The sequence below is a fragment of the Vigna unguiculata genome, chromosome 8, assembly GCF_004118075.2.
Source record: "Vigna unguiculata cultivar IT97K-499-35 chromosome 8, ASM411807v1, whole genome shotgun sequence".
Taxonomy (NCBI): domain Eukaryota; kingdom Viridiplantae; phylum Streptophyta; class Magnoliopsida; order Fabales; family Fabaceae; genus Vigna; species Vigna unguiculata.
In genome coordinates, this window is record NC_040286.1 from 29,160,396 (window position 1) to 29,226,539 (window position 66,144).

Genomic DNA, 66,144 nt, shown 5'->3' on the forward strand with positions numbered 1-66,144 from the left:
TTGGACACTCAAATTTTGCACCTTTTTGTCATTATCAAAAGGAAAAAGGGAGAGGTAGAATATGTATAAGCCAAAAGAAGGTGCATAATATTTTGATTGAGTTCATCACTTTTAGGAAAGTGAAGATGAAGAATTATAGTGGAAGGAGAATATTTGCAAAAGATATCCAGATTTGGTAGCAAAGTATAGATAATGATACATTGATAGGTATAGAGAGGGTATAAGGGAGGGTTATCTTCCAAATTAATGGATTTTTTGGTGGAAGGAACTTTCACAAATAAAATAAAAGGTCCAAGGTATACAGTGGAATGATTGTTGGAGGATGACAAAGGGTGTTCATGAAAAGAGAGATACAATAAATATTATTTTATAAACTAAAATTATTAACATTTAAAATAAATTTTACTATTAATAAAAAAATTATAATTAATCTTGTAATCAAAATATAATCTAATCTCAAATATTAATGTTCTGAATGCAAGTCTGACAACATCGTTAATGTCCCGGTATACTCAATAATTCCATATCAATTAGGAGTCGACCAGGTCAAACATAATTTGAATATTCTTTCATCCTTCCACCTTTCAAGCTGTTCTTTAAGTACAAAATAATGACGAAACTATAGTTTCAAAAAAACATACCATATGTCGTGATTGATCTTAATGATACTGGAAACTTTGATTCACAAATCAATTATAATTTTCAACTAATAATATAGACTATTTTAAATATAAATCATTTTTAGTTTATTATATAGAATCTAAATTAGTTAATATAATGGTTGATTACTTTTTATCTCTAAATTAGTTGTTATTTTGGTGTAGTGATTAAAAATTTATAAAAAAAAAAAATTAAATTACCTATATAGAGGATTGAGAAATTTAGATACATGGAAATTGTGTTAGATGAAATGTACATAAGCATCTTTAAATGGTTAAAACATTAACGTGGTAAACAAGACTTCTTTTTTTCATTAATTGAAGACTTTTTTATATAAAATATTTTTAAATAGAAGCTTTCTTTTCAATTTTTTGCATTTATTTCACCTCTCTAACATAATAAAAATGAAGAAGACTAAAATATCTTATCAAATGAAAACGATTTTAGATATTCCTTATAGAGAAAACTTAACCATGGACTAAAAACAGTGTAGTCAATTGTAAAAAATTAGTCAATCAAACTTGTAACAATTAAATTTATATATAAAACTTCATGGAAAAGTTGATAAAAAAAAAAAGCTGGCCACTAATCAATGCCATTGGATTTTTTTTTCCTTTCCAAAAAAAAAAACATATATAATGAATTATTTAATGGGTGGGTTGATTTATGAGTCACAGCCCATTTGATGATTGTACAAGATGTTAAGTATATGTAATTATTTTATTTAACATAAATTAATTAATTCAGAAAAGTGTCAAACTTCTCTTACATCATTTTAGAGCAGTTAATTAATGTTGTTAGATTCTTGTTCCAAGTTCCACCCACCTTTTATTCACTAAATTATGATGATAATCCTCATTATTATTAATCGAAAAGACATCCACCACCAATAGTTACAAATGGGAAATGCACACGCGTGCTTAAAAGAAAAAGCATTATAGTGGGTTTTCTCTGATACATAATAAATCTCTACTAATCCAACAATTAATATGCTTTTCTTTACCATTATTCATTATGTTGTTCTCCTATGCATAGTAGCCTTTTCGGATGGATACTTTCCTTGTTACATTCTTTGTTTATTTTGTTTCATACACATGTTTAAAATATATTTTGTTATATAGTACACAAAAAAGTATTATGTTAACTAATATATATTCTTTTTGCTATTAAGACAAATATTTAAATTGAGTATGATTATTATAAGTAGTAGAATAGCAAATCTACTTTCTTAATTTTTTTTTTTACTTATTCATTGTCTATGTCAAATATAATTTAAAATTCACATTGTAACTTTCAATATCATTTATAATATTAAAAATTAAATAAGTGTATGAATATTATTAAAATTTCGGTGATTAGTAATATTGTAAAACTTCTCACACGAAGATTTAAAAAAAAAAAAACTAATAAAAGAATAGTAACAATATAGTCGTTTAATTTTACACATAAAGTGATTTTGAATGAATAAGTAAAATTATTACAAAAATTATTGTAATTATTGTTAATGGTCGTAAATTCGTCAATAAACCCCAATTTATCAACAAATTTTTTTATGGATTTCACAATTTAATTTATTAATGGATATTTGGTAACAAATTCATCAGAACAATTTGTCGAAAAGGTCCATTAATAAATTATAATTTGTATTATTGAACGATATTTTTGTTGATTGTAACATTCCATTAAATTAACAAACATAATTAACGGAAACGTCGCACGAGATAACATAATAGTACAGTCCTGAAGTTTAAATCCGACTCCTTACAACATAAGGCACGCCACGGTGCCACAAGAAAACCAGTTATAAAGTTAAATGGAATATAAAGAGATCACAAGTCAAACGGATACATGGGCCGTAGCCCTAAGAAAAGCCCAACAAAAATAAAATATCAGATCCAACTCAGGTGGACTATGCAGCAAAATCCTCTCCCCTCTATTGGCCACGAGTACCTCTCGCCTCTGCTCCCATCAATAAATTGATGATCATCGCAAGAGTAGAAGGATAACATATAAGGCATTCAAACAAGAAAGGGTAAGCTAGAGCCAAAAGATTTCATCAAGACAAGCAGATACATTTTCACAATCTAATACACACATCTCAACCAAGCATGTTATGACTTCTCAAACAATACACTAAGACTCGACTCGACTCATCCGGATACATATAACCTGGTCGGATTCAGCGGATGCTTGCACTTGTGGTGGATACCTCTGCTCACCTCTGCTCACCCCCGAGCTATATGTTATAAGTGTTACAATGAATCAATTTCCCTCACCACAAGGTTAGCCCTTAATGAATTTCAGGCCTCTTGCTACTCTCACCACAAGAGTCAGTCCGCTCTAGGTGAGACTAACTGGCTCCTTAGAGTGTCAGGATGCAACCTTACCTTGAATCCTTACCAAGTTATACAGATGGGGCACCACCATGGACACCCACTAACAAGGGCCATGGAATTACGTCCTGACCACTGAAGCACGACCCTAAAGATCTCACCTAGAGATCCCAAGGAATTATGCACTGACACGAACCAATCATGCTTAATAAATCAAAAGGAATTAGCATGCATATACATTTACATATCACACCAGCTCTTTATTGTTTCTCCTCTTCCATTTTCCCGGTAAATCCATACTCATCCATCATTCTCAAACCATAGTTGTGAATTCCATCTCATGCCAATACCATGTTACTTTAATACCAACCCTCTCATTAATATCCCATGCCAAGCTCATACCAAACCCATTATTCACAAATTATGAATCATACCACTCATGCATAATCATTTACCTCATACTTTCAACACAATACTTAAATCCAAACAAGCATTAACCATTCAAAGTCAAGGAAAACGATCAAACATCACACTGTCTCGCCCAGCACCTCGCTCAGGCTGAAGGGTCTCGCTCAAGCAAGAGGTTCTCGCTCAAGCGAGCCCCCTTCGCCTAGGCGAGGGCTCGAGAAGGGGAACAGTGGCTTCCTGTGCCCATCTCGCTTAGGCGAGCCCTCCTCGCTTGAGCGAGAATGTGGCTCGCTCAAAGGGAAACATGTCGCTCAAGCGACACCTCGCGCGGAAAACCAAAGCGAGCTCCCGATAATCTCGCCTAGGCGAGACGTGCTCGCTTGGGCGAGAAAACCAGTGCTCGCCACTCTTCTCTCGTGCACAAACTCGCAACAGATCTGTACAGTCCAACATAATACAGTTCACAGGTTCACGGTACATACAAGGCATCCCATAGCAAAATATAGCACTCAAGCAGAAAAACGCAACAACAGAGTAAAGCCTAGCTTCCCTTACCTGGAAAACAAGCTAGCAGCTGGTTCCTTGGGTACGAACAGTGAAGGCAACAGCTCCTAAAATGGATTAACGAGCTGGAAATAGTGAAACCAGTTCAAAACGAGCTCACCATGACTGACCCTATTTGGAACCATGAAGAAAGAACTAAATGGAACTAAGGTACGAGTTAGAACAGACTTACGTGAAGTAGGAATAGCTTGAGCGAACTTGAAAGTGGTGAGGAGACGAACCCTAGCAGAGAGTGTGGCTGCTCAAGGAGTCTCAAAGGTTTCTGTTTTACGAAAAAGAGCACAAAATTAGTGTTGGGGCATATTAGGTCTGATCCTTCCCTTTTTGGACCAGCCCTTAGGCCCATAGGATTGGGGCGGCCCTTAAAATAAAAGGAGCAGAATAACTGGGCCTTACATTGATAACATATCATTATAATTACCAACTGATATTTATTACTATAATTATTTAAATAAATTTTATTTACTATAATATAATAATTTAATGTAATTGTCTTGATTTTTTTATCACCGTTCGATATATGTTGAAGTTTAAAAGGTAAAAGATTTATATTAAATTTCAATTATTATTAGTTTAATATTTTTTTATTGGTGGAAAAAAAAGATTTCATTAAAATTTAAATAATTGAATTAGACATACATTTAAAATATTTTTTAATTTAAATATTTTTTTCCTTTTTATTTTTTTAAATGTTTTTAAATTTTATCAATTAGATAACATTAACGTTTACAAATTTAAAAAATGTTATGGCTATCAAAATTAATCTTATTTAATATTTTAATTTGAAATATATACAATTATAATTTCTTTATAAACATTTGATATCGAAGAAACAAGAATACCTTTTTTTAATATTGAATATTTGATAATATTATATTTTCTTATTTTTTATTATTTTATAAACATTAATTAATTGATATTGAAACAGTACAAAGCGGGTACGAGTATATACCCATTATCTGGTGAAATTGGAGATAAAATAAAAATTTGATACCCGTTATGTTTAGATACGTGGATAGAGATGAATTTTTTCTCTGTACTTTAATACGAAATAACAAAACCATTCCATGTCTCGTCCCCATCCCTATACTTCACACTACATACCATTACTTTTTAATAGTTTTTATCACAACATAATAGTTGTTACTATTAGATGATTAGGTGTATAATATTTCTTTTTTCTAAAAAACATACTTTTAAAATCGATACAAACCATCACTATAAGAAAATATCTTATTAATGACCAATTTTAAAGATGAAATATAATTAGTTATTATAATGACCAATTTAGATATTAATTTATAAACTAAAAATTATTGGTAATTAAAATAGTTTCTAAATTGATCACTATAATAAATGGATAGATCTTTAAATTGGTCACTAACTTTAGTTACCAAGGTTTTAGCTATAAAAAAAAATTGTCTCTAAATTTGTCTCATTAATGACCAATTTAAATACAAATTTAGAGACAATTTATTTTGGTAACTAATGTTATTGACCAATTTAAAGACAAATTCACTATAGTAATCAATTTAGATACCAATTTAAAAACTATTTTAGTTACCAATAATGTTTAGTTTATACATTGGTATTTAAATTTATCACTATAGTGACTAATTATTTTTGTCACTAAAATTAGACACTAATAAAAGATTTTGTTGTAGCGCATTTTATAAATATACAACATATTTTTATATAAAAAATATGAATTTAAATTATAAAAATTCAAACAAATGTCATATTTACTATTAGCTTAATATAATATTTTTACAAAACATTCAGTAATTTAAAATAAAATATAAATATAACCAAATATATCAATATATATTTTTCGAAAAAGATAATATAAATAATTCTTTTAGTATATACTCTTTTCCACCTACATTTGTTCAGGTACATAATACATTTATAATAGCTTACCGTTCAAATAACACGTAAGCTGGAAAGTTATTTATATAAAAAAAGTTTAAGATAGTAAAACAATTGAAGATCATGAATAGTTTTTATTTAGAACGACAATTGAAGATTTAAATTTTGATGAAAAAAATATAAAAATTATTTTCTAAAAAACTTACGATGATCATAAACTAGTGCAATAGAGGTCACATACGATCATTATATATGAAAACTTGATCGACGGATAAAAAGTCATTGCTTACTGTTGCAAAAAAAAACATTTTAGATGACTGTCTAAATCGTGGTTTATGTGTATTATGTTAAACTACAATTGTCATATGTACTCAAAATGATAATTCCCACTCTAATTGTTGTCAATGTATATTATGTTAAACTACGGTTTTTTAAAATCGTCGTCTATGATTATATATAACTTATACTTGATCATCATCTATTTGGTTATTTTTTTTATTATTTATTTTGTTTTTAGTTTTTCTCCTCGTAATTATGTAATCTATACATCTCAAAATTATAATCAAAACAAACAATCATATCATTGATATGGTCAAGATTGAAAAATTTAAACTATTGGGATTAAAATAACAAAAACGAGTTTACAACTCATCTAGATTAATATGTTGTAGAACTCTATAAAATAAGTAATCCAAGTATTTTTAAAGTAATTGATTGATTAAAAATAGAACAACCGAGAATCATTGAAATATTGCAAAAAAGACAATTTTAATTACTACATAAAATAAACAAATATTCTTAATTTATGAATTAGTTAGATCATTACTTAATCTAAATTTCAGTCAATATCTACTCGAATAATGATTGTTATCCATTACATTACATAATATTCACACTCATACACTTTGTTAGTTACATTACAATTTAATACCACCACAATTAACATTTATAATTGTTTGAATAAGTGTGGGTATGATGATGTTGGTTTTTTTTGTGGTTGTTATGTTATCGTTCATGTTTATCAATGTATATGTGTCTAAGTATGTGAGGTATGGTTATATAAATAATGACTTTGATGAAGAGTTGTGAGTATGATACTCTTTGGCCCTTTATAAGCGTTGTTTGTGCTCAGTTCAAAGCAGACTCTTCGAGTGGTTAGTCTTGAGAGGATCCTCTTGGTAAAGAGTTGAGTAGAGGGTTTTTAGAGTGTCGAAGTCTGAGGACTACTAAATCCCTTTGGGTAGGGAACTCTTTGAATTGTGTTTAAGTGTGTTTGAATATGGAAGTTTGGTTCTTAGAGTGGTTAGTTTGGAGGACAGTTGAATCCTTATAGACAGGTAGCTCTTTCAACTAATGTTGATGTGTGGAGGCTTAGGTTCTAGAGTGGTTAGTTCGAAAGATGATTGAATCCCTATGGACAGCTAAATCTACAAGTCAAGGCATTATTGTAGTGTGTTTTGTGGTTTGAAAATTTATATTTTCTTGTAATGCAATTTTAAACATAATATGAATTATTTTAGAATTTGAGGTTTTGTTTGTTTTATGTTAGCTCATCATTATATTTTGTGGTTGTGATTTTCGCTTGCGATAATCATGATTTATGACAGAGACAGATAATTATATGAGTGTTGAGGAAGATGCACAACACTAGAAAAAAATAATTAATATCAGAAGATATGGGACAATCTTATAGTCTTATTTCCAATAAATTTTATGGTTATAAAAGAATGATTTTTTTATTAAGATTTCCAATAAAATAAAAATAAAGTTTTATTTTAATTATATAATTGTGTTAATTATAAATTTTAGGAAGCGAAAATTTAGTACGTAACACTTCTAAAAATGTAATATTTGTATTATTCTTTTGAAAAAATTTGAAATACCATGTTGAGGATTATAAATATATTATATACATGTATATTTTATGATGCTATTGACGGTTATTAATTATGTGATGAAAAATTGGCAGTACGATATTTGTTATTTTGAGTTGTTACTTACATGTACATATAATTATTATATTAGTTAATAAATGTTATTATATACTTTATACATATTTATTTACTTTTTTTATTATAAAATAATGTATTTTCTTTAGATATAAAACTATTATTTTTTAAAATATAGAATTTTATATGTTTATAAGATAATTTATAATTTAGTGATAGTATGATATAATAATAAAAACAATTCAATTTTTGTTTAAAAAAGTTTTTTATTTTATATATTTTAAAACTTTAATCTTTAGTTTTATGATTTTTTTATTTAAAATTTATGCTATATGGTAGTTTTAGATAAAATAAGAAAGAGTGTCGCCCATCATTTTATTAAAATCATAAGAAAAGTGGGCATGTCATTGAATAAAAATTGTATGGTAATTAAGAAAAAAATTTCCCTTTATTTTTATTATATAATAAATTTTAGTATTCCTTTAGAAGAATTTAGTGTGCAAGTTTTAATTCAATGGAAAAACAAAACTAAACATTTTATCTAAAATTACATATACTCATATTTCTAATATTTCAACATGAATTGGTTAGATTTGAGCAACATTGAATCAACCACGCGCACTTTAGCCAAATATGCGCTTTTACCTAAACTTGTACGGTCTGTCAAAAGAACTTTGCATCTTTTTGTTAGCTTTAATCTCATGAATGAGCAATTATGCGTTGGGCTTGGTGTCATTTTCACATAAAAGCAACATATTCCTCTTCTTCAGAAAATCTTGATCTTTCTTTTTAGTTAACCTTTTTGTCATATAGTGTTCTTTTAGTTCATGATACCTAGATGTTCAAATTAATCACATCACATGAGATATTTACAAACCATATACAATGAAATTAAAGATAAGAATAAAAAATCCTAAAAGATTGTTGGTGGGCTAATATTTCTAAAAACTAGATGATTTTTTTTTCTAGATTTATATAGACTCAATTAGTTGGATTGTATTCGAATATTCACTCTCGTCTAAATGTGTCAATTTTATGGATACCATTTATTCCTACTAAATACATATGTACTCGCAAACACAAGTTATGTAGGGACCAATGAACCTTTTAAATACACACGTCCACCTTCTTCGCTTCAGTTTCTAAGTATAGGAGCCTAAGTATCTCATTCCAAGAGCCTGAGTATCTCCTTCCAGGAGCCTGAGTGTCTCCTTTCAAGAGCTTGAGTATCTCCTTCCAAGAGCCTAAGTATCTCCTTCCAGGAGCTTGAGTGTCTCCTTCCAAGAGTCTGAGTATCTCCTTCCGATGAAGAGTTCCTCTGGCGGGAGGCCTGCAAAGTCACTCCAATGCTCAAGTCAGTGTCAGAGCAATAAATGATAGTAATAGTAAAAAATAACATAGCATTTTATCTCGTGAACAGTGCCTTTTATACTACTTTAATGGGCCAAACCCTATGGGCCTAGGGTTTGCACTGTTAAGTTAGTTTTAGGTTTTACTAACTGTGCTTAATAAATCCTAATTCCTTACTTACCATTCCATTTAAAGCACTTATTACAGTTCATTCAGTAGAGGTGTCCTCTGCCCTAGTGCCAAGGTCATTAAGGCCTATTCCTCGGTCATCACGACATCCTCGTCTGTCTTCATATTACTTTCCTGACACGTGCATGCGCTATGAACCTCTTAGGCTGGAGTATATCTAGACTAGCATATTGGTGTGCTTCCTAGGCTGGAGTGTACTCGGATTAGAATATTGGTGTGTGCCATGATTGACTATTTCGCCTTATCAGGTTAAGGTATATTCGACTCCTCAAGTTGTGCCCACTTCGATGATTCCAAGTGTCCCCTTTTCCGAATATGTACATCATCCGACTAATTATGTCATTCATATATTAAATATGTTTAAACTTATATAGTATAATTGCTCTTAATTGTTATATAAAATTATGGTTAAATATGTTTTTAGTCCCTTAATTTTCGGTGGAAATTGGAAATCGTCTCTCTTTGAAACTTTAGACTAATCTAGTCCCTCAACTTTGGAAATGCGTGTATTTAGTCATTTTAATCAAATTTTTTAAGTTTATTTGACATTTAAAACACATTTCATGATAGTATTTGAGTTGTTTACATCATTTAGCTCATTTTTGTTTCAATGTTTACTTAGAAACACATTTAAAACGTTAAATAAACTTAATAAAATTTAGTTAAAATGACTAAATTTATCCATTTATTAAATATGAGAGACTAAATTGGTCTAAAATTTCAAAAATGGACTAATTCTAATTTTCACTAAAAATTAAGGACCAAAAACATATTTAACCCATAAAATTATTATGATAAAATCAAACAACAAATGACTAGATATATATTACAAACATGTTTTATTACGACACAAAAGTAATAATATTGTCATATAAAAAAAATATACACAAGTCACAACGGTCTTACTAAATATACATAAATAAAAGATTTATCACGCGAAACAAAGTAACAATCTTACATAAAATACCATCATGATTTGCATGTGCTTTTACCGTAAAGCTTTTAAGTACTAGATTATAGAACATCTTACGAAATATATAAATATTGTACTATATTTTTCAAACCTTCATCTTGAAAAGCTATCTCTCAACAAGGAACATTTCTTTGTACATCCTCTTAAGCAACGTTTTTGTTTAATATGAAATAAAAAATAAATAATATTTTGAAAAATTAAAAGTGACTTAGTGAGAAGTATATGTGCTTAATTCTTTTATCTCAAGGGTAGATAATCATAAGTGACTTTGTATATTTCTTGTAAATTAAAAATGACATTAAAATACTTATAATTATTATTTGATTTACAGAACCATTTACGATTTATAAAAAAGAAATAGAGTGAACTAATATAAAATTAGTGTTCCTTAACTTTTTCTATTACGACTGCACTAGTTTTAATTATCATTTACAAGTTATAAGGAAAAATCTTTTTATAGGCATTTTTCAATTAGTAACACTCTCTCCCAAATAGTTCGGTTCTTAACCATCTTCAAAAGAAAAATGAAAAAAAAAATATTTATTTAACTTTATTATTTTTGAGTTAACTTGTTTATTTTGAAATAATTATTTTTTAAAATACTTTTTATTACTGCCCAGTTTTTTTTCAAATTATAATATTTTCAATCAAAACATTAAATAAAGTTTAAGACTAAATAAAAAAATTATAATTTTCGACAACTTTTAACTAATAATAAATAATAATTTTAATGTTATGTTTAACATAACTAGATGAAAAAATTAGTTAATAATTAAAATCTCTTACTTAATAGCTGAAACTATTAGGGTAGCGTATTAATATATAATGCATTATATATTGGAATAGTTAATAAATATAAAATATAAGATATACCTTAATAGGGTGGTTTCTTTCTTATAAATGTTAGTTTTATTGATAAAAATATATTTTTGAAATATTTACGATTTAGTTTTTAACAACTTTAAGTTTATATTTATAAATGAATCGTTTTACTTGTACCTTTCACTTACAATTATTATATCTTCCTTTACATCGGGTAATGTATTATTATTTATCTGATATTACATCTTTAAATATTTAAACACACAACATCTCATATTTTTAAAAAACAGTATAGTTTAATTCATATAATGATCGCAGAAAAAAAATGTTTGTTCAAAATTACACCAAAAGACAAATTTATAGTATATAATTGAGTATAAACCTTACATCACAAAGTGATTTTGTAAACTTAAGTTAGACTTAAAATTCTCTTCTTAACAATGGTATTAGGTCATGAGAGTGTCAAAGTAAGTCAATTTCACTCACACGAGTTAGCTCACCACATGTTGAGTTAAAAGATGTTCAACTTAATCCGGGTCACTTTTTCTGTGAGCTAGAAATTTTACAACCTGCCCCGACCCACCACGAATTTTTTTGGTGAGATAGAAATTTTGCAACCCGACCCAATCCACCACTGGTTTGTGGATTAGTGGGTTGACCCATTTACAAGTTTTATTTTTTTGAATATATTTTATATATTTATTACATTACAATAAAAGTGAATTGACTTAATTTATTTTTTATAATGGTGGAATCAAAGTGTTCGCCTAATTCTCCAAATATTATTATAAAGATAATAGTTAGAGATCAAAGTATTAAGGAATATAACATGACAAATAAATTAATTAAATATTCAAACTATTTCAATATTATTGACCAACATTCTAGCATTTAAAAATATGAAATTGTGAACTTATATAATTACAAGTACTAAATAATTATAAAAAGAATGTTGGTGGATTAAGTGAGTCAACTCACCTTCAACGCGTCTCGAACCTTTTTAACCCGTGGGTTACGTGAGTCGAACTCAATTCAACACACTTTTGAAAAAACTGAATTTTTCTCACCTCAATCTAGCTCGAACTTGATGTGAGCCGGATTGGCTCACGGGTTAAAACCCATTTTGACATCTTTAGTCATGAATTAGAACCTATCCTAGCCAGATTTTCGCTATCGGGCATTTGTTGGACTATCATCAATGTCTAGTCTTACGTTCGAGATGTATATAATGACGATAGTGTGTTGGAGATTCCACAATAAATGCAGATAAAAACATGTTTATAGTATAAGTATATGTAAACCTCACCTTAAAAACTGATTTTGTAGGATTGAAGACTTAAAGTGTTAATATTTATAGCATAAAAATATCATAAAACTATTAAAAATATTTTTTATAGGTAATTATCAATATCTTATCAAATAAAAATGATACTATAAGACTATTTTATTTTATATAAAACTATAATCATATTCTACCACAGGGATGGAAGAAGAGAAAAAATATATATAAATATAAATAATGAAATCTTATCTTACATAAAGTGACAATTGCCTAATTCACTTTGTGATACAGAAAATTGGGGACCCTGCAGGAATTTGATAGCGAATTGTTAACAAATCAAAGACATTCATCATTGCCATTTTGGAATCTTTCCTAACCTTGAGGAAGCATAATTGCAAATGATTTTGTAAAGCTTATTTTGTTGTCCATTATTGTTAGCATGCCTTAACTTTTTTTTTTTCTTTTGAGGTAAAGATTTTGCCACCTTTATTAATTATTGGAAAATATCTCTTCGATTAAACACTCATGTTATTCTGTTCATCTTAGAGCATCTTGAAGAAATCTAGAATGTAAGCATGTTTTTATGATGTTTAAATTTATTAAGAAAAGAATGTGTGGTTGTTTGCGAAAGCATTCGTACTATTGTTTTATAAATTGGATTATTAATGTCTAATCTTATGTATAAATTATATAGAATTAGACTTAAAAAAGTTCAACTCTTATCATGAATTATTTGAGATTGAATCATGTAATTCATCTACAAGATGATTTCTTACGGATTAAGAAAAGTTGTCACTTTACATGCTTAGCCTCGTGTCGTATTCATTCTTTGGATGACACAACCCACTCTTACAACAAATGTGTCCAAGGATATATATGTAAATTGCAATTTATTTTAAAAAATAAATAAACATAAAATAGCTGATGGAATGTGATTTTCATAACCAAATCCATTCCGTGATCGCTGTTGGGTATTTGGGCCCATATTTCAATATATGGATAATTTTGGATTAGCCCAATTCAATCCCGAGTGAACCCAACGCTTCTCTCTCTAACCGTTTCAAATTGATCAAATATTTTAAATTAATTTCAAATCAAATAAAACACATAAAAAGAGAATGAACGAAAAGTAAAATTCAAGTAATAATCAGTTCTTTTTGCTAAAAAATTAAACTTACTAGATGAATAATTAAAATGAATATAGATCAACTTTCATATTATCATCTTCATGTGGGGAAAAATTATTTACTTTTTACTTTATATCTTATTCATCATATTCACGTATTTGTGCAAATGAGACACGGGTATTTCTTATACGACTACTACGTTGTCTAACATATAGCCGTACTAAAATACTAAGACAAAATGTTAAAACACTATATTATTTATTACTAAAAAATTGATTATTCTCTTTTCGAATACGAAATGTTCTATTCAATAAAGACATATATGAAGAGGAGAGTACTGAGGGACACATTGAATGATTTTTTTTTCACATGCTCAATTTTCAACTAGTTTCTTTTATATATTTAAAAAAAAAATAGTTTTTCAACACATAAAAATTAATGGAAAAATACACACTTAATCCATCCTGAGAACACACACATGAAATTCACACCTAAAAATTCGTATAACACAAAATGATCTATCTCTCTATATATAATGTTGATTTTGATTGAATGATGATATTTTTTTTCATATTCATTAATTTATATCTAGAATTTTTTGTTGAATGGTTCAAAAGTCCACAAATAAAATTCATTCTACAGTAATGATATTCATTTAGTATTATTACTGTATATTATAGGATTAAATATGGTTAATAGTCCCTTAATTTTTATGTGGAATTGAAATCAATTTCTATTCTAAATTTTGAATATTTTCATCCTCAAAATTTATTAATTAATGCATTGTATATGTTTTAGGTTATATTAACATGTAACAACAATATTTTATCGTAACAGCAAATTTAATGACTAAATTCATCCATTAATAAAATTTGAAGTTAAAAATGATTAAAATTTTAAAAGAGAAACGAAATCCAATTTCAAAAAATTAATTAAAGAACTAAAAAATATTTAACATTTTAAAATTTAAACAGAACATATATTTATTAATTAATATTATATGATTTTAACTTCACTAGTAACATTATTCTACACATATTATATATATATTATATATATATATATATATATATATATATATATATATATTAATGGATATGTTTCTACCAATTAATTGTAAAATAACTTTTTTATATTAACATTAGTATTATATACAATTAAATGTAGTGTAAATATTTAAATTATATAACGATATAAAAGAAACATAAAACAACTTAATAAGTTAAGAAACATATGAAATTACAAGAAATAAAATACAATTTTTTTATTCTATGTTCTTATACATAATCAATTATTGGTTACACCTTTTGTTATTTATAATTTTATTTTTCATATGTAGAATATATATAATTTGTAGAATACTATCTTATGAACAAGATATCTAATATTAATTCGACAAAATGTATTATTTTTTATTTTTAAAGGATTAAATGTGGTTTTAGTCCTTTATTTTTTGCGAAATTGGATTTCGTCATTAATTTTAATCATTTTTATCCTCAAACTTTATTAATGGTGAATTTAATCCTCCTAACCAGATGCAGATGACACTACATATGTGTTAATGTTCCAAACGATTGTTACTTAACACCACGTGCTAACAGCATAGACACACACATGTAGTGACAGATCTTGACTAATAATCTTAAGGGAGCTAAAATAATACATTAAAAATTTATTGAAGTTGTATTTGACTCGGATCATATTTTAAATAAATTCTTCTAATTTCATCTCTTTTACTTATTTGATATTCACATATTTTACGACATTTTACTATATCACGTCCCAAAGAATAAATATCAAACTCCTCACCTATAATTCTTTTACCTGGTAAGAAATGACTCATCTAATCGAACAATGGATTATGTGTATCATGTTTCAGAATATGTAAAGAAGATGAATTTGCCTTGTTTTCATCTTCACGGGTAACTTTCCTTTAATCACTTGTAAAAAATGAATATATTATTTTATTCTTCATCGACATACCTACTTTATCATAATCTAATCGAACTTTCAGAAACGTAATAAAAGAAAACTTTATGATAATCAAGTCAGAATTATAAATTGCTTATGAAAAATACATAGTACATTTCTATATTAATTAAAAATAATATACAAAAGCTCATAACATAAATAAATTATGTTAGTTATGAAACTAATATTTCACAAGAAGGATAAAGTTACATTTTTTTCTTTAAAAATGAAAAAGAACATATGAAAAATAAGAGTAAAAATAGTAAGTTTGTGTCTAACTTTTTTTTTTCTTACAAAAAAAAAGTGAAAGTGACATATGAATACAATATGTGAAAACTCAAAAGACAATAAAAAAAACCTTAATAAATATTTTTATTCTATAATATATTTGATTTTATGTATTATTATTAAATGTTGTACTTTATAAAAGAAATAAAAAAGTACCTAATTTAATTTTCATCAATTTCTGATATATTCTACACATAATTTGAAATTTTAAAATAATCTTTAAAAATTTCGAATATATAAATTTGAAAATTTTCAAAAAAAATTGGGGACCATGGACCCTTTCTTACCTTAAAAGGTCAATCCCTGCACAAATGTGAACACGTGACAATTCTGTTTGTCACATCAATCAATCTTTAACGTCCTTATATCATAAGAACTAAATCTATTCACTAATAAAGTTTGAGATGAAAATAATTCAAAGTTTGGAAAAAAATTCAACTTTACATGAAAACTAATAAATTAATAACAAGTTGAACCCTATTTATATTTTAATGTTATCTTTAAATTTTTATTAACTTGAAAGTATTAAGAGTCCCTTTTGGATAAATTCTTGACAAGGATACAACAGTTGGATTCTTGAGAATCTCAACTTGATTATAGATTCTAAAAAGAGTATAACTATATTATTATATTGATACTCTATTTTCCTTAATAATAACATTATATATATTATAAAAAAAATTGAAAAGGTTTTAAAGGGAGTCTTCTTTTAAAGAAAAGAAGTGGTTTACATAAACCCAATTCATTTTCAATTCTCAATCTCCTTCCATCTTAGTAAATTGACCTCCTGCATTTCTCCTCTTGAAGATCCAAAACCATAGAAACAATCAGTGCCAAGGATTCCACCATACAAGTCAATCAATTTCACATTAGGGTAAGTTCAAACTTTTCTCTTCTGATAGAGAATCTCTAATTTTTCTGGTGTATGCAACTTTCTCTGGCTGCATATGATTTTTTATTTTTCTAGATGCATCTTCATCTAGCCATGGTTCTTACACCATTATCAATCGTTGATTTGATTTTAGTCTTTGGGCTATGAATATAGGACTATTGTAAGTGGAGACATTGTGTAAGAGGGTAGAACAATGATAAGAGTCTTTCTTAAGAAAAGGGAAACTGATAATTTAAATTATTTTAAAATGATAATTTATAACTGCTTAACCTTTAAATTATTGTTGTTAAATTGGATTTGATGCAATTTTTGAGATTTTTTTAGTATTGTGTTGTGTTTTGAGTGGGTATATTTTTTATGGATGATGAATTGTAGAGTGATGAATGGTATGAATTGGGTCTGAATGGGAATTATATTGATGAGTACTAAAAGAAAATGATTCTTGGAGAAAGGGAGTGTGTGAATTATGTAGTATAGAATAAGAGAAATTAAGATGATGAGAAAACTTATATGTTAATCTGTCATGGATTCTTGTATTTGTTTTGAACAAATGTGATGTTGACATTGTTGAAAAATAATAATTTAGAGAGGTTGATATTATTGTAAATAATATTGTTGAAAAGTTGAGTATGATATTATGGTAGAGAGAAAAATTCAATTGTTTAGAAGTAAACTTTTTTCTGTTGTGTCCACGGTTGAACGACTCTAAACATTGTTAGGCAGCAAGGGAGGCATTAAGCCGCTGGTCTGGAGTTATAGAAAAACTTTAAATTTTTGTTTGAATTTTTTAAGTCCTCTCTGGCTTAGAAATGAAAAGTTTGGTTCTCAATGGCTATTCCCAAGAGAAAAATACCATTATTTAGGATGTAAAAGTGTATTGAAAGGGGATTCCGAGAATGAGACTATTCTGACTCTACTGGTATGTAACTCACATAGAGTATGAGTATGATATCTTGGTGGTGAGAGTCGAAGGAGGCTTCATGTGACAAACAATATGATATGAAAGACGATCATATTTAGGGAACTAGTGATGTTAATCTTGTCATGACTTGTTAAATTAGATTTTGTTTCATCTTAATCCCTCTCTGATGATGGCCTCATAGATAGAGATAATGAGTGAGATAGTGAGTAAGTATGACAGGTGCAAAGTCTCATAAGTTTGTTTGATACACTAATCTTCCAGAAGTAATGTGTGTGAGTATAGTTGTGATAGGAGTTGGATGTGGTAGTGCTTTGTAATGATAAGTGAGACTTTAGTAGTAATTTCTGTAAAAAGTCTAATAGTAATTTATTGAGTTTGTTTTTGTGGGTTGTCACTATAAAAGATTTATTTAATACTCTTGTATGTTGTTTTGTCCTATCCAATTAGTTTTTCCTCTCCTTTTAAATGCATTGACTTACCTTTTTTTTTTTTTCTTTCCTTGTATTGCTTATTTTGTTGTTTTTTTATGTGATGATCTATACAAATATGTGAGCAAAGGTAGTAAGAGATGAGGTCAGTAGCTCAGGAGTAGGAGTCCATCATTAGTTATCTCTGATAATTTTAAATAGTTATTAATTCAATAGAGGAAGTCTTAGCCTTTGTTTTGAAAAACTATATCAAATATACTTCTCATATTTTAAAGTACTTTAGGATGTTTAAGAAAATCATTTTGAAATACAATATTAAAGGATTGTAATAGGCTTTAAACTTATTATATATATATAATATATATATATATATATATATATATATATATATATATATATATATATATATATAATCTCTAGTATTGATGTTATTAAATAATGACTTAAAGTTTTTGAGATCAAATGTTTGAGTGTCAAAAAAGTACTATCCGGTAAGAAAAGAATTCATAAATATTAATATATTAAAGAAACTGTGTGAATAAATGCATCTTTCTTTCTAGTTCAATCCAGTGTAATTTTATCTTTATTACATAACTTATTTGTCAAACATTTTTTACTATTCTTTCTATCACTCTTTTTGATTATAGTTATCATGAGAACTTAGTGGGAATGTGTCATAAGAATGACAGTTAAAATAAAAAATGTTGGGTGACGTTAATGCCTCTACGAGTACATCTCTGAATATGCATGATGTGGTTCCATAGTTTGGTTCTACCCGCAGAGGCAAATTGGCGTGTAGCAATAATGTTCCCACAGTGGTTGAATTTAACATAACACTGCTCTTAAACAGGCTTAGTAAAAAAAGTTTGACATGTTATCGTACTAAAACTTATTACAGTTTCATAAGTGTCGAGTTGGAAGCATGTCTTGTTCATTCAATGTCTCTGTCAGGTCCTTTGTGAACACCCCAAAGCCATGATTCAACGAGAAAAAAGGGTAATGATTCTAATTACATACGTTGAAATGATTCTTGCATGTGTTATACTAAGCTATGTACGGTATAGTTTTGTACCAACTCTACTTTCTTTTTCTGTGTGTTGTAACTGAGCAAGTGTTGTCTTTGCAAAAGACAGTTGAGGGGTCCCTTTCCGAAACCACTTTTGTTTGCTTACTCCAATGACTTCTTTCGTTCTTCTGATTCTTCTCTTGCTTCTCTCAGTTAGCTCCACCTTCTTCTCTCTTTATCATCCTCTATTGCTATATTTTACCAATGAAAACATCATCTTCAAAAGGTGAAGCTAATGATGGTGTTAAGGGAAACATAGATTGGGAGCTCAGACCTGGTGGCATGCTTGTTCAGAAGAGAAAATCCCTTGACTCCTCTTCTAGTCCCATGATCAAAATCAAGGTCTCTCATGGTTCCTATCACCATGAGCTCACTGTTCCTGCACAATCCACTTTTGGTAAGCATAGCATAGGATTGTTTGCATTTTCGGGGAGTTATTACCTATCTTTTCCTAATTTACACACCTTGGATCCTGGTGTCAAAAGGGTAACGTTTGTTGCAATTTATAATGTATAACCTGTTTTGAAATCATCCAAAAGATCACTTTTTTATACATGGGTTTTATTTTATTATCTCAGTACCAAGTGGCGAAATTTCTCTTATGATCGATTAGGAGATGTTGGAATCAGTACTTCAGGTCCTGACAATGTTAACTCATCAATCCCCTTCTTCCCTTTTACGTTTAATCTTTGTTTGACACTGACCTTGCTGAAAGCATACGTTTTGGACAGAGTAACTGTCATTATCATAGTATTGTTGCACTGTTTGAAAAAGGTTGTTAGAATTCAGAACAGGCATGTTGTGAGAATTATAGGTATGTTAGATTCTGAAATTGTTGAGTGAGTATTCTGTTCTGGTTCAATGGAAGGACATTTAAAAGGGGTGCTTGCAACGGAGACTGGTCTTGAGCCAAAGGAGCAAAGGTTACTAGTTAGAGGGAAAGAGAAGGAGGATGAGGAATGGTTGCATATGGTGGGGGTGAAAGACATGTCTAAGGTTGTCTTGCTTGAGGATCCAGCCAGCAAGGAGAAGAAGCTTGAGGAGATGCAGAAGAGTGAAGATACTTTGAAGGCATGGGAAGCCATCTCCACTGTCAGAACAGAAGTTGACAAGCTACATAAAAAGGTGCTATTCCTTGTCGTGAAAACAGAAAAACTTCATTGGAATTTTGAAAATAATGGCAGCAATGTTTGATGGTTTTTAGGTGGTTGCTTTGGAGACAACTGTTTCTGATGGTACAAAGGTTGAAGACAAAGAGTTTGCAATCTTGACAGAACTACTAATGGTTCAATTGCTTAAATTGGATTCCATTGCTGCAGATGGAGAAGCCAAGGCACAAAGAAGATTTGAGGTTAGTAACAACTAAGAAACTTAATTTTTATATGTTGTGCCCTCTGATACAAGAACTAGATTTAATGTGACACTTAAAGTGATTGTTTGAACACAGGTGCGTCGTGTACAGAGTTATGTGGACACAGTTGACAACCTGAAGGCAAGAAATTGTGGTGCATTTAGCAATGGTGGAAACATTAATGCAGTACCTGTAATTTGGGAGGCATTTGAATCGGGAGTTGGAAGCATGAAATCACCAACTCCATTTCCAGCAACTACTGTGATTACTAAAAACTGGGAGCACTTTGAATGAATGCAAAGTCCTTCTTCCACTGAGTTTGTTTATTTGTAGAAGAGGCTTCTATGAAAGAAACTTGGTTTGTGCAATGCCAAGATGTTTTCAGAAGTGAAGAGTGATGTCTGTTGTAGAAATTGATACCTGTACATGTTACTTTACTTCTCCATGTCAGAATAAACACATGATATCAGTATATTATTATTATTATTATACATCTAACGTAATATAATAATGATATAAATAATAAGAAAAAGTTGTATTTTCACAAAACTTATTTTTACACACTTTAATAAAGTAATGTTATTCTACTTAAATAGATAGATTGTCGAAGATTTAAAAAAAAAAAAAAACTTTTGTTAACTTATCATGTTTTAAATAATAATTCATTTGTCTACTATAGGTTTGAGTCTCTCTAAAATAAGAATCATTTTCTTTCTTTACCATTAATATGCTTCCTACTTCAGTAAGCATTTAATTTAACTTTTTATTCCTTTTAAATAGTATTAATTAGTTTAATTTGAATTTAAATTTTATTTAAACTTGATTACTAATATCTTTGGTTAGATAGATTAGTTTGAAGATTATTTTAATGTTAATTTACTCTTTTTTTTTTTTCTAAAGTTTGGATTTTCGAAATGCCAAATAATAAAGATAATTATTTTTATTTCTATACATTTTTCTTCGATTTATTTTCATCTAATATATTAAAAAATTATTATTATTATTAATGAATGCCCGTTATTAATAGTTATTTATTTCTATCCACAAATTTCAGTTAATAAAAAAGTAATTAGGTAAATGTGTTTTATATCCTTTCAAATTTTTAATACAATAAATACGATCTCTTGAAAAATTTCTTATACATCTTTTTAAAGTTAAAATATATCTTTTACTTAAGGATAGCATTCGAAAAATATGTGAATGATGATTTTATTAAATTAATTTTACAATTAAAAATAATTTTAATTAGACGTATAAAATTCTATCTTAAAAGCGTCATTGATAAGTTTTCAATATAACATTAATAAAAAAATTAAGTAGTATATTTGAATTTTAGAAGATCTTAAATATGTTCTTACACGTACGAAAATAATAAAACTTTTTAGAATATATTTAGTATTTTAAGAATATTACAGGGTCCAAAAAATGTATTTAATCTATAATGAAGGGTGCTTTTATTTTTATTATTATTATTATTAAAATCTTAATCTCAATATTAAAATAAACTAGAACTGTAATGTTCGCAATGTACATGTAAAATTTTTAACATATAAATTATATTATAATTCAAATTTATAATAAAAATTGAATATATAAATATAAATTAAATTTATGATTGATTTACTGTTATTTTAATGATTAATCCTTTTTAAAAATAAAAATATTTAGATTAGAAAATAAATTAAAATTAATAAATAAAAATTGACATAAGAGTTAGAAATAATTCATAAAAGTATTTATTGAAAATCATATTTTTTAAAATAATTTATTGATGAAAAACCCTTATAAAATATAAAATTATTTTTATTAGAAAGACTCAAAACCAACCACTCTTAAAGTTAAAAGGCACATTCTTCCTCAAAGCACTTTTCCTGAAAACCTCTGTCTGTTCTTCATTCTCCTCACTCAAATCTCGTTTTTTTTTCTTGATGAGAGATAGGGATTATGTTTGCAGCGAAGCCCTCTTCAATTCTAATCCAACAAATTTTTCATTCGAGTAAGTCAAAATTTCAATGTTCTTTGATGTCCAATCTGTTTTGGTAGTGTGTACAAATTTGATCGGATTGCATGTGCTCTTAGAGTCTTTAATTTTACTCTTTACTAATCAGAGGCTCTTTTGGCTCAATCTGACAGGTTTTCGATATTTGTAGGTTGAGGTAGAGTTTTCGTGTGTTTGAAGGAAGTTTGGGGCTTTTTGAGTTGTTGGATTGTTTTCTAAGGTAAGGAAAGTTAGATGCTTTAAAAGATGTGTTATAATTAAAGGAATTGAACATTTGTTATAGCTCTGAGTGAGTGTTGTATAGATTTGTTTTAGGTAAAATAATTAATTGATCTGTGGAGCATTGACGTGTATCTGAATTTGGATTGATGCAATTTTTTGAATGAGATTGTGGTTGAAATTTTGATTTATGAATGTTTGAACTGATGCATGAAGTGATTTCGCTTGTTTGATGTTGTTAAAGTATGAACCTGTTGGTAGAGGAATTTAGATAAAAGAAAAAGATGATATGTGTAATTTGAGATTTTGGCTGGAAAGTTATTTTATGGATTGATAAACATGACTTAATTGATTTCAAAGGGTATGTTTTGTACTGGTTTAATCTGTTTGAGTTTTCGAATATAAGAGAAAATGCTTATTGGAATCCATTGATCATGTTCACCAATCAAATGGTAAATGAAATATGAGTTTTTGATGTTGATGCGAAGCCCTTGATGAACCCTTTGATTGACTAGATTTGACATTTCTTGAGCTAAGAGTTTGATATATTAAGACTACTTAAATACACATTTGGTATCTCTATCTATTTTTGTTGTATTTGTTCAATTTGGTCATTTTTATTAAGGGTGATTAAGCAGTTAACGTGAGTGAATGTCACCTCTTAATTTTTTTAATTTTTAATTTTTAATTTTTAATTTTTTTAATTTTTTTAACTTTTAAATTTAAAAAAAAAATTCACATGTCAGGACACAATTCTGCCTGTCAATTTGTGATTGTGTTATTTTCTTTTATTCAATTTAGTGTCTATATTCATTATTTTTGTTCAATTCGATCTCTATAACGTTATTTCTATTCAATTTAGTCCCAATTTTGATTAAATTGGAACAATTTTGTTCTTTTCAAATTGAAACTAAATTTAATTATTTTATAAAAATTATATATTATTATTGAAATTGACATTTTTCTTAATTATTTTTTAAATTCAATTGTAAATTATTAAATTTAATTATAAATTAAATATAATTCTTAGCTTCAATTGTTAAATAAAATATAATTATTTAAAATATTATTATAATATAATTATTAAATGTTACTGTGTTTTTACATAATAAATTATTGCTTTACATTTTTTTTCTAAAGTTTGGATTTTCGAACTGCCAAATAATAAAGATAATTATTTTTATTTTTATACATTTTTCTTTGATTTATTTTCATTTAATATATTAAAACTTAATTATTATTATTAATGAATACCCCTTATTAATAGTTATTTATTTCTATCCACAAAATTCAGTTAATAAAAAAGTAATCAGGTAAATGTGTTTTATATCCTCTCAAATTTTTAAGATCTTTTGAAAAATTTCTTATACATCTTTTTAAAGTTAAATATATCTTTTACTTAAGGATAGCATACGAAAAGTATGTGAATAATGATTTTATTAAATTAATTTTACAATTAAAAACAATTTTAATTAGACGTATAAAATTTTATGTTGAAAACGTCATTGATAAGTTTTCAATATAACATTAATAAAAAATTAAGTAGTATATTTGAATTTTAGAAGATCTAACAAATATGTTCTTAGACGTACGAAAATAATACAACTTTTAGAATTTTAACATATAAATTATATTATAATTAAGATTTATAATAAAAATTAAATATATAAATATAAATTAAATTTATAAATGATTTACTGTTGTTTTAATCATTAATCCTTTTTAAAAATAAAAATATTTAATTTAGAAAATAAATAAAAATTGATATAAAAGTTAGAAATAATTCATAAAAGTATTTATTGAAAATTATATTTTTTGAAATATTTTATTGATGCAAAACCCTTATAAAATATAAAATTGTTTTTATTAGAAAGACTCAAAACCAACCACTCTTAAAGTTAAAAGGCACATTCTTCCTCAAAGCACCTTCCCTGGAAACCTCAGTTTGTTCTTCATTCTCCTCACTCAAATCTCGTTGTTTTTTCTTGAAGAGAGATAGGGATTACGTTTGCCGCGAAGTCCTCTTCAATTCTAATCCAACAAATTTTTAATTTGAGTAAGTCGAAATTTCAACATTCTTTGATGTCCAATCTGTTTTGGTACTGTGTGCAAGTTTGATCGGGTTGCATGTGCTCCTAGAGTCTTTAATTTTACTCTTTGCTAATCAAAGGCACTTTTGGCTCAATCTGATGGATTTTCAATATCTGTAGGTTGAGGTAGAGTGTTCGTGTGTTCTAAGGCAGTTTGGGGCTTTTCGAGTTGTTGGATTGTTTTCTAAGGTAAGGAAAGTTAGATGCTTTAAAAGATGTGTTATAATTAAAGGAATTGAACATTTGTTATAACTCTGATGAGTGTTGTATAGATATATTTTCGGTGAAATAATTGATCTGTGGAGCATTGACGTGTATCTGAATTTGGATAGATGCAATTTGTTGAATGGGATTGTGGTTGAAATTCTGATTTATGAATGTTTAAACTGATGCATGAAGTGATTTCGTTTGTTTGATGTTGTTAAAGTATGAACTTGTTGGTTGAGTAATTTAGGTAAAAGAAAAAGATGATATGTGTAATTTGAGATTTTGGCTGGAAAGTTATTTTATGGATTTGTAAACATGACTTAATTGATTTTAAAGGGTATGTTTTGTATTGGTATAATCTGTTTGAGTTCTCGAATGTAAGAGAAAATGCTTATTGAGATTCATTGATCATGTTCACCAATCAAATGGTAAATGAAATCTGAGTTTTTGATGTTGTTGATGTGAAACCATTGATGAACCCTTTGATTGATTAGATTTGGCACTTCTTGGGCTAAGAGGTTGATATATTAAGACTTAAATACACATTTAGATTTAGACTTTATTTTCGTTGATTTTGTTCAATTGGTCCTTTTTATTAAGGGTGATTAAGTAGTTAATGTGAGTGAATAGTGCATGTCATGAGTCACCTTTTGATTTTTTTAATTTTTAATTTTTAATTTTATAATTGTTTATATTTTATAATTTTTTTAATTTTTAAATTTAAAAAAAAAATTCCACATGGCAGAACACAATTCTGTCACATGTCAATTTGTAATTGTGTTAAATAAAATATAATTATTTAAAATATTATTATAATATAATTATTAAATGTTACTGTGTTTTTGCATTGTAAATGATTGCTTGACTTTTTTTTTTCTAAAGTTTGGATTTTCGAACTGCCAAATAATAAAGATAATTATTTTATTTCTATAATTTTTTTATTTATTTCATTTAATATATTAAAACTTAATTATGATTAATAATGAATGCTGGTTATTAATAGTTATTTATTTCTATCCACAAAATTCAGTTAATAAAAAAAGTAATCAGGTAAATGTGTTTTATATCCTCTCAAATTTTTAAGATCTTTTGAAAAATTTCTTATACATCTTTTTAAAGTTAAATATATCTTTTACTTAAGGATAGCATACGAAAAGTGTGAATAATGATTTTATTAAATTAATTTTACAATTAAAAATAATTTTAATTAGACGTATAAAATTCTATCCTGGAAGTGTCGTTGATAAGTTTTCAATATAACATTAATAAAAAAAATTAAGTAGTATATTTGAATTTTAGAAGATCTAACAAATATGTTCTATGTACGAAAATAATACAATTTTTTAGAATTTGAACATATAAATTATATTATAATTAATATTTATAATAAAAATTGAATATATAAATATAAATTAAATTTATGATTGATTTACTGTTATTTTAATCATTAATCCTTTTAAAAAATAGAAATATTTAATTTAGAAAATAAAAAAAATTAATAAAAAATTGATATAAGAGTTAGAAATAATTATTAAAAATATTTATTGAAAATCATATTTTTTAAAATATTTTATTGATGCAAAACCTTTATAAAATATAAAATTGTTTTTATTAAAAAGACTCAAAACCAACCACTCTTAAAGTTAAAAGGCATATTCTTCCTCAAAACACCTTCTCTGAAAATCTTAGTTTGTTCTTCATTCTCTTCACTCAAATCTCGTTGTTTTTTTCTTGATGAGAGATAGGGATTATGTTTGCCGCTATGCCCTCTTCAATCTAATCCAACATATTTTTCATTTGAGTAAGTCAAAATTTTAACGTTCTTTGATGTCCAATCTGTTTTGGTAGTGTGTGCAAGTTTGATTGGGTTGCATGTGCTCCTAGAGTCTTTAGTTTTACTCTTTGCTAATCAGAGGCTCTTTTGGCTCAATCTGACGGGTTTTCGATATTTGTAGGTTGAGGTAGAGTGTTCGTGTGTTCGAAGGCAATTTGGGGCTTTTCGAGTTGTTGGATTGTTTTCTAAGGTAAGGGAAGTTAGATGCTTTAAAATATGTGTTATAATTGAAGGAATTAAACATTTATAGCTCTAATGAGTGTTGTATAGATATGTTTTCGGTGAAATAATTAATTGATCTGTGGAGCATTGACGTGTATCTGAATTTGAATTGATGTAATTTGTTGAATGAGATTGTGGTTGAAATTCTGATTTATGAATGTTTGAACTGATGCATGAAGTGATTTCGTTTGTTTGATGTTGTTAAAGTATGAACTTGTTCGTTGAGGAATTTAGATAAAAGAAAAAGATGATATGTGTAATTTGAGATTTTGGTTGGGAAGTTATTTTATGAATTGGTAAACATGACTTAATTGATTTCAAAGGGTATGTTTTGTACTGGTATAATCTGTTTGAGTTCTAGAATGTAAGAGAAAATGCTTATTGAGATCCATATATCATGTTCACCAATCAAATGGTAAATGAAATATGAGTTTTTGATGTTGTTGATCTGAAGCCCTTGATGAACCTTTTGATTGACTAGATTTGGCACTTCTTCAGCTAAGAGTTTGATATATTAAGACTTAAATACACATTTGGTCTCTATTTTCGTTGAGTTTTTTTTTATTAAGGGTGATTAAGTAGTTAATGTGAGTGAATAGTGCACGTCACATGTCACCTTTTGATTTTTTTAATTTTTAATTTTTAATTTTTAATTTTTTAAAATTTAAAATTTTAAAAAAATTATCCACATGTGAGGACATAATTATGCCACATGTCAACTTGTGGTTGTGTTATTTTCTTTTATTTAATTTAGTCTTTTTATTCATTAACTTTGTTCAATTCGATCTCTATATCGTTATTTATATTTAATCTAGTCCCAATTTTGGTTAAATTGGAACAATTTTGTCCTTTTCAAATTGAGACTAAATTTACTTATTTTATAAATATTATACAATTTTCTTAATTATTTTATAAATTCAATTATAAATTATTAAATTTAATTATAAATTGAATATAATTCTTAGATTCAATTGTTAAATAATATATAATTATTTAAAAGATTAGTATAATATAATTATTGAATGTTATTGTGTTTTGCATAATAAATGATTGTTTGACATGTTTTGAATTGAATGATATTATTGACATGTTGATGTGACAACTAAATTATAGATGTGAGTTATAGATTTTTTTTGTGTATGGAGTTTTGAATATAATCTAGAATAGTGAGTAAATTTTTATATCTTTCCTTATGATAGTTTATAAAATTGATATATGAGTTTAAACAACTATACTATAAGTTAAGGGAACAAGATTGTTTGAAATGAGTAAAGAATTATGCTTGGGGAAATTATGATTAATTTATGGTTTTAATTAAATGAGTTATGTCATATCACAATGCTTATTGGAATTGATGCAATTTGTATCTTATATGAAAATGATTGTAGATTTATGAGAATTGTATGAATTTGACATCATACATATAGGGTGATGTGTGAACTTGTTTGCGTAGTCGATTAAGTACTAAAATCTATGTTATGATAAAGATCTTCTAACATCAATGATGGTCTTAAGTTACAAAGACTAATATTTCATGTGATGAGAAGTTGAGGAAGAATTCTCACACATTGTGATTAGGGATGGCAATGTAGGCTTGGCCGGACGGGTCGGTTTGCAGGCATGACACTAACCTGACACCTGAAAAAAAAAATTAAAAAAAAAAACAAAAAAAAAACTATGAACTAACATATAACATGTCTTTAACGTTGTTGGTACAACACTAACATAAATGACATAATTGCATAAGATATTTAAACAAAATTAAAACTTAATTGTGATTAAAAAAAATTTGAAAGACATACTTAGGACTAATTTTACGAAAATTAGGAGCACACGATTAATTAAACCTAAATATTAATTTCTATTTTAGGATAGTTTAGTAAAATAAATTACTTTTGCTACTTTATTAGTATGCATGTTACAGTTCATATTTTATATATATTTCATGACAAAATTTATGTTAATTGCAATTGATATTAATATTAAGTACATAATTGTAATCATTTTCATATTACACTTTGATTTTGTGTCCACCCTAGGTTAATATAAAATGTAATAAAAGTTTTTGTGAAATATAAGGTATTTATTATAATATACGTTACAATAAGAATGATTTTTATTTTATGTCTAAAATTTCAAACTTTTTATGTCTTTTAATAATTTGAGGACGTTTATGCGGGTGATGTAAATTTATGTCAAGAATTTTGTCTGTAAATTCACATTGGACCTTATAGTACCTAATACAAGTTTACGCTAACTTTATAGCAGTTAATGTAAATATTTTGCATTTTTTTAAATAAGTGGTTTTGACTTTAAAGCTAAACATGAAATATAAAAAAAAATAACAATTGCAATGACTTTAAGCACAAACGACAATAATAGGCAAAAAGATAATCATAATTGAGACATTTATGCATTTTAGTTATTAAGATTCCAAAAACAACCATGGAGATATAGAACATATACCTCAATGACACACTTGACCAACAAAAACTTAAACGTAATCGGAACAATCACCATGAGAAACTCATCAGTAACAAAAGGAGACATTATTTAGTTTCCAAAAAAATAATTAGGAATTCAATGTATACAAAGTAAAGGTTTAGACAACTAACCGCTCCCCAAGAGAAAATCGCGCATAAAAGATAAAGAAATGAGCTATTTTGGTCACCAATGGAGCCTTCACCAAACTCATGGTCGTCAAAGAAAAGAGAAGTTTTGCGCTTAGGTCTTCCGGGGAGAAGATATGAGAAATAAAAGGTTATCGCATCTCTAATCATACCCTTTGTGGTTAGATGTATTAAACTTTTTACGCTTGATCCTTTGTAGTCAAATTTGACCCTTTGTAGTAAAACATAAAAAGTCTCACTTACATCTGAACACAAGGATTACGGCGTAAATTTATATCTAATCACAAAGGGTATGATATAAATGAGATTTTTCACATCTAACCAAAGGATCATATGTAAAAATATTTCTCTTATTAACAAAAATATCATTACATTTTTTAACGTTTGATCCTCTGGAATCAAATGTAATTAATCCATTTTCCATTAATGTGACAATATCATCGACTAAAAAAATCTTTAATGAAAAAGGATTACATATAAAATTTATACATATGATAACAAAAGTTAATTCGAACATACACGTATATAACATAGATATAAGTTGAATTAATTTACCATCCTTACCTAATAATTACAAATGAAGGATCGAAAACTCTATAAAATTTTCAAGATAAGCATAATACACTAATTACCGCAAGGCATCTCTCTTGTTGAGAGGGTATTAAAGGTCAGGTTGGGAGTTCGATACCCACTGACAACAACCCACCTGCGAATATCAAACTAATGTGTAAATATAAATTAAAATTTACGCACCTGCGAATATCAAACTAATGTGTAAATATAAATTAAAATTTACGCAAGTTTTGATTAACACACCAGGTTTCCATTTTGTTTAAAAGTTAATACCATTTTTGTTATAATTACACGTCTTTATTAGTTGTAGTTTACAGATGAATAAAAGAACGATACTAATCAAGAACCAAATGCAAAACATACATTTATCATCTTAATTTCTGAAGATCCAAATTAGTACAAAAAATGAATGTTAGACACTGTAGTGTGGTGAAATACATCTTCATCGCATAATTCTTCAATGAATTAGGAAATACTCTTAGCTTGCCATAAATTTTCTTAATAGATGTGTAGTGGTCAATCAATAGTCATAGATGGTAAATGATCTATTCATATTTGATTAAAAAATACACATTCATTTCTTCCCAAAAATGTTTTTCCTGTTTTAATTAATAATTGCTTGAGATAAGTAAGTTATTACCTAGTTCATGTGACAACAATACAATCCTTACAAAGATTACATGAATTTGCAAAAACTATCCTAATCCAACAACTAAACATACCATGTTCTTCCCACGTATTTAAGGAACAAAGCTTCTTTCCAGAAGGTATATTTGGTAAATATACGTGTATCTTCTTTGTGTTGAAAAAGATATATCAAAAGCATTCATTTTACCAGATCATTAAATCCTATATACACAAGTTTGATGTTTTGTCATTAACATTTTTCACTCTATTCCTTTTACATGCATGTGGTTTTCCTCTTTACCCTCTATCAATTTGTCATATCATTAATGCAACATAAAATATATTCTGTCCATACAAAAATAATAATAAAATGCTATCAAGTTACCATGCGCGTTTTCTACTTTCTCTAATATCATGATGTGAATATTTATGATATATTTTCTGCTTAAATTTCATGCAAACTAATTACTCATTAATCCTGCTTAACTCCTTGTTTTGCAGAGAGACAGGGGAAAATGGAAGAAGTTAAGATTACAGGGAACCTAATAGAAGAAAAAATATGGTCAAAGATACCCATTTTGGTTAAGCCTGTTCCTCTAAGACCTCAACCATGGAGAAAACCCTCCAAGCCACTCCAAAAGCTTCCAACCATTCCAGAAAATGATCAAATTCTTACAGAGGGAAACCTTAATGGAGACCACAACAATTTCAATGAACTCCAACCAAACATTGAGCAAGAAATGAGAAATAAGTTTAAAAGGTATGTATATGTTGTTTCAAGTTTGGATTCTCTACTGATTTTTTCTCTGTTGTTCATCTGTTGTATTTTTAAAATACACTGATGGTCATTAATTTTTTACATGCTTGCATTATATATAATGATGAAATAGTTATGTATAATTAAAGAAAAAAATCATTAAACCTTTGTGATTTCAATACTCTTATGGAAAAATGTTTTTTGTGTAGTTAATAATGATATGAAAATATATATACGTTTGTGGTTTTGTATAATTTTTTTTTTTTATGGTGATTAGAATCGTCTCAAACAGATATGCTGCACGAAGATCGAGATTGAAGAAACTTGCATACGTTGAGGAGTTGGAAAACGAATTGAAATCATGCGAGGTGATTCACCAAACGATCAATTTTATATTTTTACTCTCTGTTCATGCATAAACAATCCATGTTTATTTGCGTAGTTTTGGGATATAAAATGATTTTACTTTCCTTAAAACGAATATCTCACCAAGAACAAATATCGCTAATGAAAAATTAGGACACTGAATTTTCATAATATCTGTGGTACTCTACCAAACGAAATTCTAAAAACCCTTTTGAGAATAGGCATCGTAGAATATCAATTTTCGAGTAGTTTGTAAAAAAAAATTAATTTTCTTTTTTTTTTAGTTATAAAAATGTCATGTTATTTCTCATTTTTAAAAATTTACATTGAAAGTAATAAAAACTATACACCTTTACTTTTTCAGTATAAATGTTTGAAATCAAAATAAAAGTGAAAATTTTGAAGTTGTGAAAAAATGTAATATTATAGTGTTATGAGTGTGAGTTGTTCCATGTTGAAAGACAAGAATGTTAGATTATATGAAACTGTGTTTTGATGATAAAGTTGTAGATTTTGTGATTTGAATATGAAAAAAATTGGTTGCAGAGGAAGAGAGAAGTTCTCCATGGAGAAATTGCAGAGCAACGAAAGAAGCATCTGTCGTTGGAAATTGAGAACCATACATTGAAATTTCATCTGGCTGCTCGTGAAAAGCAAAGAATTCTTCAAGAAGGTAACAATGTCATAAACATATTAGAACCATAATAGAATCTAAAATTTATATTACTGGAACATTATTTTTGTATTTGTAACAACATTTGTAAGAGTTGAATTGTTTTTTTGATAGTTGAGATTGAAAAGAACAGAGCAGAAGTTGGTAGAATGATGGAAGTGCAAAGGAGAATGGTTAATTTGAGATCGTTGCAGCTTATGACCAATTCCAACTTTAACCCTTCAGCCTTCATCTGATTCAATCGCGGAAACTCAGATTACTGCAGAATGTCTTTTCTTAATCTGTTTTAGAAATTGGAACAGTTACTGTTTTTTTAAAAAGATTATCTTTTGATTAACGACTTTTGGAGTCCTTTGTTACTAAATTATTATTATTATTACTATTTTTATTTGATAGACATGATGGAAATGTAATGCTTTCTTCTTTGGTGGATAGTGAGATACTTGAACTTGTCCAAAAGAAAGAAAGCCTAAATAAAAGCCATTTATTTTGGCCCAACAAAGTTTGCATGGCACGTTTAGGCCCTGGTATTTCTTTCTTAGATTAAGAAAGTTTTTTTATATAGTGATACACGAAAATTATTATTCTTTTTTGACTGTGTGTTGGGATTATTGATAAAAAAAATAAAAAAAATTATTTATTTTGATATTTGATAATAAGGTGATATAATAAATATATCAACTCAATCATTCTTCATAGAAGATAATATAAAAGTTGCAATACTAATGAAAGACATGAATAAAATTGGTAATGAAAGTGGTGATATGGAGTAGAATAAGAAAGGAAAAGAACACTTCCCCTTAAATAGGTTTCCAAAATATAAGCGAATTTGTTCAAAGAAGTTCTACAAGATAAAGGTAAATATAATTTAATCACTAGCGGACCTACGTAATGAAAAAGGAGCCATGACCTCTCTAATTTGTTTATACTTATATAATTTACTATTTAATTTTAAATATATTTTTAAAAAATTAATATTTTAAATATATTTATATATTTAATATTCTAAAAAATTTATATATCAATAGATAAGAAAAAGTTTTTATTTATTGTCCATATTTAATTTTTTAATTTGACTTTTGAATATTTTTAAATAAAAGTAATTATTTTCTTAATATTATTTTTTAAGTGATCATTGTTAAATTTACCATCTTTTTATTTAATTATTTTTTAAAATTATTTGTTATAAATAAAAATTAATTATAGTAAAATTATAAAAAATATTTATATTTAATTTTATAATTATAATAATAATAATAATTTTATTATGTTTTATTATGAGAAAAAATAAATATAATATTTTTACTAGTTTATATAAAATATTTGAGATTACGCTTTTAGTTTTTATTTTAGTTCAAAATATCAAGTTGGTCATTTAATTTCTTTTTAGTTTCGATTTAGTCTTGATTTTTGAAAAAATAATGCAATTTGGTCTCTTTTTTTGTTAAATATTTTGAATTGGATCAAGGTTTTTCCATAAAAATTGAAGTTGTGAGTTAAGATAATTCTAGTGTCAATTTTGATGAAATTTGTTTGCTTTGCTTCAAGAAACTTAACAAAAATGGCCAAATTGTATCAAATTTTAAAAAATGGGGACTAATTTGAGACTAAAAAAACTAGAGGACCAGATATTTTTGGACAAAAAAATGAATCAAAAGAGTAGTTTAACCAAAATTTTGGTACCTCCAAAGATTGGTTGAAGATCCACCACTGAATTATTATATTTTTTTCATCCTCAAACTATTTTCAAAAATTTTGTATGTCCTTGAACTATATTATTCATGTTTATTTATTTTTCAAATCTAACTATTTTTTACAACTTAATATATGTTTATTTCATGAAATGCATGTTTATGAACTTTGATTAGAGTCATTCTTGTATATTTTTATAGGACATGATGTTTGTGCTTATGTTGCTTAAAAAAAAGTCTCAAGAAAATCCTTATTGAATATTAAGATAACAAGGTTAGTTGGATGTGAATATTTATTTCAAGAGATTCAACAAAGAAGATAAAATGATTCCAATAAATGAAAGAAATGAACAAAGACAATAAACACAACGTAATAGGTGGAAGCATAAAATGAACATAAGAACTTGAAATAAAAGAACAATGAGGGTAAAGAAAGAGGATAGGGAAGGTGACACGCCACTTGGGGATATTTCACATCCCAAGATAAATTATGGTTGTCACAACTTGAACCAAAGTTTAAGATAAGAGAAAGGAGATAAGTTCACTCTAGAAAGAGAGACACGCAAAAAATGACTATAATAACTTTAGTTCTTCATCAACAAGCAATTACAAGTGGAGGAGATGTCCTCTTAAATAAACAAAGAAAGGAACCTCCTAACAATTATACAAAGATGAGGACTACCTAACAAAATCAAAAAGTATCTTCTAGAAATCTAATGATTAGGAGAGGGGTGGTACAAAAGAGAATATTTTCAAAATCTTTAAAAAAGTGAATTCTCTCACTTCCAAGTGTGCACAACGATCCCCACTTCAACTTTCAATGATGTCTCCTCAGCAAAACTGGGGGTGTGTTAAGTACACTCCCTTGGACTAGCTTCATTCCTTTAGAAGGTGACAACTTCAAACAGGGAGCTGTCATTAGTAAAACTACAAAACACAATACATGAGTCTAGAATTTATTTAAGACAAAAATTAAACAAACTAATAGAAGAAAGTAAAGAAACTTCTCTCCTAATCATACTTATTTTCCTTAAACTATTTTCTCCATCTTTAATAAGGGTTATAGACTCGTTATAACTCATCCACCATTCTCAATTGTTCTTACTCCTTATTTATTACAATATTGAGTTTAAATAAAATAATAAGTATTTACCATTAATATTTCAATAATTTCTATATATTTACTTTCAAACGCTCAATTATTTATCATGCAAAAATGTTTAATTATTTATTACAAATAATATATAATATGTCTTTTCTCACATGTCACTTATTTCTTCAACATCTTCGATATCCGAAAACATGTACACAAATATCCAATTGTAATCTAGTACATGTAAATGAAAATATACAGTAAAAGAAAAAAAATCATCCAAGCACTGTTAAATTGATAATTACTCGACTTCTAAATCTACTATTTAACCAATCAAGCACTTATATAATCGAGAATTAAAGTTGAAGTTTATTAAACTAAGAATATATTTGAGAACATATGTAAAGAGTGGATTAATATACAATCCTATACAGGAAATAGTATGATCGTTTCTGGATCTGAATCCTCAAGAAGCATGACACGAATAAATCAGAGAAGAACACGAAATTAGACAGAGATGGAGGACGCCACAATCTAGCAGATTAATAAGTCAAGTGAAGATTTGTCACAAAGATAAGATATTAATCTTTAGTAAGAACAAGAGAATCCTCTCTTTAATGAAAATCAATTTCAATATATGAGTAAAAGTGGCTACATTGTTTTTGGTACCTCTATATATAGACACATAAGTTTAAGGAGACCTAAGAACCCTACAAGAAGGCCCAAACCCAAAACATACACTAATTTATGAAGGAAAACCCAAAGCCCAAAAACATAGAACATAACTAATTTCTAAAAGAAAACCCAAAGTCTAAAAACATCAACTAATTTTCCTAAAAACTATCTTTCAAATGTGTTTTAAGCCATGATTTTCATATTCTTTGAGGAGCCTTTAATAATTTTGATCTTTCAATCTCTTGCTCTTACCTTTGTCATAGGTCCTTTTAAATTGTAAAGGTTCTTGTATGGAATCTTTGAATAGTCCTCTATCATTGCATCATTCTTCAAGAAAATTTATCTCCAAATTTGTATCATTTGAAAGTTGAGAGATAATCCTCTATCATATTTTTTTCTTAAATGAATTTATCCTTAAATTCGTCTTACTTGAATATTCCTTATCATGGATAATTACAGTCCTCAAAGAAAGTTGCGTTTGGTGCGGCACGTTTAATTTTGTACATGATGAAATGAGAAAGACGAAGTGCATAATGAAGAGGAAGCATCCACATTTGCATGGAGGTGAGGAATCGCTTTCCAAAAGCTAGTTTGAGTGATTTGGACAGTGGGACAGCAGAAGAGAGAGAAGAAACAACGTTGAGTGGTGTCACATGGCTTTAGTATATATTCACCATTCATTGCATTCTTCATGCCAACAAATTATTCTTTTCTGTCTACGTCTAATTATTCACCCAATTCTACATGCTTCACCATCCTTCAAAACAATTAAATTATTTATAAAAAGGAATTGCTAGATCTAATAATTAGCTTCATCAATGTCCACATTTTTTTTGTTTTTATCACTTTATTTAGTGATGATGGACATGCATATCCAGGCATATTCACGTGTTGATTCTTTTATATATATAAAGGGACAGGTTTAAAAGTGGTAGAATAGTCTTAATATTTTTTAACAAAAGTCAGAGTTTATCAATTCAATTAATTGATAGATTGAAGTTAAATTAAATAGATTAAATTTAAAGAATTTTAATGTAATTTAAGAACCAATGTTGACGCTTTTTGTATTACTTTCTTTTGATGTACTACATTATATTTAGAATTTTGGTTTAATTATTTTTTCGGTGCCTGATTTTGTTTAAAAATATTTTGTCCTCTTAGTCTCATTTTTTTAAAAATATATAATTTGGTTACTTTTGTTACATTTTTTCAAGTAAATCAAAATTCTTTTAATTGCACCAATAAAACAAACTATTTTTATAAACATTCTTCTTGAAATTATTTTAAAGCTATATACAATGCTTTGCTTTTTTTATCCTTATCCTCCAACCCATCAAATTTGATGAATACAAATGAGTCATACGTTAAGAAAAAATGAAAAATTGTATAAAAAAATAAAAATTATTCAAATGAAACAAATTTAAGATGTAAAGAGAGAAGAAAAGATGATTTTTTAGGATATTTCGTTAACTAAGAGTTTATATTATTTAACACTTAAAATTCATGGTTAAAAATTCTCTTATAACAAAAATTAAAAGTGTTTAAAAGAAGCATAAAGTCTTATTAAATGGTTTAATTTAATAAAATTTAGGTTTACATTTTTTCAAAATGCAATACCTCATCTGAAAAAAATTGCACAAATGACAAAAAAAAAAGTGTGCATTTGATGTTGTAAAGAGAAAGAACAAATAAATTTGATGGATATCAAATAACTTATAATCTAAAAAGAATGAAGAATTATATACTAAAAGAAGTTCTTGAAGTAAAATGGAAGAGAAAACCAATAAAAATAGTGAATATAAGAATAAGATTTTTAGGTTAGTAAATAAACTAAATGTATTTTAAAGATTTAAAACGATAACTAATTTGAAAATGAGAAGATGTATACATATATCCTTTTCACCATATCTATTTAAAAAAATTGAATATTATTTATATCCACACTCATATCTGAACAACTTGACTTTCAAAACTGAAAATAGTTTGAAAAATACTTATAAGATAAATTTATTTGTTATCTTATACTAAATAAAAATGAAAAAAAAATCATAAAAATAACTCACAAAATCACTACTAAATATGTTAAATACAATATATTCTTTCTTATACGTGCATACATGTGTATTTTTACCGCTTGTAGATGAATATATATATATATATATATATATATATATATATATATATATATATATATATATATATATATATATATATATATATATATATATATATATCATTACTAAAATCTTTTGTAAAAAGTATGTTCACTTGAATGAATTGGTTCGAGAGAGGGAGAATAAATGAATTTGAGTAGATTTGAGAGTGAATTGTGTATTTCTTTTTCAAGAGATTTAAAGGTAATAGTCAAAAGTAAAATTTGTGATTGATTTGATTAATGTGATAGATTAAAAAAATATTTTAATAGAAATAATACATAGATGACCATTTTTCCCTTTATATAATATGTAGTATAAATTGATAGTTATATAAGTTACATTTATTTTGTTAATTTTTTTAACCACTAAAATTGAAAAAGAAAATTAATAAAATTAATAAAATAATATATATTTTTCATAGTGCATTGTAATAATAAGGTTAAAATACTCTATTGGTCCACGTTTTTGTTCAAAAATCTCAATTAGGTTTTAAGATTTTTTTTAGTCTCAATTAGGTCCATATTTTTTAAAATGCGTAACAATTAAGTCCCGTTAGTATGGTGGTAACGGTGTTAAGGATGTGCCACGTGTCAGTTCCTATTTTTTTTTATTTTTGATTTTTTAATTTTTTTTAATTATTCATGTCACGTGTCACATTAATATTGTACCACGTGTCAAGTCAGTTAAGGTGACACGTGTCAAATTATTGTCTGAATCTCAATTTGGTCATATATTTGTTATTTTGATTACATTTCAGTCCATTTATTTTAAAATTTTAAATATATTTATTTAAACTTTTTACAAAATTATTTTAAAATTTTATATTTAAATTTATAAAATTATTATTTTTAAACCAACTCTAACATTTGTATATAAATTATTTAAAATAATTTTGTAACAAGTTAAAATAAATATTTTAAAATTTAAAACAAAATATAAGTAAAGTTTAATGTAAAATAAAAATTAAATGAACTTAATATTAAAATGTTTAATAAAAATATCATTATAAAATTTATATAAAAGTTAAATTTAGTCTCAATTTGGAGAAGATGAAATTGAAAATTTTAAAAAAATGGACTGAAATATAATCAAAATAACAAATATATGAACCAAATTGAGATTCAGACAATGACTTGACACGTGTCACCTTACTGATTTGACACGTGTCACCTTACTGATTTGACACGTGACACAATATTGACGTGACACGTGGCACGAATAATTTATATAAAAAATTCAAAAAAATGAGGAGCTGACACGTGACACATCCTTAACACTCTTACCACCATACTAACATAATGGACCTAATTGTTACGCATTTTCAAAAATATGGACCTAATTGAGACTAAAAAAAATCTTAGAACCTAATTGAGATTTTTGAATAAAAACATGGACCAATGGAATATTTTAACCTAATAATAAATGTTACGAAGCAATTCTAAAAGACATTTTTTTCTTTTTTCTTTCTATTGCACTAGGGGATTGGTGGATCTACGTATAAAGACAGAATCGAATTTGTAGAGAATGTGATAGAATCCTCTTCATTTCATGCCCATATCCGTTCCAGCCATATATGGGATCAAATCCCTTCTCTTAACGCGATACTAGATCGTTTCCAACATTACATGGATCAGATCCTTTGTTAAGTGGATTGGTTCCACACACGACTAGATCAGATTCAGTACTTTGTTTATTTTCTCCTCTATTTCAAACCTTATGAACGACCACTTCATGCATGAATGATACTCCATTATTCATCACCAGGGTCTTCTCAGTGCACTTCACAATTCATTATATCAACCACGCACACACCCACACACACATAAATTTCACACAATCAAAAGGTATTGAAAATTACTGACCTAAAATGGCACCAACACAAGACGACTCTCTCCACCAAAGCCAAAAACCAAGACTGGCTTCTCCTCCTTTTCCAACTTATACACCACACCTGCCACATATACCAACTTTCTAACTTATTAAATTTAAATTTAATGGCTATTCTCCACTTAAACAAAGTTCAAATGTAACATGTGTGGTCACTCTATGTCGGGCATGTTGCTTCTTCTTTATACTGGAATCTCACACAGTCTCACCAATGAATATTGAACAACATACCATGCTACATTGCTACATGCACGTGAATAAAGCATGAGATGGTCTTTGGTCAAATTATGCTCTCAAATCTACTCCCATTAGTCAAGATTATAAAAGTGGTGCATCCCGCAAATACTCGCTTTCACTCACTCTTGAATCAATGTAAACAAACATAATAGTCACCTCCTATTTAATCTTACCATTTCCTTTGAAACAATAAATAACCTCAAACGAACAGAGCATAAGATATATGTTAACCTCATATTTTAATATCATATACCAATATTTGTTGCAGGGTGCACAATTTTTCTGTTATGGAGACAAGGTGGGTTGAGTTACAATCCAAAAGTGAGATTTTTAGTGAAACAACTACTGAAGGAGAACCTTTGCAAGTAACATCAATTATCGTGTAACAGAAATCAAATAATCTGAATCACAATCGAATAATAGCATAATCAATCCAACAATATTAATATTATATAAATTAATTTGTAAATTGATAATGTTTGATTTCTAATTATGCATCTATATAATGAATACTTTATTTACTTCTCCATTAGTAGTATCACCCGAACAAAATGAAAAAAAAAAAAAAACATAGCAACTCCATTTACCTGAAGCCAAAAATAACAGAAAAAAAATAAAAGGTGATTTATGATATAGACACTTAACCAATATTCACAAATTCATTAATTAGAATGGTGGTGGGTCCACAGCCAAAGTTGACTTGATTCACAATGGCTTGCTTTGGTTGGATGAAGAAGTTGAAAATAATAATTGAAAAACAGAAAGCGGGAATTTCAAAGCTTATTTTTTAATTTGTGAATTACATCTATATTCGAAAATGTTATGACCTGTTTGGTAGCGAAAAGACCACTTAACCACAAAAATAATTGGAATAGTTTAACCACCTTTGCTTCTCTTCCAAATCCACCCAAACCAAAGCCAAAATTTGCGCCTTAATCAATAAAAAAAAAGGATCAGATCAAATTATCAATGTGTTTAACAATATCTAAAAGTAACACATCCATAATTTACCTTAAAGCAAACATATAAAAATAATTATGGATATAAAAATGTACAAGCAAACATTTTCAATTATGTTAATAACATAATCTACTCATAGATAAAAAAACAAATGAAATGTGAGTCAGGATATCTCCGGTTACACTTGATTTAGTTTTAATTCAATATAAAATTTGAATTAAATTAATATTATATTAATATTTTCAAATACAAATAAATTACATAATTTTCTAGTTAAAAATTATAATAGAAATTTATATAAGATTTAAATAATATAAATATATTATAAAAAACGGAGTTAAATTATAGACAGTTTATTAGTTGTTAACTAAATTTAAATTCATAATATTATATGATTTGACGGATTCATAATTTTCAGTTTCAAATCCAAAAGAAGTATAATAAAAAAATTGATTTTTATGTAAGTTTTCAATTATTTTTTTATAAGCTTAATTTTGAAGAACCCTACTTTACCAATATGACCTAAATAGAAAAATTAACATGGTTATTAGGTTACATGGTTTCCGTGAACACACAATTGGAGTAGTTTATAAGCTAAAAGACAAGATTACTTTATTGTCTGTACTGTCTAAGTACTTTTGGATTAGAAGATGAAAAATAAAGAAAAAAGAAACAATGTAAAATAAAAAGAAAATAAATGAAAAAGGAAGGTATTTAAATTAAGCAATAAAGATTAAAAATACGCAAAAGTGATATAATTTTATTTTATATTAAATAACTCTTTTTATTAATATATTTTATATTAATAACTCTTTTTATTATGATACATATAAGTTTAATTCAATTTTATAATTTGTATTGCATATATATCGATTTGCAACGCTTTTCATTTTCATTCTCACGAGCCTCGTGACTTTTTACGTATTTATTTTTTTCTCAAATTGATTCTTCACTTCCAACTTTATAAAATATTTTTTCCATTATCGTTAACTCAAGTGTTCTGTTTTTTAATAGTCTAAAATCTAGAAGTTATTTCCTAAGTATTATATTTTCATTGTACATCTTAAGTATTATGTATTAAGTCTTACACCATTTATAATGTCATTATTTATAAAAGTTTCTTGAAGTTAAATATTTTTTAACCAATTGCTATTAGAACACTTGAGCTGACATTATATATACACAATAATTATTTGATTTTTATCGCACAAATGAGAAATATCGATGGAAAAGTATTTTTAATTATTAATAAATGGATTAATTGTACTATTGTAGATTTTGTGTGAGGAGTACATAAATTGATATGATACCGTAGAATTTTCCAAATTAATATAAATAATTATGCATTAGGCATATTCTTATTAAAAAACATGCCCCCACTTTTAATTTATAGCTTACAGAGAATAACAAAAAGAATAACTAAATTCATTGATCTTGATTTCTTCTCATCTTCAAGTCGTTTTCATTGAAGTTGGTTACTTGAGTTAATTAACTTTATTAAATGCTAGATGTAAACAAATTAAAGAACTTTACTGTAAATATGAAAAAATACAAAAAAATAAATAAATAATAAATTAACATTTGAAACATTAAAATTATTTAATTATAACTTTTTTATATATCACACGTGGACGTAGCCTTATTCAATTAAATAAGACTATTACAGACAGCAAAACTTTCTCTAAATATTTAACATAGCTAAATTACTAAAAATGAGACTCAACATAAATGTTATACATACATACATATATATATATATATATATATATATATATATATATATATATATATATATATATATCCCATGTCAATTCATTCACACATTCGAAAACTACAATCTCCTTACTTTAAAATCTAAAATCGAAATTAAACCCACTTTAAATTATTTTATAGCCAAAAACTTTAGTATATTCACAATGAGATTTATTTTCTTATTTAAACATTAATTTTCGAATAAATAGTAGATGGACTTTTATAATGATGATGAATTTTATTGATTACATTTTGTTTTTTCATTAATTTAACATTTAAATACAAATAGTAACATATTAGATGTTTTAAAAATTGAAATTGATTACTAGTATTTATATAGACATTTTAATTAATAAAATCTAATAATTAATTATCTTAAGAATTTCAGTATTCTTATACTTTATGTCATAGATAGAATATTTGACAATTTCCAACAATAACACAACACAAATATGTATTATTTAGAAATTAATTAAAACAATAAAAAATGCTCAATATATCCTATCATCATGCAACAATTTCAGAACTATGACTCACTCGTGATAGAAAGCCTCAAATTAACACCTTTTTAAGATGCTGAGTTCTGTTTAGACCACTTTTTCTCCCACCAATGCAAAACAACTATGTAAAAGTAAAACACTCGTACCAAAGCAAAAAAGCATTCTTTTTCAGCTGTAAGCTATTTTGTTGTTGGGTTGGGTGCTGCAAGCTCTTCCCCCCCCCCCCCCCCCCCCCCCCCCCCCCATCTCTCTCTCTCTCTCTCTCTCTCTCTCTCTCTGATGGGTTTTGGTTTTGAAAGCAGGTAGAAGGAACATCTTTTACTCAAATCACGCCCCTAGTAGCCTAGCTTATGGGCACGCCAAAGTTCAGCTTTTTATCCCAACAGGGGCTTCAAGGCAACGACTGTGTTCACTGAGAAAAAGAAAAACGGAAGAAAAATGCGTGGCCTGAAGCTCGTTGAACGCTTCAAGAGCACCCAAGTTCATGCCCTCAATTCAGAAGGCACTAGCAGGAGAAACAAGGCCACAGGGGGAGCCATAACAATCAGATCACTGGTGTCAAAGTCCAAATCCAACACCACGAAAACCTCAGCAGTTGCAAACCATGTTGTTGTTCCTCTTCAGCTCCCATATGCTGACTCTCTTGAGCCTTCCATAGAACCTTATCTTAAACCCATCAACCTCGTGGAGGCCTTGGCAGAACTTTACCACAGGCAAGAGTGCTGCCTTCAATCTGAGAAAGCATCACTTTCTGTGGAGCAGTTCACTTTGTTGCGCAGCCTCGGAGACCAGAAGCTTCTTAGGAGATGTATCAGAACAGCACGGCAAAACGCTGGGGATGTGCTTTCCAAGGTTGTGCTTTCGGCATGGTTGAGGTTTGAGAGGAGGGAGGATGAGCTTGAGGGTTTGTCTTCAATGGAGTGTGGTGGTTGTGTTATTGAGTGTCCGAAGGGGAATTTGGTACATGGGTTTAGTCCTTGTTCAATCAATGATAGGTGCCAGTGTCCGCAATGGACGAAACAGGAAACTAGCACGGAAGAAAGTGTGCGTTTGGGTTTGCCGGATGAGGAAAATGATATTTCTTTTTGCATTGGGAGTGAGGAAATTGATTGTGTTAGGTGGAGAATTGCAGCTCTATCTGACACTTTTAAGGCTATGCTTTATGGTGGCTTTGCTGAGTCCAAGATGAGGAAGATTGTTTTCAGCCAAAATGGGATATGCTCTAAGGGTATGAGGGCTGTGGAGTTGTATAGCAGGGCTAAGAGGTTAGACTTTTTCTGTCCCATGACTATTTTGGAGCTGCTTTCCTTTGCCAATAGGTTCTGTTGTGAGGAGATGAAAGCTGCTTGTGATGTTCATTTGGCTTCAATTGTTGAAAGTGTTGACGATGCATTGATATTTATTGATTATGGGTTGGAAGAGAGAGCACCTCTTCTTGTGGCTTCCTGCTTACAAGTGTTGCTCAGGGAGCTACCAAATTTTTTGTGTAATTCTGATGTGATGAATATCTTTTGTAGTTCTGAGGGAAGGAAAAGGTTGGGCACAGTGGGGTATGATTCTTTCTTACTGTACTATTTCTTGAGCCAGGTGGCTATGGAGGAAAGCAAGGTGTCAAAAACTACAGTTATGTTACTAGAAAGGCTGGGGGAATGTGCTACTGAAAGGTGGCAGAAAGCCCTTGCCTTCCACCAATTGGGGTGTGTGCTGCTTGAAAGGAAAGAGTATAAAGATGCTCAGCATAGTTTTGAGGCAGCAGCTGAAGCAGGTCATTTGTATTCTGTGGCTGGTGTGGCCAGAACCAAGTACAAGCAGGGTCAACCATATTCAGCTTATAAGTTAATTAGTTCTGTCATGTTTGAGCACAAGCCTACTGGGTGGATGTATCAGGAACGTGCTCTTTACAATATGGGAAAGGAAAAAGGGATTGATTTGGATGTTGCAACCGAATTGGACCCCTCTCTTTCATTTCCGTATAAATATAGAGCCCTGCTAAAGGCTGAGGAGAAGCAGATAAGGGCTGGAATTTTAGAACTTGATAAAATAATTGGATTTAAGCTCTCTCCTGATTGCTTAGAATTCCGGGCTAGGATGTTTATTGCACTTAAGGATTATGACAGTGCCATAAGAGATATCAGGGCATTGTTAACTTTGGAACCAAATTATATAACTTCAAATGAAAAGATCACAGGAAAATACTTGGTTCATCTCCTTAGCCATGTGGTGCAGCAAAAGAGTCAGGCTGAATGCTGGATTCAGTTATATGAACAATGGTCTTCTGTAGATGATGTTGGTTCTTTGGCTATTATACATCAGATGCTGGAGAATGATCCTGGAAAGAGTCTGCTAGAGTTTCGTCAGTCTCTACTCCTTTTGAGGTAAACACGTCAGTAAATCATAGCTATAGGAAGTATATTTATGGCATTTACTTCTAGAGTTCATAACATTACATGGTGCTCTTTTGGTATCTAAGGATTTGATTTATTTTGAGTGTGTTAATGCTTTCTGGTCTGTTTCAAGACCAGTAAATAAAATGCTATAACAAGAGAGTTTCTCACATGTATGAATTTCATAGGTTAAACTGTCAAAAGGCTGCAATGCGCAGTTTGAGGATGGCGAGAAACCATTCTAGTTCAATGCAAGAAAGGTTAATTTATGAAGGATGGATATTATATGATACTGGCTATAGGGATGAAGCGCTGGCTAGGGCTGATAGATCAATTACAATTCAGAGATCATTTGAAGCCTATTTTCTAAAAGCATACGTGTTAGCAGATACAAGTCTGGATCATGAATCTGCTTCTTACGTTATCGAACTTCTGGAAGAAGCACTTAAATGTCCTTCAGATGGTCTTCGGAAAGGACAAGTTAGTGACCTCATTCTCTATCCCTATTATTGATTAAGTCACTGTTCTCCTCCAGTCATTTGATTGTCTTCTGCAATATTTTGTAGGCACTCAATAACTTAGGGAGTATTTATGTAGATTGTGGTAAGCTTGATCTTGCAAAAGCATGCTATGAGAACGCCCTTGCAATTAGGCATACACGAGCTCATCAAGGTTTAGCACGTGTTTATCATCAGAAAAACCAAAGAAAAGCTGCATATGATGAGATGACCAAGCTAATTGAGAAGGCAGAGAGCAATGCCTCAGCATATGAGAAACGATCAGAATACTGCGACCGTGAGATGGCAAGGGTTGATCTGAATGTTGCAACACAACTGGATCCATTAAGGACATATCCGTATAGATACAGGGCAGCAGGTATTTAACTTATCTTTCATTCTTTACCATCTGTCATGTGCTTTTTAATTGGAGACAAATGTTTATTTAGTAATATGTTTGTCATGAGTCTTGACATACTAATCTAGATTTAGTTGTTTTCATCAAACATGCTTTCATTTATTGTGGAAAACTTTGTTAAACACGATGAACTATTTTTATTTTGGAACTTGATGTTACTCGGTCTTCATAATTTCATAAACCTATTTCATATGTAACTAACAAGACATTCCTTACATGTTGGATTTCTTGGCATGGCCACGCCCTGAAGCCTCTAGATTCGTGACTATGTTCTGGATGTATTTAAATGTGTGACTATTTCCTGTGTTACTTGTTCAATTTGTACTTTAGTTACTAAGTTGTCCATCTATATTGTCATTAATGAGTTGACTGGATTGGTATTCTGGATGGCAGTTATTTAAGCATTTTTACTTGTTTGGGTGGTCCTCAATCTTTGAAGTTGCCATGATCACCCACTTGACACTATTGCTATTGTGGTTAAATATAGATTGAGACCATTTGCAAATTTTTATGAGAGATTGAGTATCAGTTAACAGAAAAGTATACATCCCGTGCATATTTTTATGATGCTTCATGGTTAAAACCTTGATTTATTTTTGATAAGTAAGCTTGATCAGAGACACAATTGTTAAACTTAATTTCACTCACATGGAATGTGACATGACCAGTGATGATGGATGAGCAAAAAGAATCTGAAGCTGTAGATGAGCTCACCAAGGCCATAAATTTCAAACCTGACTTGCAAATGCTTCATCTCCGAGCAGCATTTTATGAGGCAGTAGGAGATCTATCTTCAGCTCTTCAAGATTGTCAAGCAGCTCTATGCTTAGACCCTAACCATACAGACACGCTTGACCTGTATCAGAGGGCGCGAAAATTAAGCTTTTAATCATAAACGACAAGCACATCAAACGTCTACAATGTGAAGATCTTGGTTAGAAAATTGCTGGGGCATCCCAACTTTGTTAGAGACAAGGAGAGGGGACATACATAATCAAACTGTTGAAATAATGCCCAAACTCCTAAGAAGCAATGCCTGGATGATTCAAGGAAAATATGGAGTCATGTGTTTCACATGATCAAATAGGAGGATGACTCAGGTGTACATCTGAAGATGTTCAGAGCAGTAACCCGTTGTCTAATATAGATTCTTGTGATCCTTGTGCACATAATTGTCTCACTATTCACACATTTGTACAGTGACAGGGTTATGATTATAGAGATTCACACTTTGTTTCCTAAAGTGTATATGTATTGCTCTTGATGAAGCTTTTATTTTTATGTTTCTTGCCAGAGGAAATGGTAATTTGCTTCCAACTCATCACGAGCATTTCCATGCTAGCATTTTAAAAACAAGGAAACATTAGTTACATAAGCTAATATATTCACAGTGAAAAAGTGAATGTGTTTCCTTCTCGTATTGACAAACGCAACAGTCCTTTCCCTGTCCCAACAGCAGTTTCCCCAAGTAATATTCAATGGGGTATTATTAAGGAAGCACTCTCTGTCAATCCAAACATTAACAAAAATCAGTTCCTCTACAATGAGGCAAATGTTATTTGTTCTTTACATCTTTTTCTGCTGTCTTCAAACTAATAGTTTAAAAAACATTAGTATAAACATAAATACTTCAAAAGTGCACGAATTCCAAATTTAGAGTAACTGTACAAATTATCATTACACTTTTATTCGGGTAATAATATCAATGTCTCAACTTGAATCAGTGGACGTAATTGCCATTTCTGCCCACCAAAGTGGTGATGCCTTTGGATTTGCTCCATCAGGCCCCATAGCTGTTATTTCCTTGAGTCTAGATGTAACTTCTTTCATAGTTGGCCTTTTCTCTCGATCTGGTTGTACACAGTTTCTCATTACTTCAGACCATTCTTCAAGCTCTTCTTCCTGCAAAGAGTTCAGTCTTGGATCAACAACATCTCTCAAGGATTTCCCCCACCTTAAATATTCTGCTGCCCAATCTGCAAGAAGTTCGTTGTTCCCTGCAATGGGGATTTTCCCCGTAATCAACTCAAACAATATTATTCCGAAGCTGTAAACATTGTCCTTGGCATCTGCTGATGATGTTTCCAAGAGTTGTGTGGTTGCAGACCCATTGTTTGCAGCACACACGTCGTTCCATAAGCTAAGATCTGATATTTTAGCAGCATAATCTTCAGTAAGGTATATAAATGAAGATTGCAGGTTTCTATGGGAAATGGAGGGTTTTAGGTCATGCATATACTCTAGGCAGTAGGCTATTCCCATAGCTATCCTCATTCTCATAGTCCAATTTAGTTCTTCTGCTTCTCTAACTGCAGCATATGCAAGAATAAAGTCAACACTCAGAACAACTTTAAGTGCATCTTTCGCAAAAAAATTTCAAGATGTCAGGGATCTAATGAATAACTTTTTGCCACAAAAGACAAGCCTTTTACTCACAGTTTGGTTGCAGAAGTGAGGTTGTTATGAACCTGAAAAGTAAAATATGAACAGAATATCACTTACTGTGTATATGCTCAAAGAGTGTTCCATTTGGAGCGTACTCAAACACCATCATTCTTGAGAACGGCTTATTCTCTTCACAGTACCCAATTAGATTCACAAAATTCTTGTGATTCACTCTAGATAATGTTGCTATCTGCAATCATGCAAAAATAAGAAGTAGGACCTGGATGATAAATGTGATGAATTTGCTACAGTTGTTGAGAGCATACCTTATTTCGGAATTGAGCTTCCATGCTTTTTGACCATTTTTGAGCTGTGTTCACTGCAGAGGATGCTACAGCTATCTCGACTCCACTGGAGAGAGTCCCCTTATACACAGTTCCATCAGGAAGCGAACCGATAATGTTGCTGAAATATTCACAAGCTGCTTCAATTTCTCCTCGTTTGAGACTTGGCACACCTTAATCACGCACAATAAATGAGTTAACTCAATCCGATCTAAAGATATAGTTCTAGAAAACTAACTTCATTCTTTGACTTTACAATGCAGTGCATAAGATCCAGAATGACCTATTGCAAACATAAAAATTACCTTTTACAAAGGCTTTCTGCAGCTGGCCACTCAATCCTGTGGACCAAGGTTTAACCGTCACAACCTTCCTACTTCGGAAGCAAGCAAAAATAGTGGCTGACATCAAAATCAATAAAGAGAAACCCCCAACTGCAGACCAGATTATCGTCGAGTGATGTATTTGATTGGAATTGTTTGTGTTCCTTTGGGTAGAAAATGGAGAAGGGCTAGGTGCTGGAACCCAATTAACTGGTGGTGTAGTCACAGAGAGAGGAGTGTTTGCTGGTGGTGATACGTCTGGAGTTGGTAACACTACAGGCGAAGGAGTGAAAAAACTATCTGAGGGAGAAGGTGATGGCGAATATGAGGGACTTTCTGACGGCGAAAGTGACGGTGGTGATGAGAAAGGCTGAAAATTTGGTGGAAATGAAAAAGGGAAATGCGATGCTAATTGTTTAAGTATCCCATGGTTAAAATGCCTTTGGATTTTGGGTGTACTAGCAGCATTTGCTCCTTTGAGAAGTTGCCTCCTGTCTGCTCTATCCCCATGTTGGCCAATGTGCCTTAGACAAATTGTTACAAGTAAATCATTTCTAACTTGAACTGTAGATTAACTTTACAATGAATAAGCACGCTTTTAGCAATATTATTAGACTGATGATTATTTTCATGGTAGAGCTACGTTAGGGTAAAAAAGTTACGTCATTCAACCATTTACTGAGGAAGATGTTCATCGAATCCAAATTCTAAAATTGATAACTCAGAAATTTGTTTTGTGAAATCTATCAGTATATGCTCACCATAAACTACATCTGCCAACATATGCTTCTCCAGTAGGGGTGGCACTGGTTAGTTCTTCATTAGCATGAAATTCAGAATTCATCTTGAGCTTATACAGCTCTGGAGTTAAGTTGGTCAGATGGTAATTGTTGTCCAATAGACTGTAGTATAAATTTGGCGGTATTAGTGAACCAAAGAACAAGACAGAACGAAAATATTTGACATGAAAGGATTAACTTACAGAGTGGTTAGGGATGGCATGTTGCCATGATCAAATGGAAGTGATCCACTGAAGTTGTTATGTCCCAAGTCAAGGACTTCCAACTCCTGCAAGTATAGGATCTCCTCAGGAATTTCTCCAAAGAAAGAATTGTTGCGCAAAATGCTGCGGAGAATACAAAGTGTACAAAGTTGGTCAAGGAATACTTATTTGTAAAACAAGCATTGGCATGAGCACCATCTTACATTGATTTTATATGAGCCAGCATTCCAACTTCTGGTGCTAGTGTTCCTTCAAGACAAAGGTCTTTCAAATTCCTGCAAGTTGAATATTCATCACCAGAATTAATTGTATGTTTTATTGCGCACTAACTGGTAGAAAATGTGATTTAAATTTCTTTATTTTTGGTTAACATTGACCTCGCCCCTATACTTTTAAAATGGTGATTTTGTTCTGTAGTTTTTTTTTTTTTTTTAGAGATAATTTCATGCATGTTCATAAAGAAATACGAAATTCTGCGATTATGAAAAATACATGGACCTAAATCATCTTTTTTGAACTACAGTAAGACTAATTTTAATTAGAGTGCTAAAGAGTTTTTTATCCTTAGAAAATCATGCAACTTTTTCTTTGTTCTTTTACAAATATACTTGTAAAACTTCCTTGACCTATGTCTCTCTTCTCCTAATTCTTCTGTATAAGAAGAAAAATATCACTCAGTTAATCGGAAAAATAGAAGAGGTAAATATAAAAATAAAAAAAATTGATCTAGTGTTTATAGGTTGTCTTGCTAACACTAACGCATTATACTTTATTTTGAAGTAAATACTGCCTTGTAGTAAAATACCAAATCCAAGAAAACAGTTATACTTAATAAAACAGAGGAAAATTATTCGGTTCAGACATCACAAAGTATTTTGAAAGATAGCAAGCCATAGTTTTCATTTTAGATCCTGTATTAAAAAAAAAAAAAAGTAATTAACCCAAATGTTTATGTTTGTAAATATTTACTCACCTTGAGAACTGACATCCATATCATCTTATAACATTTTACAAAATGAAGATCTAATCTATTATAAAAAATATAAAATTACGAATTAAAGTTAATGACATTTAGAATATTAAAAATTAAAATCAAAGTAAATTTTTACAAGTTAGATCCAGAGACGGAACAACCAAGGGCTTACTGGGTGCCCCCTGACATTTTTATTTATTATACACAAATGTAATAACTATTTTAGACAAAAAATTGATTCACATATCATAGTGTCCTTTATCATTATTCCTATTTTTTTTTCTTTTATAATTTTATTACTATTTAAAAAATTATAAATAACTGTTTCTTCAATAAAATGACTTAATATTCAAATATTTATCAACCTTTGTTAATAATTATTAAGAATTAATATATTTTAATTCAATTTAATATATTTTTATACCATAATCAATAGCATTTTTTACTAAAGGAAATATAATTAATGTATCAAAGTCCTTGGTAAAATTAATAATTGTTATGGTAATATTGAGTACTTAAATATATTTAAAATTGTCTCTTACATAAATATGCATGTTATCATATATTCTTTAAAATATAAAAAATACTGATATGATGTTTAGCGTTTTATATTTATTAAATAAATTTAATTTTTAAATAATTGATTCTACTCTTAACTCTTAGTTTCATTATAAAAGAAAAACAAAAAGTAAATGATAAATGTACCATTCTTTAGGTATTTTTAGGTTTGAATGATAACTTTTATGAAGGATGACCAAAAGCAAATTAAACATGATAACTTGTATGAAGTAAGCATTATCTATACAAATTATTCTACACAACTCTCATATAATAACATAATACATAATTGAAAGTTCAAAGAATGAATTACTTAATCCTGAAAATCAAAGAAATGAATATTTAATTTTGCACATGATTTTTTAATACTTTATTGTTTTACATGATTTTTTAAAATTACCTAAAATATAATTATTTACTTCTTCGTCACATGAAGAAATCAAGTACTTACAAAACTTCAACAAATAAAATAATATTTACTACCCATTCTGAACTTTTCTTTCTCCTCTTTAATTGCTTTTATATTCCTCAATCCGTTTATATATGATTTTTTTACTAATTATGTCATTTTTCTTGCAACAGGGGTTAGACGGTTAGAATTTCTCGTAGCAGAACAATTTGTAAGAGGTTTATAAAGTACAGAAGTTGCAGTTATTGGGCTAAGAAGATCTTCTATATCATTTTCCATTTTCATTATTAGAAGAAGACCAGGTTTCTCTGCCGGCCACTTTAAGATCAAAATCAAAGGCTAATGGACCCCTCTGTTCATTATATATAGCCAAAATTCCGTTCAAACGTGGCTTAAAACAGTGGCAAAAACAACGTCACCAGTCACCAAAACTAATCAATTTCATCTTTAATAAATCCAAACGCAAGTTTCAGGTCACACTTGATATTAGTGACACCTCCTCTCATTCCTCTCATCAATTTTGTTAATTATCATTTCCAAAGATAGAAATGAAATTACTATTTTTGGTTTCAATTTTTTGTTTCAAATGAAATATCTGATTATAGCATCAAGAGCAAAAGAATTCTATTACCTATCCTATCTTCCAGAATTATCTAACAGTCAATGGGTTTACATTTTGGAAATACTCGAAAAGTTTTTAACAGAATCCGTTTTATTTCACATAGTGGTGGCATTGCATGTTCATATTTGTTACATTAACTAATTCAATTTTAAATTACAAATTTTAAAATAATTATTACAAAAATTAACAATCCTTAATTGTTTTTATTTTTTTTACTTTACAAATGTGAGAAAAGAGATGAGAAGAGAGGTTACTTACAAGGTCACAACATTACCGTGAGAAGAGCACTCCACACCGAACCACGAGCATGGATTCATAACGTCACCATTCTCGCCACTCCAGCTTGATAAAGCCCCCTGCGGGTCCGTCACCACACTCTCCTTCAACGCCAGCAGCGCCAAACCTGCGCCATCAAAACGACACGCCGTTTCGTAAACTTAACCACAATCTCCACTTCCGATCACCGAAAACTCGCTCAACAAAAAACAACCACTCAGCGCCGTCGTTTCGGTAACCACCATTATTTACCTTCGCTCTCGAGCGTCGAACAGAGACTCTGTTTATGGCTCAACGCCAGAAACAGAGCCAGCACCGCCGGCAATAACTTCAACGGAGTGAATAGTGCCATGTGAGACGGTGAAGGAAATTATTCACCGTTCTGGTCAAGAGAAAGAGAAGGGACTTAGAGAGAGAGAATAAGTGTGGTATCTATCTATATATATATATATACATATACAGCACCATGCTCACAATAATAATAGTAATTTACTTGCTTATCACTGTTTATCTAATATAATTAGCATCGATTATTAATACATTCTTTTTTCAAGTAAAACGTCCAAATCCTGTCATTAGCTAATTAGCGATTGATGTTAAAAAAGATTTGTCAGTTTTTTTAATGCATTATAATGCTAAATTAATATGAATCAAGTAATTTTTTTAATTACGTGTCAGCATCCTACCATATCTGTGTGCAGTGTGAGTCGTAGCTGCAGACAAATGCTTAAAATTAAATTTCATAGACTGAAGGCTACAATAAAGTCTACTTAGGTTGAACTGATTAATGGGTTTAGTCACCGGTTTGTTAGTTCGACCAACCGTTTAATAAACAAAATTATTATAGTATAAAAAGTAAGACTTTATTATCCTAATATGTTAATAGAAGTTCATATTGATCCAAAATATTTGTATTGGATTCCATGACCGAAACATTGTGATTTTTACCACAATAACAATTACAAGAAAAGTAGAAGAACAGACAAGATAAAAAGAAAAAACTTTTATTCATATTGAAAGATTTTATATACATAGTCTAATAATTAGAGTAGGAATAAAAATGTTTTATTATAATGTTGTCATTGTATTTTTCTTGTTTCCTATTGTTGAAATATGTTATTGTCAAAAAGTGGTATTATTTATGGAATAAAAGTGTTATACGAATAAATGATTGGATGAAACACTTTTAATGTAGAATAAAAGTTTATGATGTACGGAGATTTACTTTAGAGGATAGTGAGGAATTTAAGTGTGGAGTTAGGATTTTCAACTAAGTGAAAATGAATCAGGTAAGCAATACACAAGAGAAAAAAAAACTTACAAATCCAATTATGAAAAATGAAATATTCAAGTGTGGAGTCAAGAGAAGTAAAGATGAGTGAGGTATACAATATTCATAAAGAAAGACCTATAAATCTTTAAATGCTTTCATCAGAGGAGATGTAAGTTTTTTATATGATTGATTATTGTCCAAAATCCATTATATAAACTACCAAAACTCTAACATAAACCAAAGTGATGTGTTTACTATTTATTAATTATTTCCATGTCGAGCTGAGTTAGTCTAGATAAGATGTAGCTGAGTTATCCCAAGTTAGTTAAGTCAGATTAGAATGAGATCACGCTCAATTGAATTGGGCTAGGTCCACATCAAATCAAGTCAAATTTTGTCGAGTCCAATTAGGGACAGGTCCACATCAAGTTAGGTGTAGGTGAGATCAAGTCAAATCAAATCGGATTTGATCAAGTTTAGTTGAATTTGTGTTAGATTGAGATATCAGGTCCAGACGCTAAACTAAATTGGGTTAATCCCATATCATGTTGAGTTGAATCAACGTAGACTTGGGTCAATCCAAATTACGAAAACTGAATATAAATTTAAGAAAATGAAAGATTTTAAATTGATACTTTTTAGGTAAAAATTAAAATTCTTTAATTTTAAGAAAATCAATTACTCTTACAAAATTCTAGAATTTATTTATTTTTTTCAAAATTCTATATCCAATAACATATTTATCACAAAGCATTTCAAATTTTAAAAAAAACATTATCTTAAAATGTGTTATCCAAACATATTATTAAAATTTTTAATTGAAAATAATGTTAAATCTCTTATATAATTGATTCATGCTCGAAACGCATTATATAAACTACTAAAATTCTATCACAAACTATAATGTGTTGAACACTTTATTTTCATGCATGTAGAGCACACATATTAAAACATTTTATTTTAATTGTTTGTTCAACAAGTATTAAGGCAAAAAAAAATGGTTGCGTCTTGTAAATGAGAAATGTCCGATAATCAAAATTGTCATGTTAATAATATGAATTAGAAATAAAGATGTAATTTATTTATATACCGAAAAATGCAACTTATAGAAATAAAGATATAATATATTTATATAATAAAAAAAGTAACTTATATGGAATAAATATAAAATATTATACTCTTCCCAAATATAAATAATAAAAAAAAACTAGATCTATACTAATTTAAAAAGGTTGTCATAAGATTTGATTTTATTAATTATATTTAGAAAATTACTTTTATAAGTTTCTTTTCTTATCAAGGTATCAAGGAAGGTCCATTAAAAAATTGTATGTGATTGATGTCAATGATGTTTGACGAAAATGAGTTAATCAAGAAAAAAAAAATTGTAAAAGATAACAAAGTTCAGAATTCTGTTTATAAGAAACCGAATTTTAACTTATATTTAGCCAATTTTCTTTTAATTACAGTTCTAAATTCGATTTTTTAGTTTATATGTATTATTCTGGTTTAAACTTTCAATAAATCACCCTCCCACAACCAATTCACCTGAAAATAACTTCAACTAGCTTTTCTAGAATCTACAACCGTGGACTTAACTACACAGACCAATTCATATTAAAAGTATACATAAAACAAGCCAAACATGTTATAAGATTAAATTTTAAATAATCAAAAAGCCTAAACAATAGTATACGCATATAATAAGCCAAACATGTAATAAACTTAAATTCGTAACGTCCCTATCCAATTTCACATCCAAATCCTTAAACTAGAAGAAAAACAATTAACCTTGAACTGCTCCACACAACTTCATATTTGTATCATTTGATTGGAGTATCTATGAAGAGCTTTCTTAGATTTTTTTTTTTTTTATTTTTCGTACCTAATTAAGGCCTGCACAAGACATAAACAATTGAAAGTATATATATGCTAGCCTTCTATATATAACAATAATTACAATTAAGTCTATTAAACTCTTGATTAGTATGATTGTGTGAGTGCCATGTGGACCAAAGTTATGTGAATGTAAGTTACAAAAGATGAAGTCACATTTGCTAATTAGGGTTGAAAAAGATGAAGTCACATTGTCATAGAATGAGTGAGGAAATAGGGAATGAAAAAAAGAATGTGATTACTTAAAAAAGAAGCACATGTTGGGTTTGAGATGTGAAGTGTAATGATCCATTTGGCAAGTAGATGAGAGAAAATGATATTCAACCTTCTTCCATAGTGACAAGAGTTAATGTAAGATCATTGCTCATTATCTTCACCTTTTTTCTTTTTTACAAACTTTGGGATCAAACAAAATTGTAAACTAAATTTTAGGGTTGAAAAATCTTTGGAACACACTTTGTAGCAAGTTATATGAACCTTTGAAATATATTGACTGCGGCTTATCTATATTCTAACTGTGTGTGAAAAAACGATGTTACTATAATATTTTTTTTCTTCAAATCATTTAGTCTCTTGTGATTGAATAAATAATACTTTGTTTGGTTTTGAGCATAAACAAAGAAACTAACAATAATTATTTGTGATAATAATTCAAAGAACTTTGTGGGCATTATTTTATTGTATTTTAACAAAATATTATTTATATCAACATTTGATATTTTTTAAAGAATTGACAATAGTGTTAAAAGTAACTTATATCACAAGTTAATTGAAAATTTAAAATATAATTTATTTTTTTATCATAAAATTTAATTGCAATATTTACTTATCGTAGATTTTAATTATATAAAAGATAAATATAATCAGTAAACCTTTAATAAAGTAACAAATTACTTGATTGAATTATATATATCCAGTTAGGACATACAAAATTACACTTAATTATTTTTTTTTAAGAACTAAGATTTCATTTTATTTCTCTTTTCTAAATTTTTAATCTTTTTCTTTCTTGATATTTTTTAATTTTAGGAAAAAATCATTTATTAAGAATAAAGAAAAATTTAAAATTATAAAAAAACGTTAAAACAATTTTATTAAGACAAAATAATAACTTATCGAAACTAAAAGCATATTTAAATATGTGTATTTACATATGAACGGGTAGGATATATTTTCTTCTTAACATGATTTTTTTTATAAATTAATTAAATAAGAGTAGTATTTTAATATTCAAATTTATTGAGTAAAATAATAAAAATAATATTATTCTTTTTAATCTAGTTCAACTAAAAGAAATGAAAATGAACTAAAAGAAATGAAAATAGTCTGATGAAAGTTATAAAATCTAACACATATGATTAAGGTAATGATGGGTCATGAGGATGAGTAGAGGGATATATAGTGGCGGATGTTTGTCCAATATTTTGAGAGTGTCAAAATATTGATTGAATTATTCTTTCGGTTCATTTTTTCGTCCAAAAATGTTAGATTGGTCATCTAGTTTTTCTAGTCTCAAATTGATCATGATTTTTAAAAAATTGATGCAATTTGATTATTTTCGTTAAATTTTTTGGAGTGAAATAAGGATTTTTCATCAAATTTGACACTGAAATTATGTCAATTACATCAACAAACAAATCATCATTATTCATAGCTTCAATTTTTATGGAAAACCTTAATCAAATTCAAGAAATTTAACAAAAAAAATCAAATTGCATCATTTTTTCAAAAATCGAGACCAAATTGAAACTAAAAAAACTAGAGGACCAGCTTAATATTTTTCAATTAAAATAAAAACCAAAAGAGTAATCCTAAATATTTTATATAAACTAGTAAAAAAATTGGATTTATTTTTTTATGATCATAAAAAATAATAAAATTATAATTATTGTTATTATTATAATTATAAATTTTATAATTTTACTATAATTAATTTTCATTTATAGTGATTAAGTTTAAAAAATAATTAAATAAAAAGATGGTTAAATTAAACAAATAATCACTTAAAAATAATATTAAGAAAATAATTATTTTTATTTAAAAATATTCAAAAATTCAAATTAAAAAATAAATGTGAACAATAAAAAAAGACTTTTTCTTATGTATTGATATAAATATATAAAAAAAAATGTTACAATATAAAATATATTAAAAATATTAAGTTTTTAAAACATACATATAAAATTATATAAGTATAAAAAAATTTAGGGGGTCATGGTCCCTCTTTGTCATATCGTAAATCTGCCAATTGGGATATAACATTAATGAAATATCAATTATATAAGGGGTTAACTCCACCTTCAATATTAAATCTTATAATTGCTATGGTTCATCTTAACGGCTTGCCTGACCTAACCACTAAGGCGAACCTTAAATTCTGATTGGTTTTTGGTTCTTTTGAAAGATGATTACTAGGGAGATACAACACTAATGAAACATAAGTTTGACTCACACATAAGGGGTTGTCATATCTTCAACCTAAAACCTTAAGACAATAGATTTATGGGTCTTTATTCTTATATGATGCTCAACTCTCTGAATTTTACTTAATATGTGACACTTAAACTTTCACTTGAATTTTTGATGAATTTCTCAATAGGTAATATCATCCATCCATGCTAGTGTTGTATATACGGTATGTGTTATTAGCCATATTTTACTAAATCTTCAATATTCTCTTTATCTTTCTCTTTTGATGCTTGATTATCCATATACTTCTTAGTAAGATGTTCAAGAGCCAATGAAGAATAAAATGTTGCCTCAATTAGGGATGGCAATGGGGCGGGGCGGGTACGGGTATCATGATCCCATCCCCATCCCCATAATAAAAATTCATCCCCATCTCCATCCCCAAATCCAACGGGTATACAACTTTTGACCCATCCCCATCCACACCGGGTAACGGGTATTTTCTTATACCCATACCCATACCCATTTTTTTATTGTTCCATATATCAATTAAATATTTTTTATAAAAAAAAAATTAAAAATCACACCAACGGAATCATGATACTATCAAAATATTCAATATTAAAATAACATACTCTTTTTGATTTTCATGATGTCAAATATTAAGAAAAATATTATAATAGTATAAATCTCAAATTAAAGTATCAAATAACAACTAAATAAAATTCAAATAATTATATAAAAGCTAAAAAATTACACATTACTAAAATTTTATAATAACCAAAATATTTATTAATTTTACAAATGATCAGTGGTTTCATTTGCATTCGATCCACCTACACATAGAAAAAAAATGAAAAATTAGATATGATATAATAATTGAAATTGAAAATTTTAATTACTAGAATATAATGTACCTTCTTCATCAGATTCATTTTCACTCATGAGAACATCTTTTCCTTTTAATTTTTTAACACCTACAAACACCAAATGTAGAATATTATATGAGAATTCACAAAAAATACTAACAAAAAATATTAATAAATTTGAGTAACTTACCTAGATGGTTTGAGTTCCATATCCAACTTCTTGTACACATCAAAGCCTCTATAGTAATATGATGAAGTCGACTACGGTGAGAAGTTAATATCTGACCACCAGTACTAAAAGCAGACTCAGAAGCTACAGTTGTTATTGGAATAGCTAAAACATCCCTTGCAATTGCTTGAAGGGTTGGAAACTTTAACCCATTTGTTTTCCACCATGATAGGATATCAAATTCTTGTGTAACCGGCAAATTATCTTCTTCCAAGTAATAATCCAACTCTGTTTTCATAACTGTAGTTCTAGATTTTTTCTTTTTTGCCATAAACTCTAAAAATTCATTCGCATCATTATCAACATCCTTTCCCAACTCCAATGATGTAGCTCTATAAGAAGAAGTTTCATTCTTTTTTGATTGATATTCCAAAACCAAATCATAGCACATTTGACGAATCCTACTAAGTTTCAGATCAAAATCATTACCATACAATTTATAAAAATAATATTCTAACATGTCCATCTTGTACCTTGGATCTAAAACTGAAGCAATTGCCAATATATCATGAATAACACTCCAGTAACTTTCAAATTTCTTTAACATTTGTATTGCCATATTTTGAATGGTTATCTCAGGAGATTTAACCCAATCATTTATTGCAATCTTGATCTCACAAATCTTTGGGAAAAAGATGTTGGCAGTTGGGTATTTGGAGCCAGAAATGATTTCTGTGATGTCATTAAATAATTTTAGCCTTCGACAAACATCCTTTGCAAATTCCCACTGCATATCAGTTGGCAAAGAAGTGTATTGAGCTTCACGTTGCTTTAACCTAAAAAACACATCCTTATAACATATGGCAATATCAAGCATCTTGTAAGTAGAATTCCATCTAGTTGGGCAATCCAAACTTAACTTTTTAGTGAAAGAAATTCGCAATTGTCTAGCTGTTTCCTCAAATTTTTCCATTCTTTTAGGAGTTGCTGTCCAATATGCTACACTTTCTCGAATTTTTTCCACCCCTTCTTTTAGGACGGCTAACCCTTCTTTCACAATCAAATTAAGGATATGTGCTGAACAACGCATATGAAGCAAAGACCATTTCTTAATGAGTGTGTCCAACTTCAACTTATCCTTAATTTTTTCAATCATGCTATCATTTGTGCTGCAGTTGTCTAAAGTGATAGTAGACAATTTTGTATCAATATTCCAATCGAACAAACAATCAACTAATACATTGCAAAGTCGATCAGCTGTGTGAGGTGCGGGAACATAAATGAACCTATAAATTAAGCAATATTTTGTAAGACATATAATCTTTCTAGAGGTGCATAAAAAAAATTACTGAAAAATTTATAAATTAAAAAAGGTGTACCTCAAAATTATATTTTGCAATGTCCAATTGTCATCAATATAGTGAGCTGTGATAGACATATACCCTTTCTTTTGATTGCTTGCAGTCCACATATCCGATGTAATTGCTATTCTTCCTTTATTTGTATCTATCAACTTCATAACAACTTGTTTTTCATGTTCATAGATGCCGAGTATCTCTTTCTTTATCGTATTTCGTGAAGGAAGTTGAAATAATGGTTGAATCTCTAGAAACTAACATACGTAACAAAAAAAATCAAACAAAGTAAAAAGGTTAATTTCTTTTTTAACAAAATATAAAAGGAAAACCAATAATCAAGTTTAAAAATATTTCAAATATTTTTTATACTATTAAAAATTTATATTATACCACTTAAACGAAATAGCACAAATAACAAAATTAAATTAATAATAATTCAAATTTAAACATAGATTCTTCATCTTTTGATCTTGAATTAAATTAAGGATTTATGCAATTGAGCACTTAAAATTGAGAATTAAACATTATCATGAAACAAAAAATAAATAATAAATAAAATTATCATAAAGGAGTAAAGATAATTAAATGTGTGACCCAAATTTGAGAATATCCATTTGAACATAACATAACGGAAAAAAAAATGTATAATTAAGATTATGATAAAAGGAAAAGTACCTTGAAGATCTGCTTAAACCTTAAAGAACAAGCCAAACAATTAAAAGAGAGTAAAAAAGTGTATAACCAAAGTAACAAAAAGAAGAGCTACAAAATAAGAGTCAAACATTTTCATGAAAATAAATAAATAAATAAAGATAATCAAATGTGTAACCTAAAAATTATTTCATAGAATGAAATTGAGGAACACCTATTTGAACATAACCATGTACAGAGAGTAAAAATTATGTAATAAGAAGAAGAAAAATTACCTTCAAAATTAAATCTTGAAAAACAAACCAGACAATTGAGAGAGTAAACAAAGTGTATAACAAAAAACAAAGAGAATGAGAAATATGTTATATATATATATATATATATATATATATATATATATATATATATATATATATATTATATTATATATTATATTATATTACTATGTATATATATATTATATGTGTAGATATCTTATGTTTATATATATATATATATAATTATTTATATATATTATATTATATTATATATATTATTATTACTATGTATATATATTATATGGGTGGATATCTTATGTTTATATATATATATATATATATATATATATATATATATATATATATTTTTATAGATATATATTTATTTTAAGTATATATTATATTATATTATTATGTATATATATTATATGTATATGCGTAGATATTTTATGCTTTTATATATATATATATATATATATATATATATATATATATATATATATATATATATATATATATTTCTTTTAAATTTTTATAAATTTGTAATGTTATAAATTTGTTTATAAAAGATCTCACTAGTTAAATGATTAATTTGTTTTATACATATATATTATATATATTATATTATATTATTATGTATATATATTATATTATATTATATTATATTATATTATATTACATGTATATGTGTAAATATATATATATATATATATATATATATATATATATATAAAAGTATATTTTATTTATATGTATATATACTGTATTATATTATATTATATTATATTATATTATATTTTATGTGTAAATATATTATTTATTTATATATATTTTTTAGATTATTTAATAAATTATAAATAGTTTAGTAATTTAAGCGGGGACGGGTATTTGGGCGGGTATATATATATCCCCATCCTCATCCCTATCTCCAGTTGAAAATTTCGGGTATTACCCATACCCATACCCATACCCAGTCAAAGCGGGGATTCCCCGTCAAAACGGGGACGGGTTCGGGTGATACCCACGGGCACGGATTTATTTGCCATCTCTAGCCTCAATGTAGCACATATACAAGTTTGATTGAGTTTAAATTAAAAGTTCAACATTAAATTTAAATATGAATGAATAAGAAGAATAATATATAATTAAAGAAAAAATGGTTTTTTATTTTAGAATTTACCTATTATTTATAATATGCTATCACATAAAAATGGTGTTTTATTTTAAAAATTAATAAAAATATGGATTTTTTATTTTTCCTTTAATGTAACCTAAACTTGAGCATTTGAAAATTGATTAAAGTAATATATCTAGATTAGTCTCCATTATGATTATTAAGAAATAGACAAGACAACCTCCCTGTTGTAGCAGAAAATGGCTTACGACCTTTGCCAACCCAACATGAGTAAGACACAGCTTCATTTCTACGCCAAAATTCCTTCACTCAGCTTTAGGAACAACCTTCTCTTCTTCTTCAATCTTGCAACACCTTCTTCTGCTTCTCCACTTATATCACTACACTTTTTCAAACCAACAACCTTAATGGTTTCAAAGTTGTGTGGACAAAAATTATACATTAAACTTTTACATCACGGGTCTTATCCCTCACATCACTCAAATCTAAACATTTTTTTCTCTTTAACTGAATCTCACAAATATTAATAACTTTCGAGCAAATATTTAAATAGATCTTTGAAAAATAGAACTAGTAACTCATATGTTTTAAATGATGTTTTTATGTAAATAAATTCTTCAATTATAAGAAAGGTGTATATAAGAGGAAGTATTTTTTTTATTAGAAATCCAAAAATAATTCAATTTTATTAAATGCCAAATTAGTATAACAAATACAACCTTTAAATACATTCAAAATTATCAATACAATCCATACCATACACACACATATGACCATTCACATCAAATTCATAAATTAATGTATGGAAAAAATATATGAAGTAACTATACTCATCTAAATTGTATTCATAGCTTAAAGAAGTTTTGTGCCTTAACTTGTATTGTATAATTTAGCTACTATATTAACTTCTCAACATGAGTATTACATTCAAAGCATTTTAATTAGTTATCTATTAATAAAAAACGTAAATAAAATAACACACTCAACAAATTACATAAAAATAAAAACCTTGCGATAAAGTCACCATCATATGTTGATCATTTATTCTAAGGTTCTGTTAAAAACATAAATAACTTTTCTCTTAATTGTAATTCTTTACTCCAAATAAAATTTTAATCCAAAGAGAATAACTACTCAAAATTTAGATATCTAAAAAAATATCCAAATATAACAAAATCTCAATATATGTTTAACCAAATAGATAGAATAATTTTTATCAACTAACTCTACAAAGATTAATAATAAATCTAAAAGAAAAGGAAGAAAATGATATCTTTAGAGAAAAAAGAGTTTACTCCGTTTGAAAATTTGATTTGTTGAAAATGATCCTATGTTATTCAATTAGCATTTGTGTTAAGAAAGAGATAACATTTAAAGGAATTGGAGAAGAGAGATATTTAGGTAAGAAGAGGAAGGGGTAGTGAGGTAAGAGGGGTCTTACATTTTTGCTATTTTGTCTAAAAAAGTTTGTCTCCTTACTTATCCTCCTACTTGTTCGGTATCTAAAAAAGAAATATTTCTAGATTTTTTTATAATTGTGACTATTCATGGACATTATTTACAATTTTTTTTATTTTAAATAAAATTATTTTGAAAATGTTCAATTTTAATAAAATTGTATAATATCTATAACAATATGTAAAGAGATATATTCTTTCGTGTTCACATTTTGTTTTTTTCATTTTTATCCTTAATTATTATTTTAAAAATTAATTATTTTATAAAGAGTTTATTTTCAACCGTTATTCTAAAAATCTCTTTTATATTTAACCGTTATTTTAAAAACTTATTTTGTTCACATTTTTTTTAATTTTACATTTAATAATCATTTTAAAAATTAATTATATATTTTTACCAAAATTAAAAAATACGAACACATGCGCGACAATATGTGTGTTTTTGCTAGTAATATTAATGCAAATTAATTATTTTTTAAAAACATATTTAATTGAGTTGTATCATAAAGTATAAGTTTAAAAAAAAACATTTTTAATATAAAAAAATCAATTTCACATGTGAAAAATAAAAATAAAATATAAATATATAAAATCAAATTCTAAATAAATGGTTAATGGTTAATATTTCTTATTAATTAATTTATCTTGATCACTTTCTTTTTAATATACTTCAATAAAATCCTATAACAATATTAGCTAATTAGATAACATGATATTCATATCATTAATGGTTGGAATAATTTAAGTGTGAATCAAAGTACCACATTGGATAGAATAGTCAAAGTTAAACATTATATAAAATGAAAGGTCCATAACCTCATTGCCTTAAGATTTTTGGGCAAAAGTAGTGTCAAATGACTTATATGTGTAAAATTAATGTCATTTA

At 28.1% G+C, this 66,144-nt stretch overlaps 4 protein-coding genes across 11 annotated transcripts; 3 read left to right on the top strand and 1 right to left on the bottom strand.

Moving 5' to 3' along the window:
• The first annotated feature begins 19,113 nt into the window (after positions 1-19,113).
• Positions 19,114-20,942, top strand: LOC114193775 (BAG family molecular chaperone regulator 4-like). Of its 2 annotated transcripts, none has more exons than XM_028083707.1 (4): positions 19,114-19,490; positions 19,974-20,218; positions 20,298-20,444; positions 20,541-20,942. In XM_028083707.1, exons 1-4 carry the CDS (start codon positions 19,298-19,300, stop codon positions 20,736-20,738), a joined length of 783 nt encoding a protein of 260 aa, XP_027939508.1. In that variant the 5' UTR covers positions 19,114-19,297; the 3' UTR covers positions 20,739-20,942. The 2 variants fall into 2 exon arrangements, with proteins under 2 accessions (XP_027939508.1, XP_027939507.1); XM_028083706.1 differs by having other exon boundaries at positions 19,131-19,490; positions 19,962-20,218.
• Positions 20,943-22,275: 1,333 nt separating this feature from the next.
• On the top strand, positions 22,276-33,154 carry LOC114195522 (basic leucine zipper 34-like). Of its 6 annotated transcripts, none has more exons than XM_028086022.1 (9): positions 22,276-22,440; positions 22,578-22,663; positions 24,654-24,718; positions 24,873-24,941; positions 26,915-26,983; positions 31,347-31,605; positions 31,880-31,970; positions 32,515-32,641; positions 32,756-33,154. In XM_028086022.1, the coding sequence occupies exons 6-9, from the start codon at positions 31,361-31,363 to the stop codon at positions 32,875-32,877; spliced, it is 585 nt and encodes a 194-aa protein (XP_027941823.1). In that variant the 5' UTR covers positions 22,276-22,440; positions 22,578-22,663; positions 24,654-24,718; positions 24,873-24,941; positions 26,915-26,983; positions 31,347-31,360; the 3' UTR covers positions 32,878-33,154. The 6 variants fall into 6 exon arrangements, with proteins under 6 accessions (XP_027941823.1, XP_027941825.1, XP_027941821.1 ...); XM_028086024.1 differs by having other exon boundaries at positions 22,282-22,440; positions 22,595-22,663; XM_028086020.1 differs by lacking the exon at positions 24,654-24,718 and having other exon boundaries at positions 22,282-22,440.
• Positions 33,155-43,825: 10,671 nt separating this feature from the next.
• LOC114193503 (ethylene-overproduction protein 1-like) lies at positions 43,826-48,172 on the top strand. Of its 2 annotated transcripts, none has more exons than XR_003606273.1 (4): positions 43,826-45,967; positions 46,165-46,456; positions 46,574-46,852; positions 47,560-47,843. XR_003606273.1 is itself a non-coding variant. In XM_028083330.1 (4 exons), exons 1-4 carry the CDS (start codon positions 44,031-44,033, stop codon positions 47,778-47,780), a joined length of 2,760 nt encoding a protein of 919 aa, XP_027939131.1. In that variant the 5' UTR covers positions 43,831-44,030; the 3' UTR covers positions 47,781-48,172. The 2 variants fall into 2 exon arrangements, 1 of the variants encoding a protein (XP_027939131.1); XM_028083330.1 differs by having other exon boundaries at positions 43,831-45,967; positions 46,543-46,852; positions 47,560-48,172.
• Positions 48,173-48,487: 315 nt separating this feature from the next.
• On the bottom strand, positions 48,488-54,187 carry LOC114193504 (probable inactive receptor-like protein kinase At3g56050). Its single transcript, XM_028083331.1, has 9 exons — positions 54,037-54,187; positions 53,767-53,911; positions 51,150-51,221; positions 50,926-51,069; positions 50,705-50,845; positions 49,926-50,467; positions 49,603-49,793; positions 49,394-49,526; positions 48,488-49,200 (listed from the first exon to the last, which is right to left on the bottom strand). The coding sequence occupies exons 1-9, from the start codon at positions 54,134-54,136 to the stop codon at positions 48,602-48,604; spliced, it is 2,067 nt and encodes a 688-aa protein (XP_027939132.1). The 5' UTR covers positions 54,137-54,187; the 3' UTR covers positions 48,488-48,601.
• Positions 54,188-66,144: the final 11,957 nt, after the last annotated feature.

Coding starts and splice junctions, on each gene's coding strand:
- LOC114193775 (XM_028083706.1), top strand. CDS start 19,298: ATGAAAACATCATCTTCAAAAGGTGAAGCTAATGATGGTGTTAAGGGA. Junction 20,219..20,297: donor TTGACAAGCTACATAAAAAG/GTGCTATTCCTT, acceptor GATGGTTTTTAG/GTGGTTGCTTTGGAGACAAC. Junction 20,445..20,540: donor AGGCACAAAGAAGATTTGAG/GTTAGTAACAAC, acceptor GTTTGAACACAG/GTGCGTCGTGTACAGAGTTA.
- LOC114195522 (XM_028086022.1), top strand. CDS start 31,361: ATGGAAGAAGTTAAGATTACAGGGAACCTAATAGAAGAAAAAATATGG. Junction 31,971..32,514: donor ACGAATTGAAATCATGCGAG/GTGATTCACCAA, acceptor AATTGGTTGCAG/AGGAAGAGAGAAGTTCTCCA. Junction 32,642..32,755: donor GCAAAGAATTCTTCAAGAAG/GTAACAATGTCA, acceptor TTTTTTTGATAG/TTGAGATTGAAAAGAACAGA.
- LOC114193503 (XM_028083330.1), top strand. CDS start 44,031: ATGCGTGGCCTGAAGCTCGTTGAACGCTTCAAGAGCACCCAAGTTCAT. Junction 45,968..46,164: donor CAGTCTCTACTCCTTTTGAG/GTAAACACGTCA, acceptor TGAATTTCATAG/GTTAAACTGTCAAAAGGCTG. Junction 46,853..47,559: donor GTATAGATACAGGGCAGCAG/GTATTTAACTTA, acceptor TGACATGACCAG/TGATGATGGATGAGCAAAAA.
- LOC114193504 (XM_028083331.1), bottom strand. CDS start 54,136: ATGGCACTATTCACTCCGTTGAAGTTATTGCCGGCGGTGCTGGCTCTG. Junction 53,912..54,036: donor TTCGACGCTCGAGAGCGAAG/GTAAATAATGGT, acceptor TTGATGGCGCAG/GTTTGGCGCTGCTGGCGTTG. Junction 50,468..50,704: donor GTTGGCAGATGTAGTTTATG/GTGAGCATATAC, acceptor AATTTGTCTAAG/GCACATTGGCCAACATGGGG.